The sequence below is a fragment of the Nerophis lumbriciformis genome, linkage group LG24 (assembly GCF_033978685.3).
Source record: "Nerophis lumbriciformis linkage group LG24, RoL_Nlum_v2.1, whole genome shotgun sequence".
Taxonomy (NCBI): Eukaryota; Metazoa; Chordata; class Actinopteri; order Syngnathiformes; family Syngnathidae; genus Nerophis; species Nerophis lumbriciformis.
The window spans coordinates 3236829-3308917 of NC_084571.2; positions in this window are offsets into that span (position 1 = coordinate 3236829).

Below are 72089 nucleotides of genomic sequence, written 5' to 3' on the forward strand. Positions count from 1 at the left end.
AGATAACCTAAAAAGAAAAATTCAGAAATCACAATCTATGATTTTTTAACAATTTATTCGTGTGATACAGCTGAAAATAAGTATTTGAACACCTGTCTATCAGCTCAAAGACCTGTTAGTCCGCCTTTAAAAGTCCTCCTCCACTACACTGTATAATCCTGAATCAAATGCACCTGTGTGAGGTCGTTACCTGCATAAAGACACCTGTCCACCCCATACAATCAGTAAGACCCAAACATTCAGCATGGCTAAGACCAAAGAGCTGTCCAAAGACACCAGAGACAAAATTGTACAACTCCACAAGGATGGAAAGGGCTACAGAGAAATTGCCAAGCAGCTTGGTGAAAAAAGGTCCACTGTTGGAGCAATCATTAGAAAATGGAAGAAGCTAAACATGACGGTCAATCTCAATCGGAGTGGAGCCCCATGCAAGATATCACCTGGTGGGGTCTCAATGATGCTAAGAAAGGTGAGGAATCAGCCCAGGACTACACGGCAGGACTTGTTCAATGACCTGAAAAGAGCTGGGACCACTGTTTCCATGGTCACTGTTGGTAATACACTAAGACGTCATGCTTTGAAATCATGCATGGCACGGAAGGTTCCCCTGCTTGAACCAGCACATGTTAAGGCCTGTCTTAAATTTGACAATGACCATTTGGATGATCCAGAGGAGTCATGGGAGAAAGTTTTGTGGACGGATGAGACCAAAATTGACCTTTTTGGTCATAATTCCACTATGCGTGTTTGGAGAAAGAAGAATGATGCGTAGCATCCCAAGAACACCATCCCTACTGTGAAGCATGGGTGTGGTAGCATCATGCTTTGGGGGTGTTTTTCTGCTCATGGGACAGGACGGCTGTACTGTATTAAGGAGAGGATGACTGCAGCCATGTATTGTGAGATTTTGGCCAAAAACCTCCTTCCCACAGTCAGATCATTGAAGATGAGTCGTGGCTGGATCTTCCAACATGACAATGACCCAAAGCACACAGCCAGGAAAACCAAGAAGTGGCTTCGTAAGAACCATATCAAGGTTCTGGAGTGGCCTAGCCAGTCTCCAGACCTAAATCCAATTGAAAATCTTTGGAGGGAGCTGAAAGTCTGTGTTACTCAGCGGCAGCCCAGAAACCTGACTGATCTAGAGAAGATCTGTGTGGAGGAGTGGGCGAAAATCCCTCCTGCAGTCTGTGCAAACCTGGTGAAGAACTACAGGAAACGTTTGACCTCTGTAATTGCAAACAAAGGCTACTCTACCAAATATTAATGTTGGTGTTCAAATACTTATTTTCAGCTGTATCACACAAATAAATTGTTAAAAAATCATAGATTGTGATTTCCGGATTTTTCTTTTTAGGTTATCTCTCATACAGTGGACATGCACCTGCCATGAAAATTTCAGACCCCTCCATGATTTCTAAGTGGGAGAACTTGCAAAATAGCAGGGTGTTCAAATACTTATTTTCTTGACTGTATATATATGTATGACATACATACATATATATGGTCTCCCAGGCTAAAAGAAAGGTTTGGACACCCTCTGGTTCAGGGTGTGGTGGGGGCCTCTCAGGGGTCTAATTATAATAAATAAGTAATATTAAAAACCAAGGTGGGGCCACAAACAAAACCTTGAGGGCCACAACAATCCTAGAGTGCATGTTGTGTCATGTGTTTGTGTTGTTTCCTCTGGCCAACGTGGAGGTTGTTGTACTCCACTGTGCGGCATAAACAACATGTGCTTCCTGAGATTGCGTCCTCGGGGGGGGGCCGCCTTTTGTCTGCGTTAGTGCTTTTGAAATGCACGGCTGTGTTCACTCGCTTTTTTAAGATGCATAAACTTCCTCTCTCGCCTCGTCGTCTCCATGTTTGGACTCATGCATCAAAAGCCGAGATTGAAATCATCTTTCTCCTCACCTGCCGTGTTCCTCCGCCAAGTGTGCTCATTAACACAACAGATATTTACAGGCGAGAGGGCGGCCACCCAGGAGTTGGACGGGGGGGCTCCGCCTCCTCCCGCTCATCCGCGTCTCCCGCCGCCCATTCCCGCCAAACGTGGTCCCGGCGAGACACGCCCGCGCAAACATGCGCGTGCACCTGGAGGGCTCCTCCCACCGAAGCGCCAGGAAGGCCATCTTGGAAGCACTTTCAACAAACTTCCAAGACACGTTCTTTGCGCGTACCCGCCGGGTTAATTAGAATTGTTTTAAATAGCGGCCGCTACGCTTTTGAAACATTAATGGCCGCATGCATTACAAGTGAGGCATTAGCATAGCCGCGGGCCTTCACCTCTCCACCGCCCGCTCCACCGAAAGAGAAAAAGCGGACGCTTGACCTCTGCTGCCCCCTGTGTTGCAGCCGGAAAACAACAGGGGAATGTGGAATGAGGTGCAGCAGCCTGCTCCGGATCAGAGGAGACGGAGGGGAGCGAGCGAGCCGCCGGAATAACAATCAGACACGGAGGCCTGACAGTGCACACCACACAAAGATACTTTGTTTTTTATGTCGGGTATTTATGATATTTAAACGAGTTGACTCAGCAACGATGCAGGCTTTTAAACGCTGGACCACAGCAATTAAGAAAAGCTCAGTAAAAATGCGCTAATCTTCCCCAAGGATGAACAAAAATGTCGCAAAAATGTTTACCCAGAAAAACCGACGGCGCCGTGAATCTCGAATGACCATTTTTACAATCAATAGCATTTGGAGACGAGCGCAATTAGCGACGCAACACTAAATTATTCAATCTTATTGTACTCCGGCAACAGTGCGTCAACAGGAGAGGAATTGTGCCTTTTTTTTTTTTTATGGTGGTTCTCAGACTTCACCTCAGGAAAAAAAACTTGCCTCGCCAAGTACCGCCATAAGAACCGACATTAAAATACAGTAGCGTACTAGGCCTACGTATTCATTAAAAACAAACCACGGGTTTTACTTAACAAGTATATTTAATATTTTTAGCCACTGTCACATTGCACGGTTTGAACAGTAACACTGAGTTTGTTACGATCCGCTGCCCGGATCATAGTTTGTTTATGTTTGAGTCACATGTGTTTTCAGCACCTTGAGTTTCGTTTATTTCTGTTGCCATGACGGCAGATTGTTTACACCTGCCTCTGGTTAGTGTCCGGGACGCGCACCTGTTGCCCGGGCGCTAATCAGAGGGCTATTTAGTCTTTGCTCTGGCCTCACTCGGACTGGCTTCGTAGTTTGTTCCCATACAACTGTTAACGACTACCGTATTTTCCGCACTATAAGGCGCACCGGATTATTAGCCGCACCTTCTATGAATTACATATTTCATAATTTTGTCCACCAATAAGCCGCCCCGGACTAAAAGCCGCGCCTACGCTGCGCTAAAGTGAATGTCAAAAAAACGCTGCGCTAAAGTGAATGTCAAAAAAACAGTCAGATAGTTCAGTCAAACTTTAATAATATATTGAAAACCAGCGTTCTAACAACTCTGTCCCAAAATGTACGCAAATGTGCAATCACAAACATAGTAAAATTCAAAATGGTGTAGAACAATAGCAACATAATGTTGCTCGAACGTTAATGTCACAACACACAAAATAAACATAGCGCTCACCTTCTGAAGTTATTCTTCATTCGTAAATCCTTCGAATTCTTCGTCTTCGGTGTCCGAATTGAAAAGTTGGGCGAATACGGGATCCAAAATGGCCGGTTCCGTCTCGTCGAAGTCACCGGAGTCAGTGTCACTGTTGTCCAGCAGTTCTGTGAATCCTGCCTTCCGGAAAGCTCGGACCACAGTTGTGACCGAAACTATCTGCCCAGGCATTTACGATCCACTGGCAGATGTTGGCGTATGTCGACCGGCGCTATCTGCCCGTCTTAGTGAAGGTGTGTTCGCCTTCGGAGCTGTGTGAAAAAAGCCACCCGGCCTCTTCGCGTAAACTTCCCTTAACCACTCGCTCATCTTTTCTTCATCCATCCATCCCTTCGAGTTAGCTTTTATGATGACGCCGGCTGGAAAGGTCTCTTTTGGATGGGTGGAAGTTAGCATGGCAAGCTAGAACCACAGTGAAGGATGACTTCTCATTCCCTGTGGAGCGAATATTCACCGTACGTGCTCCCGTTCCACAGTGCGGTTCAGTTGCTGTGAAATACGGTAGTAATCCGTGTGCGGATGGAGAGATTGCGTCTTTTTATGAACCGGATCGTTTTGTAGGAGCCATTTTGTGGTCTTTACAGATGTAAACAGGAAATGAAACGTACGGTGATATCCGCGCGTTTTTTCTTCTTCTTCCGGGGGCGGGTGAAGCGCTTCCTGTTCTATGGGGGCGGGTGAAGCGCTTCCTGTTCTATGGGGGCGAGTGCTTTCCTTGGCGGTTGCTTGCGTAGAAGAAGAAGCGCTTCCTGTTCTACCGGGAAAAAAGATGGCGGCTGTTTACCGAAGTTGCGAGACCGAAACTTTATGAAAATGAATCGTAATAAAGCGCACCGGGTTATTAGGCGCACTGTCAGCTTTTGAGAAAAATTGTGGTTTTTAGGTGCGCCTTATAGTGCGGAAAATACGGTACTTAGATTTCATGCTATGCTATTTTTTCCTGCTAGCTCCCACGCTAGTCCTTTTGTTTTGCCTTTTGTGCTACGTGCATGTCTTTTGTTTATTCATCATATCATTTATATTTAAAATAAATCATTTTCCTACCTGCAAGCTGTGTCCGAAGCCGTCTGCATCCTTGGGAGAACCACACCCGCATCACTATGCGACCACGTCGTTTCAGAGTTGGAATATTGGAAAATAAAACACTGTACTTTCATGAAGTCATCAATCAAGTGTCTCAAAGGGCTGCACAAGCCACAACGACAACCTCGGTTCAGATCCCACATCAGGGCAAGGAAAAACTCAACCCAATGGGATACAATGAGACTCACTTTGTTAGCGTATCCGAGCAAATATTCACTTCAATTCACTCTGTATCGTTTTGAACTCGAATGACTTCCGACTATTCTGATTAAGCGCACGCATGCAGTATGCAGCCGCCTCTTAAAACTTGGGTTCACTTAAAAGTAGAGATGTCCGATAATGGCTTTGAATAAATGCTTTAAAATGTAATATCGGTTTAATTATCGATATCGGTTTCAAAAAGTAAAATTTATGACATTTTAAAACGCCGCTGTACGGAGTGGTACATGGACGTAGGGGAGAAGTACAGAGCAGTTGCGTCTCCCAGTCATACTTGCCAACCCTCCCGATTTTCCCGGGAGACTCATGAATTTCAGTGCCCCTCCCGAAAATCTCCCGGGGCAACCATTCTCCCGAATTTCTCCCGATTTCCACCCAGACAACAATATAGGGGGCGTGCCTAAAAGGCACTGCCTTTGCGTGCCGGCCCAATCACATAATATCTACGGCTTTTCACACACACAAGTGAATGCACGCATACTTGGTCAACAGCCATACAGGTCACACTGAGGGTGGCCGTATAAACAACTTTAACACTGTTACAAATATGCGCCACACTGTGAACCCACACCAAACAAGAATGACAAACGCATTTCGGGAGAACACCCGCACCGTAACGCAACATAAACACAACAGAACAAATACCCAGAACCCCTTGCAGCACTAACTCCCCCCCCCCCCCCCCGTCCCCCACCTCCTCAACACTGCCCACCTCAACCTCCTCATGCATGTCCCAAATTCCAAGCTGCTGTTTTGAGGCATGTTAAAAAAAAAAATGCACTTTGTGACTTCAATAATAAATATGGCAGTGCCATGTGTGCATTTTTTTCCATAACTTGAGTTGATTTATTTTGGAAAACCTTGTTACATTGTTTAATGCATCCAGCGGGGCATCACAACAAAATTAGGCATAATAATGTGTTAATTCCACAACTGTATATATCGGTATCGGTTGATATCGGAATCGGTAATTAAGAGTTGGGCAATATCGGAATATCGGATATCGGCAAAAAAGCCATTATCGGACATTTATAGTCCAAATGATGCAGGATTTGTTTCTTTTGTCATGGGTTTGTGGTACGTAAAAAATGTATCAATGAACAAATGCAGCGTGGTGACAACACTAATAGTCAGCATGAGTAAAGACGGCTGACGGACACTTTTTGTAACGACACTTGTGTCCTTGTGTCAACTATCTGTTCATTTTATGAATCATGCCCAAAGGAAAAAACATGACACAGCATTTTTTTTTTAAACAATATTTCTGCTACGTCAGTCAAAGTGAATGATGGAGGCCACAATAATTCAAGATTCAGGATGATTCAAGATGATTTATTGTCAATTCTTAACATGCACAAGACACATAAGAACTGAAAAGTATATTTTCGGCACAGTCCCACTAAGAGCAGACATACGTTACAGGTAGACAAGACAAGACCGCCGACGGAGCAGCCATTTTTACGATGTATAATGATGTCGTTAAAGGGGTATAATGCTCATTTTAGGGTCTATTTCATTGATATTGGATCGGGGTAATACAACTTTTTCACTTGCGTATTGTCCGATGCCGATATTAATCAGATACGATATCACCAAGAATTATACATAATTGTCTCATTTTGTAGTGTGGAATGTAAGAATGAACAAATGCAGCGTGGTGACAACACTAATAGTCAGCATGAGTAAAGACGGCTGACGGACACTTTTTGTAACGACACTTGTGTCCTTGTGTCAACTATCTGTTCATTTTATGAATCATGCCCAAAGGGAAAAAACATGACACGGCATTTTTTTTTAAACAATATTTCTGCTACGTCAGTCAAAGTGAATGATGGAGGCCACAATAATTCAAGATTCAGGATGATTCAAGATGATTTATTGTCAATTCTTAACATGCACAAGACACATAAGAACTGAAAAGTATATTTTCGGCACAGTCCCACTAAGAGCAGACATACGTTACAGGTAGACAAGACAAGAACGCCGACGGAGCAGCCATTTTTACGATGTATAATGATGTCGTTAAAGGGGTATAATGCTCATTTTAGGGTCTATTTCATTGATATTGGATCGGGGTAATACAACTTTTTCACTTGCGTATTTTGTCCGATACCGATATTAATCAGATACGATATCACCAAGAATTATACATAATTGTCTCATTTTGTAGTGTGGAATGTAAGAATGAACAAATGCAGCGTGGTGACAACACTAATAGTCAGCATGAGTAAAGACGGCTGACGGACACTTTTTGTAACGACACTTGTGTCCTTGTGTCAACTATCTGTTCATTTTATGAATCATGCCCAAAGGAAAAAACATGACACAGCATTTTTTTTTTAAACAATATTTCTGCTACGTCAGTCAAAGTGAATGATGGAGGCCACAATAATTCAAGATTCAAGATGATTCAAGATGATTTATTGTCAATTCTTAACATGCACAAGACACATAAGAACTGAAAAGTATATTTTCGGCACAGTCCCACTAAGAGCAGACATACGTTACAGGTAGACAAGACAAGACCGCCGACGGAGCAGCCATTTTTACGATGTATAATGATGTCGTTAAAGGGGTATAATGCTCATTTTAGGGTCTATTTCATTGATATTGGATCGGGGTAATACAACTTTTTCACTTGCGTATTGTCCGATACCGATATTAATCAGATACGATATCACCAAGAATTATACATAATTGTCTCATTTTGTAGTGTGGAATGTAAGAATGACGGAGCAGCCATTTTTACGATGTATAATGATGTCGTTAAAGGGGTATAATGCTCATTTTAGGGTCTATTTCATTGATATTGGATCGGGGTAATACAACTTTTTCACTTGCGTATTGTCCGATACCGATATTAATCAGATACGATATCACCAAGAATTATACATAATTGTCTCATTTTGTAGTGTGGAATGTAAGAATGAACAAATGCAGCGTGGTGACAACACTAATAGTCAGCATGAGTAAAGACGGCTGACGGACACTTTTTGTAACGACACTTGTGTCCTTGTGTCAACTATCTGTTCATTTTATGAATCATGCCCAAAGGGAAAAACATGACACAGCATTTTTTTTTTAAACAATATTTCTGCTACGTCAGTCAAAGTGAATGATGGAGGCCACAATAATTCAAGATTCAGGATGATTCAAGATGATTTATTGTCAATTCTTAACATGCACAAGACACATAAGAACTGAAAAGTATATTTTCGGCACAGTCCCACTAAGAGCAGACATACGTTACAGGTAGACAAGACAAGACCGCCGACGGAGCAGCCATTTTTACGATGTATAATGATGTCGTTAAAGGGGTATAATGCTCATTTTAGGGTCTATTTCATTGATATTGGATCGGGGTAATACAACTTTTTCACTTGCGTATTGTCCGATACCGATATTAATCAGATACGATATCACCAAGAATTATACAGTCAGCATGAGTAAAGACGGCTGACGGACACTTTTTGTAACGACACCTGTGTCCTGGAAGTTTGTTATGAGTCACACTGGTGGAAACAGAAAGTGGTGTCTGCAGGGATCAGTTAGCACTTCACACACATAAAAAAAAGAAGAAAAAAATCTCTCTCTTTGCTACATTAAGACGAGTAATCAACATGAAGCACAGCTCTCTGGCCGGCGAGTGAGAAAAGGCGGGGATGAAAGCGGCCCAATTATCAAGTGTTTATGTGCTGCCAATTATCTGTGACAGTGGCACTGAGGGTTGTGTTGTGTGAAGACACCGAGGAAGGCGCTGAAGTTGCTGTCTTTCTAGCGCCATCTATCTACCATTGTGACATCAGTGGGGGGAGGGGGCAAAATAAGCAACTTGTCATAAAAAAAGAAGAGGAGATACACCTAAAAAAAAGTTGTCTTTGCAGGACTTGGAGCCTTCCCTGTCCTCGTTTAATTAGACGAACAAAAAAGTGGATTTGCTCCGTCAAGCTGCACTCTATTATCAATCAATCAATCAATCTTTATTTATATAGCCCTAAATCACAAGTGTCTCAAAGGGCTGCACAAGCCACAACGACATCCTCGGTACAAAGCCCACATACGGGCAAGGAAAAACTCACCCCAGTGGGACGTCGATGTGAATGACTATGAGAAACCTTGGAGAGGACCGCATATGTGGGTAACCCCCCCCCCCTCTAGGGGAGACCGAAAGCAATGGATGTCGAGTGGGTCTGACATAATATTGTGAGAGTCCAGTCCATAGTGGATCCAACATAATAGTAAGAGTCCAGTCCATAGTGGGGCCAGCAGGACACCATCCCGAGCGGAGACGGGTCAGCAGCGCAGAGATGTTCCCAGCCGATGCACAGGCGAGCGGTCCACCCCGGGTCACGACTCTGGACAGCCAGCACTTCATCCATGGCCACCGGACCTGTGCCCCCCCCCCCTCAAGGAAAAGGGGAGCAGAGGAGAAAAGAAAAGAAACGGCAGATCAACTGGTCTAACAGGGGGGCTATTTAAAGGCTAGAGTATACAAATGAGTTTTAAGATGGGACTTAAATGCTTCTACTGAGGTAGCATCTCTAATTGTTACCGGGAGGGCATTCCATAGTACTGGAGCCCGAATAGAAAACGCTCTATAGCCCGCAGACTTTTTTTGGGCTCTGAGAATTCATTAATAAAGTCCGAGTAGGGCCCTCGGGGGCGGTAGATAACAGCCATATCGAGAGGCAGCGGTGCGACAGACCTCATAGTAAGCACCTCAAACGATTTGTATTTATTATTTAGGTTAGGGGTAAGGTTAAAGTTTTCATTGTATATTAGTGCGACCCCCCCACCCCTTTTAAGGGGACGGGCAATATGCGCATTCGTATAGTTAGGAGGAGATGCCTCATTTAGCGCAAAAAATTCGTCTGGTTTGAGCCAGGTTTCGCTAAGACCAATGATGTTAAGATTGTTGTCTCTAATGACCTCATTAACTAATAACGTTTTGGGAGACAATGATCTTATGTTTAAAAAGCCCATATTATAAGTATTGGGCTGTTTTGACGAGTTTTTGTTTAAATTATCCGTAGTAGAAATATTAATAATGTTGCGTTTATTATACGTAGTGCACTTTAAATAGTTTCGACCATATCTAGGAATTGATACGACGGGAATTTTCAGATTGTTTGCTTGATGCAGCGATCGACTGAACGCATCATGATTTGCCACCTCGGTAGAATTAGAGCAGAATACTATTAGCACCAAGGCTCCAGCGCCTCCCCGCCACCTCCATAGGGACAAGTGGTAGAAAATCGCTGGATGGACTATTAGCCCCATGTCAGGTGGATGACATTAAAGAAAGAGGGCCAAAGTGTGGCCTATGCAGGTTATTTGCAACACGTATTTTATCATAAAAATACGATGTATAAGGAAATTGCGGAGGGAGGTGTGGCTGGCGCTCCTGCAGGAGCAAAGGTCACCGCCTCTGTCTATGGTGCTGAGGACAAGCACCATCGGATGGGGGCGGGGCATGTGCTGACGGCGAGACACAGCTGACAGGTGATTAGATTTCCCAGGTGGTACGTGTTAATCTAATCATCTGTTGTCTTTAACAGTGAGCGGCCGAGAGCAGAAGGGGAAGAGAGGATACGGACGTGACTGAAAAGTCACGTTCTGGGGGAGAAAGACTTTTGATAAAACCTATGTACATTAAAACCTTTGTTAAAAAACTGCACGCATGGCTCTTGTGCCGTGTCTACAGTGGAACTTCTAGGAAGCAACTTCCACAGAAACGTTTAAAAAAAAAAAAAAAAAAGAGGAAAAACAAGGCATAATGTAACATGAAAAAGTGTATACTGCTACTCTTCATGATAACGCACTACCTTACTTTTATATCAAAGAATCCACACTTTCGTGATTCAGTCTCTGCCCTTTTTTTATTAGGTATGAGGGCAAAATAATCCAGCCTTGGGCCGAAGAAAGTTGCGAGTGATAGCACTTTAATAAAGGAGAGACACATTATCGTACTCAAGAAACTACGAACATGGCGTGGCCTCCCATCTTCCCTCTCCCCTCATCGCCGTCTTCGCCAGCAAGGAGTGTTCAATAAAGATACAAGTGATGTTAAATGTTCATTGATGCAGTTCGTTCGTCATGTACATGTATTTGACTTGGTTTTCTGCATGTAAAACTCACAAGTAATTTTTGTTCATATTTTCGGTTGTCATTAATTGAATTTACAGCACAGTTGCCCTTGCCACCTTACACTTTGAATATTGCTTATTTTATGATTATTCTAATGTCTGCTGGCGATTTCATTTTGTTTGTTGTAATAGATATATTTTCGATTTGAAAAAAACTTTTGTTATTGTGTCTGCATCATTTGAAATAATTTACAAAAGATAAACTTGGTAGGCTAAAAGGTTACCAACCAGCAGGCACAAGACATTAAAACAACGTTTAGGAACTTGTTCAATTAGATTCTGATGTTAAGCAACTCAAACTTTACGTTGAAACAACATGCTTTTTGACAACGTTTAATCAATGTTGGGTCCTGATGTTGATTTGACCATTGAACTTAGTGGCCTAGTGGTTAGAGTGTCCGCCCTGAGATCGGTAGGTTGTGAGTTCAAACCCCGGCCGAGTCATACCAAAGACTACAAAAATGGGACCCATTACCTCCCTGCTTGGCACTCAGCATCAAGGGTTGGAATTGGGGGTTAAATCACCAAAAATGATTCCCGGGCGCGGCACCGCTGCTGCCCACTGCTCCCCTCACCTCCCAGGGGGTGAACAAGGGGATGGGTCAAATGCAGAGGACACATTTCACCACACCTAGTGTGTGTGTGACATACTACAATTATAACGTGATTTGGGCAGGCACGCTGTTTATATTGTGGGAAAGCGGACGTGAATACAGGCTGTCCTCACTCAGATCCGCATGGAGCTGGAGGGGGCGTGGCCTCCAGCTCCGCCTGAATTCCGGGAGATTTTCGGGAGAAAATTTGTCCCGGGAGGTTTTTGGGAGAGGCGCTGAATTTCAGGAGTCTCCCGGAAAATCCGGGAAGGTTGGCAAGTATGGTGTGTGACAATCATTAAGGAAGAAAGAAATTTGGTCATTTCCCAACCAATATTCGACAACACAAATACAACGTTGAAACAACATCTTTTTTGACGACGTTTAATCAATGTTGGGTTCTGAGGTTGATTTGACCATTGAATTTTGGTCATTTTTCCAACCAATATTCTACAATACAAATACAACGTTGAAATAACATGCTTTTTGACAACGTTTATTCAATGTCAGGTTGTGACGCTGATTTGACCATTGAAATTTGGTCATTTCCCAACCAATATTCTACAACACAAATACAACGTTGAAACAACATCTTTTTTGATGATGTTTAATCAATGTTGGGTTCTGATGTTGATTTGACCATTGAAATGTGGTCATTTCCCAACCAATATTCTGCAACATAAAATATAGCGTTAAACAAAATATTTTTTTGACGACGTTTAATCAATGTTGGGTTCTGATGTTGATTTGACCATTGAATTTTGGTCATTTCCCAACCAATATTCTACAACACAAATACAACGTTGAAGCAACATATTTTTTGACAACGTTTAATCAATGTTGGGTAATGATGTTGATTTGACCATCGAAATTTGGTCATTTCCCAACCAATTTTCTACAACACAAATACAACGTTGAAACAACATGCTTTTTGACAACGTTTAATCAATGTTGGGTTCTGAGGTTGGTTTGACCATTGAATTTTGGTCATTTCTTAACCAATATTCTACAACACAAATACAACGTTGAAACAACATATTTTTTGACAACGTTTAATCAATGTTGGGTAATGATGTTGATTTGACCATTGAAATTTGGTCATTTCCCAACCAAAATTCTACAACACAAATACAACGTTGAAACAACATGCTTTTTGACGACGTTTAATCAATGTTGGGTTCTGAGGTTGATTTGACCATTGAATTTTGGTCATTTTTCCAACCAATATTCTACAATACAAATACAACGTTGAAACAACATGCTTTTTGACAACGTTTATTCAATGTCAGGTTGTGACGCTGATTTGACCATTGAAATTTGGTCATTTCCCAACCAATATTCTACAACACAAATACAACGTTGAAACAACATCTTATTTGATGATGTTTAATCAATGTTGGGTTCTGATGTTGATTTGACCATTGAATTTTGGTCATTTCCCAACCAATATTCTACAACACAAATACAACGTTGAAACAACATATTTTTTGACAACGTTTAATCAATGTTGGGTAATGATGTTGATTTGACCATTGACATTTGGTCATTTCCCAACAATATTCTACAACACAAATACAACGTTGAAACAACATGCTTTTTGACAACGTTTAATCAATGTTGGGTTCTGAGGTTGGTTTGACCATTGAATTTTGGTCATTTCTTAACCAATATTCTACAACACAAATACAACGTTGAAACAACATATTTTTTGACAACGTTTAATCAATGTTGGGTAATGATGTTGATTTGACCATTGAAATTTGGTCATTTCCCAACAATATTCTACAACACAAATACAACGTTGAAACAACATGCTTTTTGACAACTTTTAATCAATGTTGGGTTCTGAGATTGGTTTGACCATTGAATTTTGGTCATTTCTTAACCAATATTCTACAACACAAATACAACGTTGAAACAACATATTTTTTGACAACGTTTAATCAATGTTGGGTAATGATGTTGATTTGACCATTGAAATTTGGTCATTTCCCAACCAATATTCTACAACACAAATACAACGTTGAAACAACATGCTTTTTGACAACGTTTAATCAATGTTGGGTAATGATGTTGATTTGACCATTGAAATTTGGTCATTTCCCAACCAATATTCTACAACACAAATACAACGTTGAAACAACATGCTTTTTGACAACGTTTAATCAATGTTGGGTTCTGACGTTGATTTGACCATTGAATTTTGGTCATTTTTCCAACCAATATTCTACAATACAAATACAACGTTGAAACAACATGCTTTTTGACAACGTTTAATCAATGTTGGGTAATGATGTTGATTTGACAATTGAAATTTGGTCATTTCCCAACCAATATTCTACAACACAAATACAACGTTGAAACAACATGCTTTTTGACAACATTTAATCAATGTTGGGTTCTGAGGTTGATTTGACCATTGAAATTTAGTAATTTCCCAACCAATATTCTGCAACACAAATACAACATTGAAACAACATGCTTTTTGACTACATTTAATCAATGTTGGGTTCTGATGTTGATTTGAGCATTGAATGTTGGTCATACCCAAACTAATATTGTACAACACAAATACATTGTTGAAACAACATGCTTTTTGACGACGTTTAATCAATGTTGGGTTCTGAGGTTGATTTGACCATTGAATTTTGGTCATTTCCCAACCAACATTCTACAACACATATACAACATTGAAACAACATGCTTTTTAAATACATTTAATCAATGTTGGGTTCAGATGTTGATTTGACCATTGAATTTTGGTCATTTCCCAACCAACATTCTACAACACAAATACAACGATGAAACAACATGCTTTTTGACAACGTTTAATCAATGTTGGGTTGTGACGTTGGTTTAACCATTGAATTTTGGTCATTTCCCAACCAATATTCTACAACACAAATACATCGTTGAAACAACTTTTTTGGCGACGTTTAATCAATGTTGGGTTCTGAGGTTGATTTGACCATTGAATTTTGGTCATTTCCCAACCAATATTCTACAACACAAATACAACGTTGAAACAACATGCTTTTTGACAATGTTTATTCTATGTTGGGTTCTGAGGTTGATTTAACCATTGAATTTTGGTCATACCCCAACCAATATTCTACAACACAAGTACATTGTCAAAACAACATGCTTTTTGACAACGTTTAATCAATGTTGGGTTCTGAGGTTGATTTGACCATTGAATTTTGGTCATTTCCCAACCAATATTCTACAACACAAATACAACGTTGAAACAACATGCTTTTTGACAATGTTTATTCTACGTTGGGTTCTGAGGTTGATTTAACCATTGAATGTTGGTCATACCCCAACCAATATTCTACAACACAAATAAATTGTTGAAACAGCATGCTTTTTGACGTTTCCTGTGATGAGGTGGCGACTTGTCCAGGGTGTACCCCGCCTTTCGCCCGATTGTAGCTGAGATAGGCTCCAGCGCCCCCCGCGACCCCAAAGGGAATAAGCGGTAGAAAATGGATGGATGGATGGGTTATGAGGTAGATTTGACCGTTGAAATTTGGTCATTTCCCAACCAACAACGTGGATCCAACGTTAGACCTCAACGTTGTCTCAATTTACAAATACAACTATTTTGCAACAAAGTCAGTTTTAAAGGACATGTATGTATAATCAACATTGTATCGATGTCTTGTGCCTGCCGGATAGGATCTATTGCAGCTACACAGCAGCTAAGCAAACAATAGCACACACGCTAGACATATCTAATAATCATTTAACAATATCGCAGTGTAAAACAGCACCTTTGCCAATTTAAACAAGTATCAAATAATCATATTACTTACACATACAAAGTCTCAGAGGAAGACGTGAATTAGAAGGTATCCAGTAACAAACGTGTCCGCATCATCATTTACTGCATCATTAGCTTATCTCACTGAATTATTGTGGCCACTTGGCGTCACCAATAAACAATTACCATTCCACTTTAACTTAAAGACAGCGTAAGTAGTTAATAATAAATATCTCAGTGTTTTTCATACCTATAGGTGTTCTCTGCTTGACTTATTTCACTTGATCAAACATTTTCTAACATTCCACACTACAAAATAATAAAAGTATGTATGATCCGTGCTGATCTTGTATGGGGTCGGTATCGTTACCGACCAATACTCAAGGATCCAATATTGGTATTGTATCGGAAGTGGAAAAGTTGGATATATCCAACTGCAAGTGTTCCCTTTTCTTTTGTGTCAAAATGGAGTGTGCTTCCATTGCAATGAATAAATGTTGTCCTTCCATTGCGTTGGCAGAAGTCATTAGGATCCTCACAAAGACGATGTCCCATAGTGACAATCGTGATAATTGGATCGAGCGGATAGAAATTCCCTGAAAACACAGCAAACAGCAAGTGTCTGTTACTTCAAATTCCCTGTCATAACCTTTAGAAAGTAACCTCAATCAATTAGTGCATCAACTCTTCAGTTGAAATGATGATGAGTGTGTTTTAATTACACTTTTGAGCTCAACTATCTGTTCATTTTATGAATCATGCCCAAAGGAAAAACATGACACAGCATTTTTTTAAACAATATTTCTACTATGTCAGTCAAAGTGAATGATGGAGGCCACAATATTTCAAGATTCAAGATCCAAGATGATTAATTGTCAATTCTTAACATGCACAAGACACATAAGAACTGAAAAGTATATTTTCGGCACAGTCCCACTAAGAGCAGACATACGTTACAGGGAGACAAGACAAGACCGCCGACGGAGCAGCCATTTTTTACGATGTATAATGATGTCATTAAAGGGGTATAATGCTCATTTTAGGGTCTATTTCATTGATATTGGATCGGGGTAATACAACTTTTTCACTTGCGTATTGTCCGATACCGATATTAATCAGGTACGATATCACCAAGAATTAAACATAATTGTCTCATTTTTTAGTGTGGAATGCAAGAAAAAGGTTTGAAGTGAAATGAGTCAAACAATGGTAGGTATCAAAAATACCAACCTAGTTATTATTAACCGTTTGTAATGGACTTACACTGTCTTTAAGTTGAAGTGGATTGTTTTTTTGTTGTTTTTTTGGCGACACCTCGCCGTCACAATAATTCATAAGCTCATGATGCCGTTCGATGAATGATGCGGACACATTTGTTACTGGATACTTTGTATGTGTAAGTAATATGCAACTATAATTGATACGTGTTTATATTGACAAATGGGCTGTTTTACACTGCAATATTGTTCACTGATTATTAGGTATGTCTAGATTGTGTGCTACTGTGTGCTTAGCTGTTGTGTAGCTGCTAGCTCGACTTCTGCTACAACCGCCATCTTGCGTTGGGCGTCAGTCAAAGTAATTGATGGAGGCCACAATAATGATGTCGTTAAAAAGGTCTTATGCTCATTTTAAGGGTCTTTTTTCATTGTTATTGGATCGGGGTAATACAACTTTTTTTTACTTTTAATACGATACCGCTGTTGGAGCCTTGCGTATTGGTCGATACCGATATTGATCAGATACGATATCAGCAAGAATCGTACATAATTTTGTAGTGTGGAATGTTAGAAAAAGGTTTGATCAAATGAAATGAGTCAAACAGAAAACAATGATAGGTATCAAAAATACTAACTTATTTATTATTAACCGTCTGTAATGGACTTACACTGTCTTCAAGTTGAAGTGGAGTGTTTTTTTTTATTTTTTGGGCGGTCACAATAATTAATTAAGATAAGCTCATGATGCAGTTGGATGAATGATGCGGACACATTTGTTACTGGATACTTTGTATGTGTAAGTGATATTCAACTATAATTGATACTTGTTTATATGGACAAATGTGCTGTTTTACACTGCAATATTGTTCAATGATTATTAGGTATGTCTAGCTTTTGTGCTACTGTGTGCTCAGCTGTTGTGTAGCTGCTAGCTCCTAGTAGCCTGCAGCCTACCAGGTTTACCTTTTGTAAATAATTTCAAATGATCCAGACACGATTAAAAAACATTTATTTTTCGCTTCTTTCTTATCAGAGTAATTATGTTAGTAATTCAATTACTTTTTTGGTAAAGTAACTGTCAGATTAATTTTATGTATGTTATCACAAAAGTTTCCGTTTCTGGAAACTTCCGGCGAGCAGACAGAGGCTGTCTTTGTTGTACCAAGCCAAAGGCATGTAAAATTCCATTGTGTACGATGGGAGGAGACGGGAGGGGTTATATATTGTGATCCAAGACCTGCCCAAGCTCGATCCAGGACCAGCCCAAGACCGAGGCATCTTTTTCTTTTGTGTTAATGTGACCGAAAACAATGGCTGTTTACATACCCCCCATTCCTTTAGAAACAGCTGTTGATATGTAAACAGGGAAAGTCCAACTAAAAAGAGGTGGCGTACATTCTTTCGCCAGAGCGTGCTGAGACACTGTGCAAGGGTACAGTGTCCAGGCGTCTCTCCTCAAATTGAGCCAAATTGAATTCTGTCTCTGTTTAATTCTTTGCTTCTTGTCTTGTTTAATAGATGTCATCAGTGTTTGAACCTGACAGTAACGAGTAACTATAATGAATTACTTTTTAAAAGTAATTTACAGAACACTGGTAATAAGTGCAATACTTACAGCATTAGAAGAAGAAGACAGCAAAGACTGAACTGACCAACACACCATAAACTATGCACTACTGCTATTTAACGTCTTGGACTTGATAATAAAAGAAAATATAACAACTGGACAGCAGTTATCATAATAAATTAAAAAAATGGGATTTTATTATCAAAATAATTCATATTTATTAACACACACAAACATACCAGAAATTGGTACTTTTGAGGACCGGTATTGAGTCCCAGGCACCGGTAATCAGTACTGTATCGGTTCAAATATGAACGTACCCATCCCTACCCACGCCATGTGGAAGCAAGCAAAACAATCGCTTATTTACAAACCCTGTTTCCATAGGAGTTGGGAAATTGTGTTAGATGTAAATATAAACGAAATACAATGATTTGCAAATCCCTTTATTCAATTGAATGCACTACAAAGACAAGATATTTAAAGTTCAAACTCATAAACTTTTTTTTTTTTTTTGCAAATAATAATTAACTCAGAATTTCATGGCTGCAACACGTGCCAAAGTAGTTGGGGAAGGGCATGTTCACCACTGTGTTACATGGCCTTTCCTTTTAACAACACTCAGGAAACTTTTGGGAACTGAGGAGACACATTTTTTAAGCTTCTCAGGTGGCATTCTTTCCCTTTCTTGCTTGATGTACAGCTTAAGTTGTTCAACAGTCCGGGGGTCTCCGTTGTGGTATTTTAGGCTTCATAATGCGCCACACATTTTCAATGGGAGACAGGTCTGGACGACAGGCAGGCCAGTCTAGTACCAGCACTCTTTTACTTTGAAGCCACGTTGATGTATCGCGTGGCTTGGCATTGTCTTGCTGAAATAAGCAGGGGCGTCCATGGTAACGTTGCTTGGATGGCAACATATGTTGCTCCAAAACCTGTATGTACCTTTCAGCATTAATGGCGCCTTCATAGATGTGTAAGTTACCCATGTCTTGGGCACTAATACACCCCGAATACCATCACAGATGCTGGCTTTTCAACTTTGCGCCTATAACAATCCGGATGGTTCTTTTCCTCTTTGGTCCGGAGTACACGACGTCCACAGTTTCCAAAAACAATTTGAAATGTGGACTCGTCAGACCACAGAACACTTTTCCACTTTGTATCAGTCCATCTTAGATGAGCTCAGGCCCAGCGAAGCAGACGCCGTTTCTGGGTGTTGTTGATAAACGGTTTTCGCCTTGCATAGGAGAGTTTTAACTTGCACTTACAGATGTAGCGACCAACTGTAGTTACTGACAGTGGGTTTCTGAAGTGTTCCTGAGCCCATGTGGTGATATCCTTTACACACTGATGTCGCTTGTTGATGCAGTACAGCCTGAGGGATGGAAGGTCACGGGCTTAGCTGCTTACGTGCAGTGATTTCTCCAGATTCTCTGAACCCTTTGATGATATTACGGACCGTAGATGGTGAAATCCCTAAATTCCTTGCAATAGCTGGTTGAGAAAGGTTTTTCTTAAACTGTTCAACAATTTTCTCTCCCATTTGTTGACAAAGTGGTGACCCTCGTCCCATCCTTGTTTGTGAATGACTGAGCATTTCATGGAATCTACTTTTATACCCAATCATGGCACCCACCTGTTCCCAATTTGCCTGTTCACCTGTGGGATGTTCCAAATAAGTGTTTGATGAGCATTCCTCAACTTTATCAGGATTTATTGCCACCTTTCTCAACTTCTTTGCCACGTGTTGCTGGCATCACATTCTAAAGTTAATGATTATTTGCACAAAAAAAAAATGTTTATGAGTTTGAACATTAAATATGTTGTCTTTGTAGCATATTCAACTGAATATGGGTTGAAAATGATTTGCAAATCATTGTATTCCGTTTATATTTACATCTAACACAATTTCCCAACTCATTTGGAAACGGGGTTTGTAAGTCTTGCGCTGGCTCGCAGTGTGGAAGAAAAAAAGACGGTTCTGAAAAGAAAGCCTAAAAAAAAAAAAAAAAAAAAAAAATCCGAGGGCTTTTCACCTGTGACAGTGACGAGCCGCCATGTGTGTCATCTCGAGCGGGAACATCAGGGATCAACTGGCAGCGAATCAAGCTCAGGTCGGAAGGCTGGCGCTCACTCGCACAGTGAACCGGGCCATGATGGCGAAGGGTAGAGGGGTGTTTGCAGGTGCCACTCTGCCAGAATACCAACAAGAGCTGTACTTGATGGGGGTGGGGGGCAGGAAGTGGTTTGTGTGAAAGTTTACATGGTCAGGCATGACAACTGGATCTTTGCTATTCTTTTACCAGTGATGGGTAAATCACCTCGAAGTGAGCGCAGGGCACACTCACCTACTGTATCGATGCTTCACTATCATTTGACCCGTTACTACCTTTTTACACTTCACACCTATACAAGATTTTGGAGCAGGAACTTTAGTCCGTTGTGAACTCAAAGGTGACTGACACAGGACCGGTTCCAGTTCTTCCACACCAATATGTTTTTCCATTGACGCAGCTGGAATTAAGAGTACGCCAAGCAGAAACGCAGAAATGTCAAAATCACCCGACAAACCCGATCATGTTAGCTTAGCCTTATAGCTGTGGATACTCATAATCCGCAGTCTTCACTTTGACCAAATACGTCACATAAAGAGCGACAACACCCGCCAAAAAGCATTTCCTTTCCATGCCAGCCAATGACGCTTCTCCGTTGACAAAGGTCGTACAAGCAGGTACCTCGCGGTTTCTAGTACCTGGTCTGTTGTGGTTTCAAGCGCGCTAAATTGATTTTCTGGTACTGGTGACATCAAAACCACTGGTGGAACGCATTCATAAAGAAAGATAAACAAAAAACATAACGTTAGCTTCACCTGTTAGCTGTTGTTACGTCTGACCAGCCTTCCCTCCCAGGGAATTAAAGACACTGGTCAATCCCAAGTTCTTTCAGATGACATATATGCAGAGTAAGAAGGACCATCAAGACAGAATAGGAATATTATCAAGTTTTACTAAAGCTTTAGGAGACCAGCCCACACCAATACAGTCATACCGGCATCTCGAAATGGTCTAACATTCAAACGGAAAGAGACAACTTCTTGAATAGGAAAAACAGCCCCCACCCTGTCCAGAAAGGAATACAACCTCATTGACCAAATACGTCACATAAAGAGCGACAACACCCGCCAAAAAGCATTTCCTTTCCATGCCAGCCAATGATGCTTCTCCGTTGACAAAAGTCATACAAGCAGGTACCTCGCGGTTTCTAGTACCTGGTCTGTTGTGGTTTCAAGCGCGCTAAATTGATTTTCTGGTACTGGTGACATCAAAACCACTGGTGGAACACATTCATAAAGAAAGATAAACAAAAAACATAACGTTAGCTTAGCCTGTTAGCTGTTGTTGCGTCTGACGAGCCTTCCCTCCCAGGGAATTAAAGACACTGGTCAATCCCAAGTTCTTTCATATGACATATATGCAGAGTAAGAAGGACCATCAAGACAGAATAGGAATATTATCAAGTTTTACTAAAGCTTTAGGAGACCAGCCCACACCAATACAGTCATATCGGCATCTCGAAATGGTCTAACATTCAAACGGAAAGAGACAACTTCTTGAATAGGAAAACAGCCCCCACCCTGTCCAGAAAGGAATACAACCTCATTGACCAAATACGTCACATAAAGAGCGACAACACCCGCCAAAAAGCATTTCCTTTCCATGCCAGCCAATGATGCTTCTCCGTTGACAAAAGTCATACAAGCAGGTACCTCGCGGTTTCTAGTACCTGGTCTGTTGTGGTTTCAAGCGCGCTAAATTGATTTTCTGGTACTGGTGACATCAAAACCACTGGTGGAACACATTCATAAAGAAAGATAAACAAAAAACATAACGTTAGCTTAGCCTGTTAGCTGTTGTTGCGTCTGACGAGCCTTCCCTCCCAGGGAATTAAAGACACTGGTCAATCCCAAGTTCTTTCAGATGACATATATGCAGAGTAAGAAGGACCATCAAGACAGAATAGGAATATTATCAAGTTTTACTAAAGCTTTAGGAGACCAGCCCACACCAATACAGTCATACCGGCATCTCGAAATGGTCTAACATTCAAACGGAAAGAGACAACTTCTTGAATAGGAAAAACAGCCCCCACCCTGTCCAGAAAGGAATACAACCTCATTGACCAAATGCGTCACATAAAGAGCGACAACACCCGCCAAAAAGCATTTCCTTTCCATGCCAGCCAATGATGCTTCTCCGTTGACAAAAGTCATACAAGCAGGTACCTCGCGGTTTCTAGTACCTGGTCTGTTGTGGTTTCAAGCGCGCTAAATTGATTTTCTGGTACTGGTGACATCAAAACCACTGGTGGAACGCATTCATAAAGAAAGATAAACAAAAAACATAACGTTAGCTTCACCTGTTAGCTGTTGTTGCGTCTGACCAGCCTTCCCTCCCAGGGAATTAAAGACACTGGTCAATCCCAAGTTCTTTCAGATGACATATATGCAGAGTAAGAAGGACCATCAAGACAGAATAGGAATATTATCAAGTTTTACTAAAGCTTTAGGAGACCAGCCCACACCAATACAGTCATACCGGCATCTCGAAATGGTCTAACATTAAAACGGAAAGAGACAACTTCTTGAATAGGAAAAACAGCCCCCACCCTGTCCAGAAAGGAATACAACCTCATTGACCAAATACGTCACATAAAGAGCGACAACACCCGCCAAAAAGCATTTCCTTTCCATGCCAGCCAATGATGCTTCTCCGTTGACAAAAGTCATACAAGCAGGTACCTCGCGGTTTCTAGTACCTGGTCTGTTGTGGTTTCAAGCGCGCTAAATTGATTTTCTGGTACTGGTGACATCAAAACCACTGGTGGAACACATTCATAAAGAAAGATAAACAAAAAACATAACGTTAGCTTAGCCTGTTAGCTGTTGTTGCGTCTGACGAGCCTTCCCTCCCAGGGAATTAAAGACACTGGTCAATCCCAAGTTCTTTCAGATGACATATATGCAGAGTAAGAAGGACCATCAAGACAGAATAGGAATATTATCAAGTTTTACTAAAGCTTTAGGAGACCAGCCCACACCAATACAGTCATACCGGCATCTCGAAATGGTCTAACATTCAAACGGAAAGAGACAACTTCTTGAATAGGAAAAACAGCCCCCACCCTGTCCAGAAAGGAATACAACCTCATTGACCAAATACGTCACATAAAGAGCGACAACACCCGCCAAAAAGCATTTCCTTTCCATGCCAGCCAATGATGCTTCTCCGTTGACAAAAGTCATACAAGCAGGTACCTCGCGGTTTCTAGTACCTGGTCTGTTGTGGTTTCAAGCGCGCTAAATTGATTTTCTGGTACTGGTGACATCAAAACCACTGGTGGAACGCATTCATAAAGAAAGATAAACAAAAAACATAACGTTAGCTTCACCTGTTAGCTGTTGTTGCGTCTGACCAGCCTTCCCTCCCAGGGAATTAAAGACACTGGTCAATCCCAAGTTCTTTCAGATGACATATATGCAGAGTAAGAAGGACCATCAAGACAGAATAGGAATATTATCAAGTTTTACTAAAGCTTTAGGAGACCAGCCCACACCAATACAGTCATACCGGCATCTCGAAATGGTCTAACATTCAAACGGAAAGAGACAACTTCTTGAATAGGAAAAACAGCCCCCACCCTGTCCAGAAAGGAATACAACCTCATTGACCAAATACGTCACATAAAGAGCGACAACACCCGCCAAAAAGCATTTCCTTTCCATGCCAGCCAATGACGCTTCTCCGTTGACAAAGGTCGTACAAGCAGGTACCTCGCGATTTCTAGTACCTGGTCTGTTGTGGTTTCAAGCGCGCTAAATTGATTTTCTGGTACTGGTGACATCAAAGCCACTGGTGGAACGCATTCATAAAGAAAGATACACAAAAAACATAACGTTAGCTTCACCTGTTAGCTGTTGTTGCGTCTGACCAGCCTTCCCTCCCAGGGAATTAAACACACTGGTCAATCCCAAGTTCTTTCAGATGACATATATGCAGAGTAAGAAGGACCATCAAGACAGAATAGGAATATTATCAAGTTTTACTAAAGCTTTAGGAGACCAGCCCACACCAATACAGTCATACCGGCATCCCGAAATGGTCTAACATTCAAACGGAAAGAGACAACTTCTTGAATAGGAAAAACAGCCCCCACCCTGTCCAGAAAGGAATGCAGCCTCATTGTTCTAATACAGATAAGATATAAAGGGAGTACTCAAACTCCCACATTCCTGTAAACGGAAAAACAGCACCACTGCCATTGTTTCCGTAAAATTCTGAAGACTGAGCTGCCATTTTTTTACTGTAAAATCTGTGGTGGTTGTTTTTACTTTACATTAGTGTGAATAGAAAATCGGTACAACTGTTATTTTTACGGTAAAAAGTTTGTTTTACCAGAAAATATATGGTTGTTGTTTTTACAGTGCAATACTGTAATTTGAAAAAAAACACCACAACAAATATTTTTAGGGTGGAATTCTGGCGACTGATCTGCAAGTTTTAAGCCTTGAAATCTAGAGTTGTTGTTTTTACAGTTTTTAAAGCGCCATTACTGTTATTTTTACGGTTCAATTCTGGCAACTGTGGTTAGGGTTAGGGTATACCTGACAGTCCATAGTGGATCCAACATAATAGTAAGAGTCCAGTCCATAGTGGGGCCAGCAGGACACCATCCCGAGCGGAGACGGGTCAGTAACCCTAACCCTAACCCTAACCCTAACCCTAACCCTAACCCTAACCCTAACCCTAACCCTAACCCTGTGTCATTTTTTTAACCGTAAAATCTTCGGTTGTCATTTCACAGTGGATTACTGTAAATGGAAAAACAGCACCACGGCCATTTTTCTCGTACAATTCTGAAAATATAGCTTTTACTGTAAAATCTATGGTGGTTGTTTTTACTCTACATTAGTGTGAATGGAAAGACGGTACCACAGTCATTTTTACAGTAAAAAACCTGGCAATGGAGCCAACAGTTTTTTTTACCATAAAATCTATGGTTGTTGTTTTTACAGTGCATTACTGTAAATTGAAAAACACCTCAACTGATATTGTCATGGTTTTTGACTGAGCTGCCAGTTTCAGGCCTTGAAATCTACAGTTGTTGTTTTTACAGTGCATTGCCGTAAATTAAAAAGTGATGCTACTGTTATTTTTACGGTCCAATTCTGGCAACTGAGCTGCCATTTTTTTTTACCGTAAAATCTTCGGTTGTTATTTTACAGTGCATTACTGTAAATGGAAAAACAGCACCACTGTCATTGTTTCCGTAAAATTCTGAAGACTGAGCTGCCATTTTTTTACTGTAAAATCTGTGGTGGTTGTTTTTACTTTACATTAGTGTGAATGGAAAAACGGTACAACTGTTATTTTTACGGTAAAAAGTTTGTTTTACCAGAAAATATATGGTTGTTGTTTTTACAGTGCAATACTGTAATTTGAAAAAAACACCACAACAAATATTTTTAGGGTGGAATTCTGGCGACTGATCTGCAAGTTTTAAGCCTTGAAATCTAGAGTTGTTGTTTTTACAGTTTTTAAAGCGCCATTACTGTTATTTTTACGGTCCAATTCTGGCAACTGAGTTGTCTTTTTTTTTTTACCGTAAAATCTTCGGTTGTTATTTTACAGTGCATTACTGTAAACGGAAAAACAGCACCACTGTCATTGTTTCCGTAAAATACTGAAGACTGAGCTGCCATTTTTTTACTGTAAAATCTGTGGTGGTTGTTTTTACTTTACATTAGTGTGAATGGAAAAACGGTACAACTGTTATCTTTACGGTAAAAAGTTTGTTTTACCAGAAAATATATGGTTGTTGTTTTTACAGTGCAATACTGTAATTTGGAAAAAAACACCACAACAAATATTTTTAGGGTGGAATTCTGGCGACTGATCTGCAAGTTTTAAGCCTTGAAATCTAGAGTTGTTGTTTTTACAGTTTTTAAAGCGCCATTACTGTTATTTTTACGGTTCAATTCTGGCAACTGTGCTGTCATTTTTTTAACCGTAAAATCTTCGGTTGTCATTTCACAGTGGATTACTGTAAATGGGAAAACAGCACCACGGCCATTTTTACAGTAGAATTCTGGCAACGGAGCAGTCATTGTTTTAAGGTAAAATATTCGGTTGTTGTTTTTACTTTACATTACTGTAAATTAAAAAATGTCACCAATGTCATTTTTACGGTGGAATTCTGGTGACTCTCCTGCCATTTTTGTTTTACTGTAAAATCTACTTTCTGCGGGCTATAGAGCGTTTTCTATTGGGGCTCCAGTACTATGGAATGCCCTCCCGGTAACAATTAGAGATGCTACCTCAGTAGAAGCATTTAAGTCCCATCTTAAAACTCATTTGTATACTCTAGCCTTTAAATAGCCCCCCTGTTAGACCAGTTGATCTGCCGTTTCTTTTCTTTTCTCCTCTGCTCCCCTTTTCCTTGAGGGGGGGGGGAGCACAGGTCCGCTCGCCTGTGCATCGGCTGGGAACATCTCTGCGCTGCTGACCCGTCTCCGCTCGGGATGGTGTCCTGCTGGCCCCACTATGGACTGGACTCTTACTATTATGTTGGATCCACTATGGACTGGACTCTCACAATATTATGTCAGACCCACTCGACATCCATTGCTTTCGGTCTCCCCTAGAGGGGGGGGGTTACCCACATATGCGGTCCTCTCCAAGGTTTCTCATAGTCATTCACATCGACGTCCCACTGGGGTGAGTTTTTCCTTGCCCGTATGTGGGCTTTGTACCGAGGATGTCGTTGTGGCTTGTGCAGCCCTTTGAGACACTTGTGATTTAGGGCTATATAAATAAAGATTGATTGATTGATTGATTGATTGAAGGTAAAATATTTGGGTGATGTTTTTACTACATTACTGTAAATTAAAAACATGTCACCAATGTCATTTTTTACGGTGGATTTCTTGTGACTCTGCTGCCATTTTTTGTTTTACTGTAAAATCCACATTTGTTGATTTTACGGTGCATTTCTGTAAATGGGAAAACAGCACCACTGTCATTTTTACAGTAGAATTCTGGCAACAGAGCAACCATTGTTTTAAGGTAAAAGATTTGGTTGATGTTTTTACTACATTACTGTAAATTAAAAAATGTCACCAATGTCATTTTTTTATGGTGGAATTCTGGTGACTGTGCTGCCATTTTTTGTTTCACTGTAAAATCTACATTTGTTGATTTTACGGTGCATTCCTGTAAATGGGAAAACAGCACCACTGTCATTTTTACAGTAGAATTCTGGCAACGGAGCAGCCATTGTTTTAAGGTAAAATATTTGGTTGTTGTTTCTACTTTACATTACTGTAAATTAAAAAAATGTCACCAATGTCATTTTTTATGGTGGAATTCTGGTGACTCTCCTGCCATTTTTTGTTTTACTGTAAAATCCACATTTGTTGATTTCACGGTGCATTACTGTAAATGGGAAAACAGCACCACTGTCATTTTTACAGTAGAATTCTGGCAACGGAGCAGCCATTGTTTTAAGGTAAAAGATTTGGTTGTTGTTTCTACTTTACATTACTGTAAATTAAAAAAATGTCACCAATGTAATTTTCACGGTGGAATTCTGGTGACTCTCCTGCCATTTTTTGTTTTACTGTAAAATCCACATTTGTTGATTTCACGGTGCATTACTGTAAATGGGGTTATTTTTACCGTAACATTTTTTACAGTAAATGGAAAACTGGCGCCACTGTTATTTTTAGGGCAAATTTCAGATAACCTGTTAGTCGGAAAAGGGTGGAGTGCCATCTCCGGGTTGGGGAGGAGATCTTGCCCCAAGTGGAGGAGTTCAAGTACCTCGGAGTCTTGTTCACGAGTGAGGGAAGAGTGGATCGTGAGATCGACAGGCGGATCGGTGCGGCGTCTTCAGTAATGCGGACGCTGTATCGATCCGTTGTGGTGAAGAAGGAGCTGAGCCGGAAGGCAAAGCTCTCAATTTACCGGTCGATCTACGTTCCCATCCTCACCTATGGTCATGAGCTTTGGGTTATGACCGAAAGGACAAGATCACGGGTACAAGCGGCCGAAATGAGTTTCCTCCGCCGGGTGGCGGGGCTCTCCCTTAGAGATAGGGTGAGAAGCTCTGTCATCCGGGGGGAGCTCAAAGTAAAGCCGCTGCTCCTCCACATTGAGAGGAGCCAGATGAGGTGGTTCGGGCATCTGGTCAGGATGCCACCCGAGCGCCTCCCTAAGGAGGTGTTTAGGGCATGTCCGACCGGTAGGAGGCCACGAGGAAGACCCAGGACACGTTGGGAAGACTATGTCTCCCGGCTGGCCTGGGAACGCCTCGGGATCCCCCGGGAGGAGCTGGACGAAGTGGCTGGGGAGAGGGAAGTCTGGGCTTCCCTGCTTAGGCTGCTGCCCCCGCGACCCGACCTCGGATAAGCGGAAGAAGATGGATGGATGGATGGATGTTAGTCGCATTCGTGTCCATGTCATTTCCAATTAAAAGTAGCAGCTGCATTTTTGACTCCATTGACTATTATGCCTATAGAGTGAGTGCAGATATGATATCATGTAATGCAGCCTTGGCCCTGGAGCATGAATGCACATACAGCAGATGCAGATCAATCAAAAAAAGAGATTTTCAGGTCTATAAGTCACACTTGGATGCTTCACAGGCGGCGAGTAGCAAGGTTTCTCACCCTTCCAAACAAGGACTGAAGGTGACGAGCGAAAGTGAGAAAAAAACAAAAAGAGGCCGGGGGAGGACGAGGCAGAGACAGCGGGAGCGACGCCAGCTCGTTTTTTTTAACGCCAGCAGCAGTGCATCCATATTCCAGTCGAAGGGGCACAGTTGGCGCGCGCCGCCAGAAGGTCGTCGCAAGACGGGCTTGGCTGGCTGTCACACATCTGGCCTTCATCCCTCGCACTTTGAAGTAACATCCACACTCAGCGCCGCCACTTCCTTCCGCCCCTCCAAAAAAAAAAAAACGACTGGTGCGGCGGTCCAATTAGCGATGCTCGCTCGCCAGCGTCTCTGAGAGACGAAGACCTAATGGGTATCGAAGACAAAGCTCTATAAGCCAGTGTCAGCACAAACATGACTATTGACATTCTTTCTGCTAACATCAATATTAGTGATTGACTAAAGACCGACCAATAGCTGAGCTCTATTAGCTCCACGGACACACTTCCCAAACACTTTGTGTCCGACTGCTGCACACAGCCAACAAAACGGGAGGCGAGTGGGAGTCCGGAATACCAAAGACGATAGGACTCTCCAACTCTTGTCTGTGACTGTAAAAAACTGAGAAGGGTAGCACATTAACTACTTAATGTGCTACCCTGTCCTACTTAATTAATTATATTTTTTTAATCTTATTATTTATTTGTGTGTGGCGTCGCGCGGGTCTCACTTCCTGTTGGATGGGGTCCGTGCCCGTGTGGCCCGACCTTGCGCTGTGGGGTCTCTGTTGGTGACTTGGTGTGGTGGCGGCGCAGCCCCCGTGTCTGGTCTGGATGCTGTGTCTCGGTTGTTTGGGCGGTGGTGTGTTTGTGCGGGTTTGGGTTGGGGTGGGGGGCCTTTTGGTTGGGGGGGTTGTTGGTGTCTCTTGTTTGCGTGTTGGCGTTCGGGCTGACCGGCGGGCTGGCGCCGGCTGGTCTCCGTGGCCCTGGTGGCGTGTGGTTGCTGGTCGCAGTTTTTTTTTGATCGCTTTGATTTGATTGGCTGGTGCTGGATGTCTGGGGTTATTGCGGCTGCTGTTTCTGCTGCCGTTTGTTTGTGGTGTGGGCGCCCGTGGCTGCTGGGTCTGGTGCAGGGGTGTGGCTGATGTTGTGACTGGTGGCAGCGCGCGCGCGTGATGGCTGTCGGGGCTGACGAACTGTGTATATGTATGTATATGTGTGTGTATGTATGTATGTTTATATATGTGTATGTGTACATATGTGTATGTATATGTATATATGTGTATGTGTGGGTATGTATACGTGTATGTGTGTATGTGTATGTATATATGTATGTATGTATGTATATTTCTGGGGGTACGCTCTGGGCCTGCCTGTCAGACGGGGGTCGACGCCTCAGGCTACTGCATCCGAACTGCGTGTCTGGAGCTCCTGGGTCCCGCTGTCCATCCCTTCCGGGTGCCCGTCTTGGTTGGGGCCTGTTGGGCCTAGTCCCTGCGTCTATTGTGGTAGCTTGGTGCTGCAAGGTATTCCGAGGTGCTGCGAGTCGGCCAGTTGCTGGGGTAGTGACCTTGTTTGTCAGCATGTCTGTGATCTTCTTTTAATTCTTTTTTTTTTTAATTAATTAATTTATTTATTTATTTATTTATTTATTTTTTAATATATTTTATTAATATTATTTTTTTAATTTTCCCCTCCCTCAGGGGGGGGGCTCGGCGGGGCGGTTGCTGGTTGTTCCATCTCCATCGTTGGGGTCCCTGCGGGTGGGGTGGGTGGTTCCCGTGGCCCTGTGCCTGGGTGGTCCTGCGGCGGCCGGTTTGGGTGGGGTGGCCGGGGGCTGGCCTCGCCGCGCTCTCCGGGGGTGGGGGGTGGGCTCGTGGGGGCCCGGTTGCCGGTGGGGCGGGGGCGGTCTTCCCGTCCGGTTGCGGGGAGTCTCTGGGTCCCTCGGGCGGGGCGTCTCGCCTTTCTGCCCGTGTGGGGTGTGGTCTCTCGCTGGCTTGGGGTCTGGCTGTCCCCTGCTTTTCTCGTGCCCTGTCCTCTGCCGGGTGCGTCTGTCTGCGGCCTGCTGCTGGCCCTTGTGGGCGGTACGGTGGGTCGGGCTCTGGGGTTCCTGTCGCTGGCCGGCTTGGCTGCGTGGGGGCGGTGGTCCCTGGTTCCCTGGGCACCACGCCTCCTGTTTGTGGGTTGGGCTCTCGGGGGTGATGGGGCCGTGCTCTGGCTCCCACGCACTCTGGGAGTCGAATGTATTGTACATGCAAATTCACATATGCTCACATACGTACATAGGTACCTACGCTCCCACATACATACACAAATACAGTACATATTTACCTACCTAATGTTCGTACATCCACACGCACATTCAATATACAAACATACACATACACATACTGTACATATACATTCACTGTACAAACACATATACACATTCTGTACATATACATTCATTGTACAAACACATATACACATTCTGTACATATACAAGTACATATGCATACTTACACTCATGCACATAATCACGTTTCATCAAACATATATTAACGTTGTTGCCCTAGGGTAAACTGGGTGTAACACATGGCACACTGACAAAGCTTAACCTATTGTGACTATAACAATCTACAAGGTTAATGTAGGTTGCTTCTCTTTCTCCCCCTCCATTTTTCTGCATTCTTTCGTATCTCAAGTTATCATTACGTATATGTATCGTTGCATTTAAACAACTGCATTGTTGATAATAAAGGTAAATTATTGGTATTGTTCATTATCAATAGCGCTATTTCTATTGGTATTTGTATTGATCCATTTGTAGTGTAATAATGCTCATTGTCATTTCTGTATTATTTTTTATTTTTCGCTAACTGCTTATTTGCTATTACTTTTACCATCATATTTGTACATGTCATATTTGCTGATGTTGCTCTATTGTTGTTGTTGTTGTTGTTTGCTGTTGTTGTTTTTGTCTCTCTGTCTAATCCCCCTCTTGTCCCCACAATTTCCCCCTCTGTCTTCTTTTTTTTTCTCTTTCTATCCCCTCCTGCTCCGGCCCGGCTGCACTAAATGATAATATAAATACATTTAATAAAGTCAAATACAAATAAGGCAACAAGAGAAGTATCCTACACTTCTCTTTTGTAAAGTAAATCTGAACAGCCGACATGGGCATCTACATCAACTATATGATTTGCCTGAGAAGCTGGACAGGACACAAAAAAAAAAAAAAAAAAACTGAGAAGGGTAGCACATTAACCTCTAAAGTGGCCACATGCGTGGACAGCACCTTTTAGCTCTTATTTCCAAAATTGTGTACACTACTGAATTGGGCTCTTATGCCGACATATGAACACTTACACTGCCATCTGGTGGTGTCAGAAGAGTATAACATACAATGGAATTCGGGGAAAAAATTAGTATGAAGTACACGTTTGTTACTTATGGACTGAGTACATCATACAAAAAGATGATTTTTAGTTTTTATTCTAATTAGGGTCCAATAAGCCCAAATAGCAAAGAGAAATAAAAAAAAGCATGTAAACAAATAGTTTGGCCCTTAAGAGGTTAAGCCAGGGAGAGAAACTATGCGGCCCAACTTAGGCTATGTCTACATTAAGCCAGATAACCCCTTAAACAAATAATTATTTAGCCTAAGCCCCGTTTTAGCCACACTAAACCAGCGATTAAAGGCCTACTGAAATGCGATTTTCTTATTTAAACAGGGATAGCAGGTCCATTCTATGTGTCATACTTAATCATTTCGCGATATTGCCATATTTTTGCTGAAAGGATTTAGTAGAGAACATCGACGATAAAGTTCGCAACTTTTGGTCGCTGATAAAAAAAGCCTTGCCTGTACCGGAAGTAGCAGACGAGTAGCGTGACGTCACAGGTTGTGGAGCTCCTCACATCCGCACATTGTTTACAATCATGGCCACCAGCAGCGAGAGCGATTCGGACCGAGAAAGCGACGATTTCCCCGTTAATTTGAGCGAGGATGAAAGATTTGTGGATGAGGAAAGTGAGAGTGAAGGACTAGAGGGCAGTGGGAGCGATTCAGATAGGGAAGATGCTGTGAGAGGCGGGTGGGACCTGATATTCAGCTGGGAATGACTAAAACAGTAAATTAACACAAGACATATACAGGTAAAAGCCAGTAAATTAGAATATTTTGAAAAACTTGATTTATTTCAGTAATTGCATTCAAAAGGTGTAACTTGTACATTATATTTATTCATTGCACACAGACTGATGCATTCAAATGTTTATTTCATTTAATTTTGATGATTTGAAGTGGCAACAAATGAAAATCCAAAATTCCGTGTGTCACAAAATTAGAATATTACTTAAGGCTAATACAAAAAAGGGATTTTTAGAAATGTTGGCCAACTGAAAAGTATGAAAATGAAAAATATGAGCATGTACAATACTCAATACTTGGTTGGAGCTCCTTTTGCCTCAATTACTGCGTTAATGCGGCGTGGCATGGAGTCGATGAGTTTCTGGCACTGCTCAGGTGTTATGAGAGCCCAGGTTGCTCTGATAGTGGCCTTCGACTCTTCTGCGTTTTTGGGTCTGGCATTCTGCATCTTCCTTTTCACAATACCCCACAGATTTTCTATAGGGCTAAGGTCAGGGGAGTTGGCGGGCCAATTTAGAACAGAAATGCCATGGTCCGTAAACCAGGCACGGGTAGATTTTGCGCTGTGTGCAGGCGCCAAGTCCTGTTGGAACTTGAAATCTCCATCTCCATAGAGCAGGTCAGCAGCAGGAAGCATGAAGTGCTCTAAAACTTGCTGGTAGACGGCTGCGTTGACCCTGGATCTCAGGAAACAGAGTGGACCGACACCAGCAGATGACATGGCACCCCAAACCATCACCCAACCATGCAAATTTTGCATTTCCTTTGGAAATTGAGGTCCCAGAGTCTGGAGGAAGACAAGAGAGGCACAGGATCCACGTTGCCTGAAGTCTAGTGTAAAGTTTCCACCATCAGTGATGGTTTGGGGTGCCATGTCATCTGCTGGTGTCGGTCCACTCTGTTTCCTGAGATCCAGGGTCAACGCAGCCGTCTACCAGCAAGTTTTAGAGCACTTCATGCTTCCTGCTGCTGACCTGCTCTATGGAGATGGAGATTTCAAGTTCCAACAGGACTTGGCGCCTGCACACAGCGCAAAATCTACCCGTGCCTGGTTTACGGACCATGGCATTTCTGTTCTAAATTGGCCCGCCAACTCCCCTGACCTTAGCCCCATAGAAAATCTGTGGGGTATTGTGAAAAGGAAGATGCAGAATGCCAGACCCAAAAACGCAGAAGAGTTGAAGGCCACTATCAGAGCAACCTGGGCTCTCATAACACCTGAGCAGTGCCAGAAACTCATCGACTCCATGCCACGCCGCATTAACGCAGTAATTGAGGCAAAAGGAGCTCCAACCAAGTATTGAGTATTGTACATGCTCATATTTTTCATTTTCATACTTTTCAGTTGGCCAACATTTCTAAAAATCCCTTTTTTGTATTAGCCTTAAGTTATATTCTAATTTTGTGACACACGGAATTTTGGATTTTCATTTGTTGCCACTTCAAATCATCAAAATTAAATGAAATAAACATTTGGATGCATCAGTCTGTGTGCAATGAATAAATATAATGTACAAGTTACACCTTTTGAATGCAATTACTGAAATAAATCAAGTTTTTCAAAATATTCTAATTTACTGGCTTTTACCTGTATATACTCTATTAGCCACAACACAACCAGGCTTATATTTAATATGCCACAAATTAATCCCGCATAACAAACACCTCCCCCCTCCCGTCCATATAACCCGCCAATACAACTCAAACACTTGCACAACACACTCAATCCCACAGCCCAAAGTACCGTTCACCTCCCCAAAGTTCATACAGCACATATATTTCCCCAAAGTTACGTACGTGACATGCACATAGCGGCACGCACGTACGGGCAAGCGATCAAATGTTTGGAAGCCGCAGCTGCATGCGTACTCACGGTACCGCGTCTGCGCATCCAACTCAAAGTCCTCCTGGTAAGAGTCTCTGTTGTCCCAGTTCTCCACAGGCCAATGGTAAAGCTTGACTGTCATCTTCCGGGAATGTAAACAATGAAACACCGGCTTTGTTTACCGGCACAACAGTCAAGGGGTGCATTCTACGGCGGGGGTGCGTTATCCGGCGCAACACCTGCCGCAATACACCGCTTCCCACCTCCAGCTTTCTTCTTTGCTGTCTCCATTGTTCATTGAACAAATTGCAAAAGATTCACCAACACAGATGTCCAGAATACTGTGGAATTTTGCGATGAAAACAGACGACTTAATAGCTGGCCACCGTGCTGTCCCAAAATGTCCTCTACAATCCGTGACGTCACGCGCAGGCGTCATCATACCGAGACGTTTTCAGCAGGATATTTCGCGCAAAATTTAAAATTGCACTTTAGTAAGCTAACCCGGCCATATTGGCATGTGTTGCAATGTTAAGATTTCATCATTGATATATAAACTATCCGACTGCGTGGTCGGTAGTAGTGGGTTTCAGTAGGCCTTTAAACATATATGCATTCTCCACAGTACCCAAATCTATGTAGCTATTTCTATGTACTGTACTGTACTGCAGTATCCTCTGTAATGTTGTAGTGTGCTATTGTAGCTGTAGGACTCCAGAGTACAGTGCAGTATGACAGTGTAATATTCAGTGTGTTGTACTGAATATGATATGATGGTGTACGATGTTGTTGTGCCGTGTTGTCCATTATGTAGACGTCTACTCATCCTCCTCTTCATCCTCCATGCGCTCAGATGAGAGAGGAGCTGCAGTGGGAACCAAAATGAACCCCCAGTGGGATGCAGCGAGTAATGTTACGCTGCCACTCAGCTTTTCTTAATTAAGACACTTTGTTTTTATTTGTCCGCCTTTTTTCTTTCCTTTTTTTTTTTCGACCCGCAGACGTGAATGAGATTGGATTCTAAATGATCCGGAACCAATAGAGGAATCTTTACCGCCACAATCGGCGAGCGCTCGCTTAAACTGCCTGCGATGCGACGCCATCTGAGTCCGAGCGAGGGGCCCGGCGCTCACCCCCCCCCCCCCATCCCCCCATCCCCCCGGGGGGATTGCGGCGAGATTGGAGCTGTGCCGTGCGACATAGCGAACGCCATTTATGGCTGAGAGCCCCTTGAGACGCCAGCGAGGAGAAGATGAAGGAAATGAGATCCTCTTCGTTTCACTCGACACGCGGGCTTCTCCACGCTCGTTTACGGGTGTGTGTGTGTGTGTGTGGGGGCAGGGGGGGGCGCTCTGAAATGGCCGGGCAGGGAAGTCAAATGTCTGTTTATCACACACACACACACACACACACTGTGGACAGCATAGTTTAAGATACACAAAGAGCAAGACTGTCAAGTTTGTTAGCAGCAAAAAAAAAAAAAATGATTATTTTCGATGCTAACTCCTCAGTACGAAAAGTAGCTAATGGCTGCCCTTTGAAGTTGCTAAATGACAGCTGCTGTGTGGATATGGCATTTGAGTTGTACGGTATACCGGTATTAGTATAGTACTATAGTCCTGCTAAACACCGACATTTATTTAATAATACCACCTTAACATTTGACAACCAAACAATTACACAAGGCGAATCAGTAAAGAATCTGGGTATTATCTTCCACCCAACTCTCTCGTTTGAATCACACATTAAGAGTGTTACTAAAACGGCCTTCTTTCATCTCCGTAATATCGCTAAAATTCGTTCTATTTTATCCACTAGCGACGCTGAGATCATTATTCATGCGTTCGTTACGTCCCGTCTCGACTACTGTAACGTATTATTTTCGGGTCTCCCTATGTCTAGCATTAAAAAATTACAGTTGGTACAAAATGCGGCTGCTAGACTTTTGACAAGAACAAGAAAGTTTGATCATATTACGCCTATACTGGCTCACCTGCACTGGCTTCCTGTGCACTTAAGAAGTGACTTTAAGGTTTTACTACTTACGTATAAAATACTACACGGTCTAGCTCCGTCCTATCTTGTCGATTGTATTGTACCATATGTCCCGGCAAGAAATCTGCGTTCAAAGAACTCCGGCTTATTAGTGATTCCCAGAGCCCAAAAAAAGTCTGCGGGCTATAGAGCGTTTTCTATTCGGGCTCCAGTACTATGGAATGCCCTCCCGGTAACAATTAGAGATGCTACCTCAGTAGAAGCATTTAAGTCCCATCTTAAAACTCATTTGTATACTCTAGCCTTTAAATAGCCCCCCTGTTAGACCAGTTGATCTGCCGTTTCTTTTCTTTTCTCCTCTGCTCCCCTTTTCCTTGAGGGGGGGGGGGGGCACAGGTCCGGTGGCCATGGATGAAGTGCTGGCTGTCCAGAGTCGGGACCCGGGTTGGACCGCTCGCCTGTGCATCGGCTGGGAACATCTCTGCGCTGCTGACCCGTCTCCGCTCGGGATGGTGTCCTGCTGGCCCCACTATGGACTGGACTCTTACTATTATGTTGGATCCACTATGGACTGGACTCTCACAATATTATGTCAGACCCACTCGACATCCATTGCTTTCGGTCTCCCCTAGAGGGGGGGGGTTACCCACATATGTGGTCCTCTCCAAGGTTTCTCATAGTCATTCACATCGACGTCCCACTGGGGTGAGTTTTTCCTTGCCCGTATGTGGGCTTTGTACCGAGGATGTCGTTGTGGCTTGTGCAGCCCTTTGAGACACTTGTGATTTAGGGCTATATAAATAAAGATTGATTGATTGATTGATTGATTGATACCGCGATACTAATGAATCATATTCAGTACTATACCGCCTCTAAAATTCACCGGACCCCTACCCCAGTGTTTTTCAACCACTGTGTGCCGTGAGATACAGTCTGGTGTGCCGTGGGAGATTATCTAACTTCACCTATTTGGGGTAAAAAAATATTATTTGCAAACCAGTGATTATAGTCTGCAAATGATGTGTTGTTGTTGAGTGTCGGTGCTGTCTAGAGCTCGGCAGAGTAACCGTGTAATACTCTTCCATATCAGTAGGTGGCAGCAGGTAGCTAATTGCTTTGTAGATGTCGGAAACAGCGGGAGGCAGCGTGCAGGTAAAAAGGTGTCTAATGCTTAAAGGGCAGAGGTGGGACCAAGTCATTGTTTTGCAAGTCACAAGTAAGTCTCAAGTCTTTGCCCTCAAGTCCGAGTCAAGTCCCGAGTCAAGACAGGCAAGCCCCGAGTCAAGTCCAAAGTCAAGACTGGAAAGTCTCAAGTCAAGTCCTAAGTCCTGCATTTTGAGTTTCGAGTCCTTTCAAGTCCTTTTAACCACAGACTAATATATTAACACAGATTGTGTATGCTTTTCAAACGCTGTATTTATTTATTAAAACAAGTGCATTTTAAATTGCAGGAAAGAAAATTGTGCTGACATTGCACTTTATAATAGCACTATTAACCAGTCATTTTAAACATTAACTCATTCCTTTACAGAACAAACACATTGAAAAATAAAGTGCAAATGTACTTATTTGTACAAAAGTGTTAACATTGAAAAAACATGACATATACGTGAACATAACAAAAAAGTTGTACTTTTTATATGTCAGGGCCCTATGCTGCATTGCATTTGCAAAAGACCAAATTAGCCAAGAGTCTGTCAGTCATTTGTGCACGATGGGGGCGTAGTATGATGCCACCATGGCTGAAAACTTGCTCCACTGGAGCACTGGAGGCAGGCACTGCCAAGACTCTCATGGCCACTCGGAACAGTGAAGGAAGAGCCTTCATGTTCAATGCCCAGAACAAAAGGGGGGAGAGAGTTGTTTTGGGTTGGTGCACTACTTGTAAGTGTATCTTGTGTTTTTTTATGTTGATTTAATTAAAAAAAGAAAGAGAAAAAAAAATTATTTCTTGTGCGGCCCGATACCAATCGATCCACGGACCAGTACCGGGCCGCGGCCCGGTGGTTGGGGACCACTGAGGTAAACAACCAACAGTATGTCAGAAAGCTAGCTAAAACGGTACACATATTCACAATATAGTATACATTTTAACTGACCTTTATTTTACTATTTTTGTCTTTTTTTAGGTGGCTAAAATACGCGGTGCTGCTGACCGCCGTCTAACGTTACGTGTGATATATTGACTAACGTAACCCTGCTTGAAAAAAATCACTGAACAAAAAGTATGAATAAGGTAGTGAACTGCAACAGATTCCCGTGTTTGCAATACCGTTATAACGTTAGCAGTGAGTTTACAGCCTCACTGATTTAACTACACAGCAAATAAAAGTCACGTTACTTAGCCAATAAACGTTATCTTTCATTCAAAACTTACCGTTCTTTGTGCAACTTCAAATGCTGGACGAAGTTGGAAGTTGTTGCCTCTCCATCAGTAATTTTCGAACCGCATGTGTTGCATACTGCAAACCGTTTTGTGTTGACCACCTCATAATTTTTATACCCAAACAAAATTATTTTAGGTATCATTTTTTGTTCACTGGCATGTGGTTTGGACATGTCTTCTTCGTTGGTTGTCCTGCAATTTGATTGGATGAATGCTGTGTGATGAAAACAAAGTAGATCTAATTTGATTGGCTGTTGTACTGAGACCACACCAGCTGACACACGCAACGCTGATAGACAAGTACACGATGAAATCCCGAATAACTTTTTCATCTTTGGGTTTTGGGGAAAGTAGCAAGTCATGTCAAGTCATGTCAATTCAAAAGGCTCAAGTCCAAGTGAAGTCACAAGTCATTGATGTTAAAGTCTAAGTCGAGTTGCAAGTCTTTTTACATTTTGTCAAGTCGAGTCTAAAGTCATCAAATTCATGACTCGAGTCTGACTCGAGTCCAAGTCATGTGACTCGAGTCCACACCTCTGTTAAAGGGTAACATTATCACAATTTCAGAAGGGTTAAAACCATTAAAAATCAGTTCCCAGTGGCTTATTTTATTTTTCGAAGTTTTTTTCAAAATTTTACCCATCACGCAATATCCCTAAAAAAAGCTTCAAAGTGCCTGATTTTAACCATCGTTATATACACCCGTCCATTTTCCTGTGACGTCACACCGTGATGCCAACACAAACAAACATGGCGGATAGCTCGGATTCAGACTCGGATTTTCAGCGGCTTAAGCGATTCAACAGATTACGCATGTATTGAAACGGATGGTTGTAGTGTGGAGGCAGGTAGCGAAAACGAAATTGAAGAAGAAACTGAAGCTATTGAGCCATACCGGTTTGAACCGTATGCAAGCGAAACCGACGAAAACGACACGACAGCCAGCGACACGGGAGAAAGCGAGGACGAATTCGGCGATCGCCTTCTAACCAACGATTGGTATGTGTTTGTTTGGCATTAAAGGAAACTAACAACTATGAACTAGGTTTACAGCATATGAAATACATTTGGCAACAACATGCACTTTGAGAGTGCAGACAGCCCATTTCAGGCGCGCTAAGAACACATATTTTTCCACGATTTCAGCACTCAGGTTAACCATACTTAAATAGACACAAAATACTGCATTACACAAGACTACCCGAATGTACTCGAATGATTGAAAAAAATAAATGTTTTTAAGCTAAATTATTGGTAAGCACAGTTTATGTATAATAATTTACGTAAAACCGCGAGTAATGAATAAAGTTTTCATCTATTAATATATTCTGTAGACATACCCTCATCCGCTCTCTTTTCCTGAAAGCTGATCCGTCCAATTTTGGAGTTGATGTCAGCATCTGCTTTGAGTGTCGCAGGATATCCACACATTCTTGCCATCTCTGTCGTAGCATAGCTTTCGTCGGTAAAGTGTGCGGAACAAACGACTGACCATTTCGTCGGCTTTCCCCACAGCCTCGTATTTTGAACAAATTTCGTCCAATTTCTTGCCACTTTCGCATCTTTGGGCCACTGGTGCAACTTGAATCCGTCCCTGTTCGTGTTGTTACACCCTCCGACAACACACCGACGAAAGTGAGAAAATGGCGGATTGCTACCCGATGTGACGTCAGCTCCGAGAGCGAATAATAGAAAGGTGTTTAATTCGCCAAAATTCACCCATTTAGAGTTCGGAAATCGGTTAAAAAAATATATGGTCTTTTTTCTGCAACATCAAGGTATATATTGACGCTTACATAGGTCTGGTGATAATGTTCCCCTTTAAACCAAAAATAAACAAAAAGTGAGTGCCCCTAAGAAAAGGCATTGAAGCTTAGGGAAGGCGAGGCAGAACGAAACTAAAACTGAACTGGCTACCAAGTAAACAAAAACAGAATGCTGGACGACAGCAAAGACTTACTGTGGAGTAAAGATGGCGCCCACAATGTAACATCCAAACATGACATGACATGACAATCGACAAAGTCCCCACAGCCTCGTATTTTGAACAAATTTCGTCCAATTTCTTGCCATTTTCGCATCTTTGGGCCACTGGTGCAACTTGAATCCGTCCCTGTTCGTGTTGTTACACCCTCCGACAACACACCGACGAAAGTGAGAAAATGGCTGATTGCTACCCGATGTGACGTCACGTTGTGACGTCATCTCTCCGAGAGCGAATAATAGAAAGGTGTTTAATTCGCCAAAATTCACCCATTTAGAGTTCGGAAATCGGTTAAAAAAATATATGGTCTTTTTTCTGCAACATCAAGGTATATATTGACGCTTACATAGGTCTGGTGATAATGTTCCCCTTTAAACCAAAAATAAACAAAAAGTGAGTGCCCCTAAGAAAAGGCATTGAAGCTTAGGGAAGGCGAGGCAGAACGAAACTAAAACTGAACTGGCTACAAAGTAAACAAAAACAGAATGCTGGACGACAGCAAAGACTTACTGTGGAGTAAAGACGGCGCCCACAATGTAACATCCAAACATGACATGACAATCGACAAAGTCCCCACGTAGAAGGATGAAAACAAAACAGATGCGGGAAATATCGCTCAAAGAAAGACCTGAAACTGCTCCAGGAAAATACCAAAAATTGAGAAAAAGCCACCAAAATTGGAGCGCAAGACAAGAACTAAAACACTACACACAGGAAAACAGCAAAAAAACTCCAAATAAGTCAGGGTGTGATGTGACAGGTGGTGACAGTACACCTACTTTGTGACAAGAGCTATAGTGATGCATGCTTGGTTATGCTTTAAAGTCATATCCAACAATTGCGACGACGACTTTTTACTGTCAACTGAGCTTTGTTGTTGAATGATTTCTGCTGGTGGTGTGCCTCCGGATTTTGTCAACACAAAAAATGTGCCTTGGCTCAAAAAAGGTTGAAAACCACTGCCCTACCCGTCGTCGTCGTCACGTCGTCTCATGCAGACGAGCATGTTCGGCAGCGCACAATCACGGAGTACTTACAAGCAGACACAGTGTGTAGACAGAAAAGGGAGAACGGACGCATTTTGGCTTAAAAACTAACGATAAAAGTGAAGTTGTAACACTGAAACGCCCTCAGGAAGAGGTGCTTTAAGGCATGGCTGACTAGCGGTTAATGCCTATCCGCAGTGTTGTATCTACCTCTAAATAATAAATCCTTGTCTCCATGGCGACCAATACAGTACGTTTATTTAATGCATTATCCCTGTAGGACGAGTGATAACTTGATAACTATTCATGCCGCACTACTAATGAAGGGCATAGTTAGTCAACAGCCATACATGTCACACTAAGGGTGGCCGTATGAACAACGTCAACACTGTCATAAACATGTGCCACATAGTGAAACCTTACTAAACAACAATTACAAACACATTTTGGGAGAATATTTGCACCGCAACACAACATAAACACTACAGAACAAATTCCCAGAATTCCCTGCGGCACCAACTGTTCCGGGACGCTATAATATAAACAAACGGCATTGGTGGATCTACACTTAACATCGACTGTAATGATACCAAGTTCAAGAGCGTATCTAGTCGATAGTACTATGATTACATCAATATTTTCTAGCATCACAAAATATTATTTTGTTGTTTTTAATGTATATTATGTTTATAAACTCAGGAAATATGCCCCTGGACACATGAGGACTTTGAATATGACTAATGTATGATCCTGTAACTACTTGGTATCGGATTGATACCCAAATTTGTGGTATCATCCAAAAATAATGTAAAGTATCAAACAACAGAAGAGTAAGTGATTATTACATTTTAACTGGTTCCTGTTTGCTTGATTCCTGGTATCCTGTTTCCTGGTTCCTGTTTGTTGTCTCCAGTTTGCCTGTTTCCTGGTTCCTTTTTGGCTTGTTTCCTGATTCCTGTTTCCTGTTTCCAGTTTGCCTGTTTCTTGGTTCCTGTTTCCTGGTTCCTGTTTGTTGTCTCCAGTTTGCCTGTTTCCTGGTTCCTGATTCCTGGTTCCTTTTTGGCTTGTTTCCTGATTCCTGTTTCCTGGTTCCTGTTTGCTTGTTTCTTGGTTCTTGTGTTATGGCTCAGACTCCTGCCAACGCCGTTCATCCATCTGTGCACTCCAGGATCTACACTTAACATCCACTGTAATGATACCAAGTTCTAGAGTGTATCTATTTGATAGTACTATGATTACATCAATATTTTCTAGCATCACAAAATATTATTTTGTTTTTTTTAATGTATATTATGTTTATAAACTCAGGAAATATGCCCCTGGACACATGAGGACTTTGAATATGACTAATGTATGATCCTGTAACTACTTGGTATCGGATTGATACCCAAATTTGTGGTATCATCCAAAAATAATGTAAAGTATCAAACAACAGAAGAGTAAGTGATTATTACATTTTAACTGGTTCCTGTTTGCTTGATTCCTGGTATCCTGTTTCCTGGTTCCTGTTTGTTGTCTCCAGTTTGCCTGTTTCCTGGTTCCTTTTTGGCTTGTTTCCTGATTCCTGTTTCCTGTTTCCAGTTTGCCTGTTTCTTGGTTCCTGTTTCCTGGTTCCTGTTTGTTGTCTCCAGTTTGCCTGTTTCCTGGTTCCTGATTCCTGGTTCCTTTTTGGCTTGTTTCCTGATTCCTGTTTCCTGGTTCCTGTTTGCTTGTTTCTCGGTTCTTGTGTTATGGCTCAGACTCCTGCCAACGCCGTTCATCCATCTGTGCACTCCAGTGAGTGCACTTCGGGACACGCCCACAGCCGCGCACAGCCAGGGACGCGCCGCGCGCGTCTCCGCCCAGCAGAAGTCGCCAGCTGCAATCATTCACCGGCAATCGGCACACCTGCCTGTAATGATCAAGCTGTCTTCTTAAGCCTGGACAACCTGCCATTGCTCGCCGGAGTATAGTCTTCTGTTCACGTACAGTAAGCGATGATCATCCTGCTTGATGCAATCCTGTTCTCTCTGTGTTTTGTCCCTCCGTGTTCTCAGTGTGTTTTCTTGTGTCGTCCCCGCAGTACCCTCCGTCGCCTGGAAAGTGAGATGTGCGTCTCACTTTTCCCCGGATCTCCCTCTGGACTCTGACTGCCTCCCTTGATCCTTGACTTCCCTGGCTTTGGACTCTGACCTGTAGACTTCTCTCTCCCCTGGACTTCCTCGTCTCTTGACAACATTTGGTAACACACACCTCAGCTAAATACTTCACATAGTCTGTCACCCATTCCCTTTAGGACTTAGTTCACACTCCATTTCCTTAGTTATATATTTATATTGATCGGTTATTATATATAAGGTTTATATATATATAATAAACGATTGAACATTACAGCTCCCTCGTGTCAGTTGCCGTCATATTCCCCTGCAAACCTTAACATCCTGATTCCTGTTTTCCTGCATTGTCTTTTGGACATTAAAGAATCATGTTTTCCTGCAACAAGCCTGCCATCTCTGCATCTTGGGGTCCGCCACCAACACTTCCTGACAGCAACCAACCCATACTTGCCAACTTTGAGACCTCCGATTTCGGAGGTCTCTTATTATATATATATACAGGTAAAAGCCAGTAAATTAGAATATTTTGGTAGACGGCTGCGTTGACCCTGGATCTCAGGAAACAGAGTGGACCGACACCAGCAGATGACATGGCACCCCAAACCATCACTGATGGTGGAAACTTTACACTAGACTTCAGGCAACGTGGATCCTGTGCCTCTCCTGTCTTCCTCCAGACTCTGGGACCTCGATTTCCAAAGGAAATGCAAAATTTGCATGGTTGGGTGATGGTTTGGGGTGCCATGTCATCTGCTGGTGTCGGTCCACTCTGTTTCCTGAGATCCAGGGTCAACGCAGCCGTCTACCAGCAAGTTTTAGAGCACTTCATGCTTCCTGCTGCTGACCTGCTCTATGGAGATGGAGATTTCAAGTTCCAACAGGACTTGGCGCCTGCACACAGCGCAAAATCTACCCGTGCCTGGTTTACGGACCATGGTATTTCTGTTCTAAATTGGCCCGCCAACTCCCCTGGCCTTAGCCCCATAGAAAATCTGTGGGGTATTGTGAAAAGGAAGATGCAGAATGCCAGACCCAAAAACGCAGAAGAGTTGAAGGCCACTATCAGAGCAACCTGGGCTCTCATAACACCTGAGCAGTGCCAGAAACTCATCGACTCCATGCCACGCCGCATTAACGCAGTAATTGAGGCAAAAGGAGCTCCAACCAAGTATTGAGTATTGTACATGCTCATATTTTTCATTTTCATACTTTTCAGTTGGCCAACATTTCTAAAAATCCCTTTTTTGTATTAGCCTTAAGTAATATTCTAATTTTGTGACACACGGAATTTTGGATTTTCATTTGTTGCCACTTCAAATCATCAAAATTAAATGAAATAAACATTTGAATGCATCAGTCTGTGTGCAATGAATAAATATAATGTACAAGTTACACCTTTTGAATGCAATTACTGAAATAAATCAAGTTTTTCAAAATATTCTAATTTACTGGCTTTTACCTGTATATATAATATTTTATATATTATATATATAATATATATATATATATATATATATATATATATATATATATATATATAGTATAGCAGTTGTGCACCGCACTCTGTAAAAGCCCTAGATGTTATTGTCACATATGCATGTACAGTAGAGGGCAGTATTGTCCTGTTTAAGAGTGTCACAATATTGCTGTTTACGGCAGACGAACTGCTTTACGGTAGACAAAAACGTGACTGCTGTTGTTGTGTGTTGTTACCGCGCTGGGAGGACGTTAATGAAACTGCCTAACAATAAACCCACATAAGAAACCAAGAACTCGCCCTCGATCATTCTACAGTTATAACATGATTGGGCAGGCACGCTGTTTATATTGTGGGAAAGCGGACGTGAGAACAGGCTGGCCGCTGTCGACACGTCACTCAGGTCCGCATGGAGCTGGAGGGGGCGTGGCCTCCAGCTCCGCCTGAATTTCGGGAGATTTTCGGGAGAAAATTTGTCCCGGGAGGTTTTCGGGAGAGGCGCTGAATTTCGGAAGTCTCCCGGAAAATCCGGGAGGGTTGGCAAGTATGAACCAACCATGCTTCGCAACTTGCGCTTTCTTTCAACGAAGAAGAAAAAAAAAAAGATCTGACTTTTTATCAGACATATATTTCGGAGCACTCAAAAGCGACGCGTTTGCGTATGTGCGAGTTTCCGCACATACGTATTTTGACGAGCTTAAGTGAATCGAGTACCCGATTTACTTCAGTGAGTGACTCGAAGGAACTTCGGTCACTATTGCCCACAGAGTTGACTCTATAGAAAACAGCGCCCCTCGTGTTTCGGCACGGAATTACATGTTTTGTGATAAACCCAGGCGGCAGTAGTACCAATGGTTGTCACACACACTCAGGGGCGCCGCTAGGGATTTTGGGCCCCATGAAAAGAATCTTTACAGGGCCCCCAACACAGTGTCATTATTTTTTCTGTATTATAATTTCATCATCATTAGGGGCCTCTCTGGGCCCCCCTCCATCATGGGCCCCTAGAATCCGTCTCCTTTACCCCCCCCCCCCCCCCCCCTTTTCGGTGCCCCTGCACACACTAGGTGTGGCGAAATTATTCTCTGAATTTGACCCATCACCCTTGATCACCCCCTGGGAGGTGAGGGGAGCAGTGGGCAGCAGCGGTGGCCGCGCCCGGGAATAATTTTTGGTGATTTAACCCCCAATTCCAACCCTTGATGCTGAGTATAGTCCATCTTTAAGAAAAATATGTGCTTAGTTGTCAGTCTCCAAAAAAAAAAAGTATTTAAAAGATAGATTTGTCACATTTAAAAAAAAAAAAGGGGTCTGAGTTCTTGCTAAATATCGCGTCTTCACCCCGTCACAGGATATACCACCCATTTAAACACCTTCCTCCTCTTCCTCGCTGCTTCCTCTGGACCGTGATGTGCTGCAGGGTGGCGGTGGCGGCGGCGGCGGGAAGCCTGATAACCAGGAAGCAGTCACATCTGGTCCTCGCTAATGCAATCCCACTCAAGTTTGCTTTTCCCCCGCTCGCAACGTCAACTAATTAAAAACCAAAACGCTGGATTTTTTTTTTTTTTCCTTTTCAGAGGCACGCTCATTTCCGATTCATCAGGCGTACCGAGGCGCCTTAAAAAAAAAAAAGGTTGGAACTCGTTTTTTTTTTTTTTTTAATTAAAATTAAAATTGCCCCACGCTACGTGGAATTAAACATTTAGAAGAAACGGATGGGAGCGTTGGCCCATGTGGCAATCACATTATTAGACACACTCCAGGTGTTAGACACTTTTCTCTCCAAGACTCAGGTGTGACCGCACACTTTCATTTGGAAATTTGGGACACTCCGTTAATTCAAGTTTGCATTACAATCAACTGCTGCTAAAAAATAATATTAATATTCAGTGTTAGGAATGACAGCGTTACATAAAAACGTTACTAATGCCGATAATTTTACTAGTAACGAGTGACCTAAATCATGACTTTTACATACGTTACAACTAGGGTTGTATAGTAATGAATCATATTCTGTACCATACCGCCTCTGAAAAGGACCGGTCCCAAACCCGTCGTGTCATATCGTAACTACTTCAATTTCACTAATCTTTGTCTCCATGGAGACAAATCAAGTGCGATTATTTCAAGTATCAGCCCCGTAGGACGTGTGATACTTCTACATGCATCACTTCACACCAGAGGTGGGACCAAGTCATTGTTTTGCAAGTCACAAGTAAGTCTCAAGTCTTTGCCCTCAAGTCCGAGTCAAGTCCCGAGTCAAGACAGGCAAGCCCCGAGTCAAGTCCAAAGTCAAGACTGGAAAGTCTCAAGTCAAGTCCTGAGTCCTGCATTTTGAGTTTCGAGTCCTTTCAAGTCCTTTTAACCACAGACTAATATATTAACACAGATTGTGTATGCTTTTCAAACGCTGTATTTATTTATTAAAACAAGTGCATTTTAAATTGCAGGAAAGAAAATTGTGCTGACATTGCACTTTATAATAGCACTATTAACCAGTCATTTTAAACATTAACTCATTCCTTTACAGAACAAACACATTGAAAAATAAAGTGCAAATGTACTTATTTGTACAAAAGTGTTAACATTGAAAAAACATGACATATACGTGAACATAACAAAAAAAGTTGTACTTTTTATATGTCAGGGCCCTATGCTGCATTGCATTTGCAAAAGACCAAATTAGCCAAGAGTCTGTCAGTCATTTGTGCACGATGGGGGCGTAGTATGATGCCACCATGGCTGAAAACTCGCTCCACTGGAGCACTGGAGGCAGGCACTGCCAAGACTCTCATGGCCACTCGGAACAGTGAAGGAAGAGTCTTCATGTTCAATGCCCAGAACAAAAGGGGGGAGAGAGTTGTTTTGGGTTGGTGCACTACTTGTAAGTGTATCTTGTGTTTTTTATGTTGATTTAATTAAAAAAAAAAAATATATATATATATTTCTTGTGCGGCCCGATACCAATCGATCCACGGACCAGTACCGGGCCGCGGCCCGGTGGTTGGGGACCACTGAGGTAAACAACCAACAGTATGTCAGAAAGCTAGCTAAAACGGTACACATATTCATAATATAGTATACATTTTAACTGACCTTTATTTTACTATTTTTGTCTTTTTTTAGGTGGCTAAAATACGCGGTGCTGCTGACCGCCGTCTAACGTTACGTGTGATATATTGACTAACGTAACCCTGCTTAAAAAAAATCACTGAACAAAAAGTATGAATAAGGTAGTGAACTGCAACAGATTCCCGTGTTTGCAATAACGTTATAACGTTAGCAGTGAGTTTACAGCCTCACTGATTTAACTACACAGCAAATAAAAGTCACGTTACTTAGCCAATAAACGTTATCTTACATTCAAAACTTACCGTTCTTTGTGCAACTTCAAATGCCGGACGAAGTTGGAAGTTGTTGCCTCTCCATCAGCAATTTTCGAACCGCATGTGTTGCATACTGCAAACCGTTTTGTGTTGACCACCTCGTAATTTTTATACCCAAACGAAATTATTTTAGGTATCATTTTTTGTTCACTGGCGTGTGGTTTGGACATGTCTTCTTCGTTGGTTGTCCTGCAATTTGATTGGATGAATGCTGTGTGATGAAAACAAAGTAGATCTAATTTGATTGGCTGTTGTACTGAGACCACACCAGCTGACACACGCAACGCTGATAGACAAGTACATAATGAAAAATACGGAGCGCTCCCGAATAACTTTTTCATCTTTGGGTTTTGGGGAAAGTAGCAAGTCATGTCAAGTCATGTCAATTCAAAAGGCTCAAGTCCAAGTGAAGTCACAAGTCATTGATGTTAAAGTCTAAGTCGAGTTGCAAGTCTTTTTACATTTTGTCAAGTCGAGTCTAAAGTCATCAAATTCATGACTCGAGTCTGACTCGAGTCCAAGTCATGTGACTCGAGTCCACACCTCTGGTAACTACTTGGTATCGGATTGATACCCAAATGTGTGATATCATCCAAAACTAATGTAAAGTATCAAACAACATTAGAATAAGAGATTATTACATTTTAACAGAAGTGTAGATAGAACATGTTAAAAGAGAAAGTAAGCAGATATTAACAGTAAATGAACAAGTAGATTAATAATTCATTTTCTACCACTTTCTATCAATTTTGACAAGATAATAGAATGATAAATGACACAATATGTTACTGCATATGTCAGCAGACTAATTAGGAGCCTTTGTTTGTTTACTTACTAATAAAAGACAAGTTGTCTTGTATGTTCACTATTTTATTTAAGGACAAACTTGCAATAAGAAACATATGTTTGATGTACCCTAAGATTTTTTGTTAAAATAAAGAAAAATAATGACATTTTTTGTGGTCCTCTTTATTTAGAAAAAGTACCGAAAAGTACCGAAAAATTATCGTGACAACACTAGTTACAACGCAGTTACGCGATGCGTTTAATGTAACGTGACACGTGGTTGTATGTAGAGATGTCCGATAATGGCTTTTTTGCCGATATCCGATATTCCTATATTGTCCAACTCTTAATTACCGATTCCGATATCAACCGATACCGATGTATACAGTCGTGGAATTAACACATTATTATGCCTAATTTTGTTGTGATGCCCCGCTGGATGCATTAAACAATGTAACAAGGTTTTCCAAAATAAATCGACTCAAGTTATGGAAAAAAAATGCCAACATGGCACCGCCATGTTTATTACTGAAGTCACAAAGTGCATTATTTTTTTTTAAAACATGCCTCAAAACAGCAGCTTGGAATTTGGGACATGCTCTCCCTGAGAGAGCATGTGGAGGTTGAGGTGGGCGGGGTTGGGGCGGGAGGGGATTGTGAGGGGGTAGCGTCCCGGAAGAGTTAGTGCTGCAAGGGGTTCTGGGTATTTGTTCTGTTGTGTTTATGTTGTGTTACGGTGCGGATGTTCTCCCAAAATGTGTTTGTCATTCTTGTTGGGTGTGGGTTCACAGTGTGGCGCATATTTGTAACAGTGTTAAAGTTGTTTATACGGCCACCCTCAGTGTGACCTGTATGGCTGTTGACCAAGTATGCATGGATTCACTTGTATGTGTGTGAAACGCTGTAGATATTAAGTAATTGGGCTGGCACGCCAATGCAGTGCCTTTAAGGCACGCCCCCAATATTGTTGTCTGGGTGAAAATCGGGAGAAATTCGGGAGAATGGTTGCCTCGGGAGATTTTCGGGAGGGCACTGAAATTCGGGAGTCTCCCGGGAAAATCCGGGGGGGTTGGCAAGTATGACTGGGAGACGCAACTGCTCTGTACTTCTCCCTACGTCTGTGTACCACTCCGTACAGCGGCGTTTTAAACAGTCATACATTTTACTTTTTGACACCGATACCGATAATTTCCGATCTTACTTTTTAAAGCATTTATCGGCCGATAATATCAGCAGTCTCTATTTGTATGTCAACAAGACAGCCTCAGAAGCAGAGAAAGTTCCATGCAGGAAGTTTTTTTTTTTTACTCATGGTAGCAACAACCAGCACTACGCTAAAACGAACTTGACATCAAAAAGGAGGCAACATCACACAGCAAACAACGTGTAGGCTAAGTACACACACCCATACACACGCTTCTACCGCTACTACGACGAGGGAATAGTGAACAACAAATCAAGGACTGGAGTGACAAGCTTGCAATCCTTCAATACCCCGTTTGACCTACTCAGTGGCCTAGTGGTTAGAGTGTCCGCCCTGAGATCGGTAGGTTGTGAGTTCAAACCCCGGCCGAGTCATACCGAAGACTATAAAAATGGGACCCGTTACCTCCCTGCTTGGCAATCAGCATCAAGGGTTGGAATTGGGGGTTAAATCACCAAAAATTATTCCCAGGCGCGGCCACCGCTGCTGCCCACCGCTGCTGCCCACCGCTCCCCTCACCTCCCAGGGGGTGATCAAGGGTGATGGGTCAAATGCAGAGAATAATTTCGCCACACCTAGTGTGTGTTTGACAATCATTGGTACTTTAACTTGTGGACAAGGAGACTACAGCCATGGGAGCACATTTCATCTCTTTATTAACAAGCACTAACACAATTCATTAAAAAGATTCAACAGAGCTGCTGTCACAAACTGCTGATGCTAAGCTAACATGCTAAAATACTGCGCTGACCGCACTCTTGCTGACTTTATTTGTCACTTAGCAATAGGCACTACCTTTTAAAGGCACATACACATACACGCACACACACACTCTGCTTTCATGAAACGTCTGCTAGATATTTGAATTGAAGTTTTTGGGGGTTTTTTTAAGTAACGCATCCTTACTTTCCCTTAATTCATTTATGTTTTGGTAAAATACCAAGTAACTATAATTAATTACTTTTTTTAAAGTATTTTTTACAGTGTTCCCTTGCAACTTTGTGGTTCACTTACTGCCATTGCGTGCAGTACTTTGATATTTCAGTACCCATTTATGTTTTTATGATAAAGTAATGTAGTGTTTTATGATATTAGGTAGTTTTATAATTGAGTACAAAAGCTGTGCGGCGGGCTTATAGACACTTTAAATCAGTGTTTCTTAACCATAGGGCCGGGGTCATTGGGCCGCCAAATAAATATCTGCAGTTATAACACACTTTTCCTACATTTGTGGCAGCAATGACATTATCATTATGGAGCTAAAGTCAGAGAGAAGTTTCTCCAGCGCAAAAATTATGACTAAAGCGTTGAAGCTGTATTTTCATTAACATTTACATTGTATTGACATTTTATTTAAGAAACATATATTTATCATTAGCACCGCGTATGTGTACGTAAATTTATTTTTCTTATCGTTTGCAGGAAATTTGATTAGTATTTATTTTGTAATCAGCCTGACCTAAGCCTAGATAACAATGTTTGCGATTAACGCATGGTTTTTCATCATTTAATAATGTTTAATGTGTTAAACCGTAAGTACTGCAGGTCAGATCTAATTGTTGAACACGGTTAAAATCAAGAGTAAGATTACTAATTCGGTGTTAATATTTGAGATCAAAAAAGTCAAAAACCCCTGCTTTAAATGCACGTATTTATTAGAATGATAAAATACGTATTTGTCTTTATTACGCAGGAATTCGCACTTCGTCCATTTGCTCTTTCGTAATCTCAAAAAGCTATCGTCAAATTTTCAGAAAACTTTCAGGAAATGGCATAAGTAACAATTGGTTACATTTTCGGGCGGATTTACTACCTTACCTTACGTTTACGACACGACCCTCACCGTACAGAAAAGAAAGAGAGTGGATGTCAGACAAGCGGGTTCACTCTGTTCATCTCATTTCGCTATAGAACAAAAATGCAAGGAGCTCTCCTGTGTAGTAATAATAAATTGAGTAAACAAACAAGCATCAAAGTCTTTCATATCCTTTTTGATATGCCGGCATGCTTAAATGTGGGATATTGCCAGAGGTGTGGACTCGAGTCACATGACTTGGACTCGAGTCAGACTCGAGTCATGAATTTGATGACTTTAGACTCGACTTGACAAAATGTAAAAAGACTTGCAACTCGACTTAGACTTTAACATCAATGACTTGTGACTTCACTTGGACTTGAGCCTTTTGAATTGACATGACTTGACATGACTTGCTACTTTCCCCAAAACCCAAAGATGAAAAAGTTATTCGGGAGCGCTCCGTATTTTTCATTGTGTACTTGTCTATCAGCGTTGCGTGTGTCAGCTGGTGTGCTCTCAGTACAACAGCCAATCAAATTAGATCTACTTTGTTTTCATCACACAGCATTCATCCAATCAAATTGCAGGACAACCAACGAAGAAGACATGTCCAAACCACACGCCAGTGAACAAAAAATGATACCTAAAATAACTTCGTTTGGGTATAAAAATTACGAGGTGGTCAACACAAAACGGTTTGCAGTATGCAACACATGCGGTTCGAAAATGACTGATGGAGAGGCAACAACTTCCAACTTCGTCCGGCATTTGAAGTTGCACAAAGAACGGTAAGTTTTGAATGTAAGATAACGTTTATTGGCTAAGTAACGTGACTTTTATTTGCTGTGTAGTTAAATCAGTGAGGCTGTAAACTCACTGCTAACGTTATAACGTTATTGCAAACACGGGAATCTGTTGCAGTTCACTACCTTATTCATACTTTTTGTTCAGTGATTTTTTTCAAGCAGGGTTACGTTAGTCAATATATCACACGTAACGTTAGACGGCGGTCAGCAGCACCGCGTATTTTAGCCACCTAAAAAAAGACAAAAATAGTCAAATAAAGGTCAGTTAAAATGTATACTATATTATGAATAAGTGTACCGTTTTAGCTAGCTTTCTGACATACTGTTGGTTGTTTACCTCAGTGGTCCCAAACCACCGGGCCGCGGCCCGCTACTGGTCCGTGGATCGATTGGTATCGGGCCGCACAAGAAATATATATTTTTTTTTTTCTTTTTTTAATTAAATCAACATAAAAAACACAAGATACACTTACAAGTAGTGCACCAACCCAAAAAAACTCTCTCCCCCCTTTTGTTCTGGGCATTGAACATGAAGACTCTTCCTTCACTGTTCCGAGTGGCCATGAGAGTCTTGGCAGTGCCTGCCTCCAGTGCTCCAGTGAAGCGAGTTTTCAGCCATGGTGGCATCATACTACGCCCCCATCGTGCACAAATGACTGACAGACTCTTGGCTAATTTGGTCTTTTGCAAATGCAATGCAGCATAGGGCCCTGACATATAAAAAGTACAACTTTTTTGTTATGTTCACGTATATGTCATGTTTTTTCAATGTTAACACTTTTGTACAAATAAGTACATTTGCACTTTATTTTTCAATGTGTTTGTTCTGTAAAGGAATGAGTTAATGTTTAAAATGACTGGTTAATAGTGCTATTATGAAGTGCAATGTCAGCACAATTTTCTTTCCTGCAATTTAAAATGCACTTGTTTTAATAAATAAATACAGCGTTTGAAAAGCATACACAATCTGTGTTAATAATATTAGTCTGTGGTTAAAAGGACTTGAAAGGACTCGAAACTCAAAATGCAGGACTTAGGACTTGACTTGAGACTTTCCAGTCTTGACTTTGGACTTGACTCGGGGCTTGCCTGTCTTGACTCGGGACTTGACTCGGACTTGAGGGCAAAGACTTGAGACTTACTTGAGACTTGCAAAACAATGACTTGGTCCCACCTCTGGATATTGCAAATCAATTGTTACATAATTTTCAATGAAACTCTAATCTGGCTGTGAGCAGGCTACTATATGAACACATTTTGTTGTAAATTACACAAATTATATTTATCTTATGGGGTAATCAGAGTCACCCACGTATCATTGCAGCGACTATCTGTTTAAACGGGATGCAGCACTACTTTATCTTCTGTTCCTTCGCCTGTTTTGGCTAGAAACCTCCATCTTCTTCTTCACCTTCTTCCTGATGAAGTACCGCTCTTACCGTGTTTGTTCATTGAGAGGCTCGCAATCTCAAACCTCTTTCATCCACTTGACTCTCGAGAAAAAATCCCCTCCTACCGAGTCCTAGTTGGGCAAAGCATACAGCTCTCCGGCACGCTGCTCATTTTAACATGATTTGCATATTTATAATTTTCAGCAGAAAATCCACGCAACTCTTAATACATGAGGCCCCAGGACAAGAAATAATACCAAACAAAGGAAAATAACGAACAAAGTACCAAATCCTGTGGGTTCATGACAGTTTCAGGGTGATTTTATTTCTACAATGTGGACCACACTTCAGACTACTAGACCGGGGGTCAGCAAGCCGCGGCTCTTTAGCCCTGGCTTTTTCACAAATGTATGGAAATGGGAAAAAAAATGGGGTGAAAAATATGTTTTTTGTTTTAATATGCTTTCTGTAGGAGGACAAACACGACACAAACCTTCCTAATTGTTAGAAAGCCCACTGTTTAATATGTTTATGCTTCACTGATGAGAGTATTTGACGAGTGCCGTTTTGTCCGACTAATTTCAGCAGCCCTTGAACTCACCGTTGTGTGGACTGTGACTCAACAGCGTGTTTACATACACAGCTTTCTCTGACGCTGCCACAGAAAGACGTTTTTGACGCCACTCCTTCTTTGTCTCATTTTGTCCATCAAATGTTTTATACTGTGCGTGAATGCACAAAGGTGAGCTTTGTTGATGCTATCGTTTTGTGTTGAGTGCTAATCAGGCATATTCGATCACTGCATGACTGCAAGATAGATGTAGGCTAGCTGTATGTACATATTGCATCATTATGCCTCATTTGTAGCTATATTGGAGTTTATTTTGTTTCCTTTACTTGTGTTAATTTATTTTTGCATGTCTCATAACACATTATCTGTATAAAGTTAAAAAGTTAAAGTGCCAATGATTGTCACACACACACACTAGGTGTAGCGAAATTATTCTCTGCATTTGACCCATCGCCCTTGATCACCCCCTGGGAGGTGAGGAGAGCAGTGAGCAGCAGCGATGGCCACACCCAGGAATCATTTTGGTGATTTAACCCCCAATCAGTGGCCTAGTGGTTAGAGTGTCCGCCCTGAGATCGGTAGGTCGTGAGTTCAAACCCCGGCCGAGTCATACCAAAGACTATAAAAAATAGGACCCGTTACCTCCCTGCTTGGCACTCAGCATCAAAGATTGGAATTGGGGGTTCAATCACCAAAAATGATTCCCGGGCGCGGCCAACGCTGCTGCTCACTGCTCCCCTCACCTCCCAGGGGGTGATCAAGGGTGATGGGTCAAATGCAGAGAATAATTTCGCCACACCTAGTGTGTGTGTGACAATCATTGGTACTTTAACTTTAACTTTAGCAGCTCGTGAAAGTGAAGCGGTGAAACAAAGAGAGCAAGTGCTTTGTTAAATTCAAGACTACAAAATGTGTTGGAGAACAGCAGCATGAACGAGCAACAGCGAGAGCGAATTTTTTTGTTGTTGTTGTCGAAAGAAACTGGAAGTTACTACCGTATTTTCCGCACCATTAGCCGCACCTAAAAACCACAAATTTACTCAAAAGCTGACAGTGCGGCTTTTAACCCGGTGCGCTTTATATATGGATAAATATTAAGATTCATTTTCATAAAGTTTCGTTCTCGCAACTTCGGTAAACAGCCGCCATCTTTTTTCCCGGTAGAGCAGGAAGCGCTTCTTCTTCTACGCAAGCAACCGCCAAGGTAAGCACCCGCCCCCATAGAACAGGAAGCGCTTCTTCTTCTACTGTAAGCAACCACCCGCCCCCGGAAGAAGAAGAAGCGCGCGGTGCATGCTGGGATATGTGACGTTTCATTTCCATTTGTGTGTTTATGTAAAGACCCCAAAATGGCTCCTATTAAGTGTGTTGTCTGTCTAATTATAAATAATGCAGACGAGGCGTGTTAACTGAGTTCTCAACGTTTACTCACAGCGTGCTCATAACCACATTCTAACTGCCAGCATACAACAACGCTTCTCAGGGCTACCGCGCATGCTCGTCACTATCGTTGCATGCTGGGTAGTGTAGTTGTTATATTTGCTAGCTCATAACATCACATTAAGAGACACGCTTACGCGCTTAATTCAATACTCGCCGTCATTCCGGGTGGATTGACAAAAGACCTCCAGCCGCTAGATATTGCTGTCAACAGGGCATTCGAAGCTAGACTGCTAACTGCGTGGGAACAGTGGATGACGAAGAAGCGCGCGGTGCATGCTGGGATATGTGACGTTTCATTTCCATTTGTGTGTTTATGTAAAGACCCCAAAATGGCTCCTATTAAGTGTGTTGTCTGTCTAATTATAAATAATGCAGACGAGGCGTGTTAACTGAGTTCTCAACGTTTACTCACAGCGTGCTCATAACCACATTCTAACTCCCAGCATACAACAACGCTTCTCAGGGCTACCGCGCATGCTCGTAACTATTGTTGCATGCTGGGTAGTGTAGTTGTTATATTTGCTAGCTCATAACATCACATTAAGAGACACGCTTACGCGCTTAATTCAATACTCGCCGTCATTCCGGGTGGATTGACAAAAGACCTCCAGCCGCTAGATATTGGTGTCAACAGGGCATTCGAAGCTAGACTGCTAACTGCGTGGGAACAATGGATGACAGAAGGCGAACACACCTTCACTAAGACAGGGAGGCAGCGCCAGACGACGCCAACATCTGCCAGTGGATCGTAAATGCCTGGGCAGATATTTCGGTCACAACTGTGGTCCGAGCTTTCCGGAAGGCAGGATTCACAGAACTGCTGGATAACAGTGACACTGACTCCGATGACTTCGACGAGACGGAACCGGCCATTTTGGATCTCACATTTGCCCAACTTTTCACTTCGGACACCGAAGACGAAGGATTTACGAATGAAGAATAACTTCAGAAAGTGAGCGTTATGTTTATTTTGTGTGTTGTGACATTAACGTTCGAGCAACATTATGTTGCTATTGCTCTGCACTATTTTGAATTTTACTATGTTTGTGATTGCACATTTGCGTACATTTTGGGAGTGAACAGAGTTGTTAGAACGCTGGTTTTTAATATATTATTAAAGTTTGACTGACCTATCTGACTGTTTTTTTGACATTCCCTTTAGCGCAGCGTAGGCGCGGCTTATAGTCCGGGGCGGCTTATTGGTGGACAAAATTATGAAATATGCCATTCATTGAAGGTGCGGCTAATAATCCGGTGCGCCTTATAGTGCGGAAAATACGGTAAATAAAATTGTTCCTAGGTAGAAATGACAAAATATCGACCCAGCGATGTTCAACCCTACTGGTTTGGGGATCATTTTATTGGAAAAGAAAAGGATACTTATAAGGTTACTATATAATCAATCAAAGTTTATTTATATAGCCCGTAAAGGCCTACTGAAACCCACTACTACCGACCACGCAGTCTGATAGTTTATATATCAATGATGAAATCTTAACATTGCAACACATGCCAATACGGCCGGGTTAGCTTACTAAAGTGCAATTTTAAATTTTGCGCGGTTATCCTGCTGAAAACATCACGGTATGATGACGTCAGCGCGTGACGTCACAGATTGTAGAGGACATTTTGGGACAGCATGGTGGCCAGCTATTAAGCCGTCTGTTTTCATCGCAAAATTCCACAGTATTCTGGACATCTGTGTTGGTGAATCTTTTGCAATTTGTTCAATGAACAATGGAGACAGCAAAGAAGAGAGCTGTAGGTGGGAAGCGGTGCATTGCGGGCGGCTGCAGAAACACAAACACAGCCGGTGTTTCATTGTTTACAAGAAACACCGGCTTTACCATTGGCCTGTGAAGAACTGGGACAACAGAGACTCTTACCAGGAGGACTTTGAGTTGGATGCGCAGACGCGGTACCGTGAGTAGGCATGCAGCTGCGGCTTCCAAACATTTGATCGCTTGCCCGTACGTGCGTGCCGCTATGTGCATGTCACGTACGTAACTTTGGGGACTTTGGGGAAATATATGTGCTGTATGAACTTTGGGGAGGTGAACGGTACTTTGGGCTGTGGGATTGAGTGTGTTGTGCAGATGTTTGAGTTGTATTGGCGGGTTATATGGACGGGAGGGGGGAGGTGTTTGTTATGCGGGATTAATTTGTGGCATATTAAATATAAGCCTGGTTGTGTTGTGGCTAATAGAGTATTGTGTTTATTTACTGTTTTAGTCATTCCCAGCTGAATATCAGGTCCCACCCGCCTCTCACAGCATCTTCCCTATCTGAATCGCTCCCACTGTCCTCTAGTCCTTCACTCTCACTTTCCTCATCCACAAATCTTTCATCCTCGCTCAAATTAATGGGGAAATCGTTGCTTTCTCAGTCCGAATCGCTCTCGCTGCTGGTGGCCATGATTGTAAACAATGTGCAGATGTGAGGAGCTCCACAACCTGTGACGTCACGCGCATATCGTCTGCTACTTCCGGTACAGGCAAGGCTTTTTTTATCAGCAACCAAAAGTTGGGAACTTTATCGTCGATGTTCTCTACTAAATCCTTTCAGCAAAAATATGGCAATATCGCGAAATGATCAAGTATGACACATAGAATGGACCTGCTATCCCCGTTTAAATAAGAAAATCGCATTTCAGTAGGCCTTTAATCACAAGTGTCTCAAAGGGCTGCACAAGCCACATATAACAATCACGGGGATAACGTGATCGGTATTTAATGGACCCCAACGGCCGCGTTATGTCAGACTTTAAATGTAAAGAGCTTTGAGTATCGTTTCAGGTATAGTGAAAGCGCTATATAAATACAGACCATTTACAAAGTCCAAATTGTTCAAATTTGAAAAAAGTGAATGAAGACCAATTGTGCGGCGTTGAAATGTTGTTTTCATTTTGCTAAAATGTTAAAGAGTTTGTGTCTAATTCAGGCAAAAAGCAAAGTTGAACCTGAGGCTGCAGTCATGTCTCTCACCTCCACTTTTAGAGCTAGCCGTCAGCGCTGGTGTCAAAACGAAACCGCTTCTTTCATCACTGTTGACACACACGCACACACACACACACACACACACACACGCTTGTATTTGTTACCTTCTTGAGACCTCTGAAAAATGCCTACCTCTTTCGGACCACCCTTTCTAGATATATAAAGATTCGTATTTACAACATAACAATATATACATACTATGCAAATATAAAGGTAAGCTTTTAGCTTATTATTATTTTTTTGAATTTTTTGTTTGTAATTGGTTTTTAATCTTCATTATTGACTTCAAGTTATTACAGTATGTCTCTATAAACATATTTATATTCTTTTTTAATTAATTTTGCCCAAAGGGGGCGCATTTCAATTTCTTACACACACTTATTACATATGTCGGCCAGAGGGGGAGCACTTCAAATTTTTACACACACTTGTTATTTCATATGTTGACCAGAGGGGGAGCACGTTTAAAACCGACACACAATCAATTTGAAAAATCCCTCCTTTTGGGACCACCCTCATTTTGATAGATTTCACCACCAGGGGTGTAAATGAGACATTCTCTATTAGATGCAATGGTTTTCAGTATTGGGACCATGATTTATGTCCTAACTTGTTCACCGGTCCTAATATGGAAGGTACCCTTCCTTGTTGATGTCTCAAGAAGGGTTGAGATACACGAACACACACACACACACACACACACACACACAAGCCTCACCTAGTGTAGGCCTACTGTAATGGGCGCAGTGTGCAGTGTTGTCTTGTGTGCAGTACGCTGTGCTATAGTGTAGTACAGGGGTGTCAAACGTACGGCCCACAAACAGGTTTAATCGAGCCCGCAAGTTTGCCAAATATAAAATTGACCTGCATTTTCTTTTATGAAAGTAACTGCTGTTCTAAATGTGTCCACTGGATGTCGCAATGGCAATTCAAGTGCAAGCAATCAGCTTCTCCCGTTGTAACTGGCAGCAGATGGCGGCAGACTGATGCAGTATCGAGGCACAATACATTCTCTCATTGTACATTATCCACTCAACGGATAAAATAACGAAACGGTAACATACAAAGACTTAGGAGTTCCGTGCAGTGCTTGCAATTGGTTGAATGCACGATGCGCACCCTGAACTCCATTGTAAAAATCTGTGTTTCTACATTTGTTGTATTTGATCTATTTTGTTTCATGCTTCAATCTACTATGTTCACATAGGTTACGTCTGTAGTTATGTTACCTAGATTTCGTCTACAGTTTCATTCTGATAATTGTTTTGTTTATATTATAATTGTAATTTTTGAATGATGATAAATGAATAGGCAGCACGGTGGAACAGGGGTTAGTGCATCTGCCTCACAGTACAAAGGTCCTGGGTTCAATCCTGGGCTTGGGATCTTTCTGTGTGGAGTTTGCATGTTCTCCCCGTGACTACGTGGGTTCCCTCTGGGTACTCCGGCTTCCTCCCACCTCCAAAGACATGCACCTGGGGTTAGGTTGATTGGCAACACTAAATTGGCCCTAGTGTGTCAATGTGAGTGTGAATGTTGTCTGTCTATCTGTTTTGGCCCTGCGATGAGGGCCAGGGTGTACACCGCCTTCCGCATGAATGCAGCTGAGATAGGCTCCAGCACCCCCCGCGACCCCGAAAGGGACAAGCGGTAGAAAACGGATGGATGGATGAATGAATGTGTTGTGGAAGTTGCGGGTGCCACCAATGCTTTTCCAAACACATCTTTAAAGGTGAACTGCCAACACGAGAATGATAAACAGGAAGTGCTTCAAGTCTAATGGATTTGTAACTCCATTGAGACAAAGTCTAATTTTAGTATCGTGTTCTTCATGGTTTTTGTGAAACTGCACCAATTTTACACTTTAAGTGTTTTGCCAAGAGGATTATTTGTAATATGTCCATTTTCAGAATGTGCTTTTTTCCATTTTGGCCAAAATTAGACACAGAAAACAAGCTAAAGTTGTTTTTATTTTTAAGTTATTATGCCATGATTATACCAGTCCAGCCCACATGGGACTAGATCTGAAATGAGTTTGACACCCCTAGTGTAGTATGCAATGTAGTAATGGTACATGATGTAGTAGTCCAGTGTGTAATTATGGGAAGTGTAGTGTGGAGGGAGGTGTGGCCAGCGTGCCTGCCGGAGCAAAGGTCACCGCCTCTGTCCATGGTGCTGAGGGCGAGCACCATCGGATGGGGGCGGGGCATGTGCTGACGGCGAGACACAGCTGACAGGTGATTAGATTTCCCAGGTGGTACGTGTTAATCTAATCATCTGTTGTCTTTAACAGTGAGCGGCCGAGAGCAGGGGGAGAGAGAGGATACGGACGTGACTGAAAAGTCACGTTCGGCGGGAGAAAGACTTTGATAAAATCTATGTGCATTAAAAACTTTGTTAAAAACCACACGCTTGGCTCCTGTGCCGTGTCTACAGTGGAACTGCTAGAAAGCAACTTCCACATGTAGTATTTTGTACTACAATGCACTGCATATTATGTTGTTGTGCAATGGGCTGCAAAAAGGCGATTACAAGTAAACACAAGCCCAGTATTGCAGATACTGTTTACTTAAAGTTGTGCGATGGTGAGGGCGGCGCCCAGAACGGTCCAAACGTACGCTGGATTGTTTTGCCTTGTGACCTCCGACCCCTCCTGCCGCCACACGCTGAAACGGCTGACGGTGGACTTCATAAGGAAGCAGAAGAATAAAGCCAGTCGTCTTGCCTCGTGGGCACGTACTACCTGCTAAGTGTTGTTTGCTCATCCACGACTTCAAAACCGTCCAGAAGCTTTCATCTTAATAAAGCGCGGACAACAGACGCGGTGACGAGAAAGCCACAACAATTTTGCGAGGACACGCGCGAGATGAAACAACAGAGACATCATCAATGACGCTCTTTATCTTTTAACGGCGGCGCGATGGCTGCACTTCACAGACCAAACAAACAAACATCGACCGGCGTCACCTTTAAACAATGACAAAACAACGACATGGAAACTTTTTAAACGGTACTATACTCCCTTTGAAAAATACTGCTTCTATTTTTTTTTTTAACGGGCATGACGGCGCTCCGCCGTCACGTCGTGACATTGCTGGTTTTACAAGCAGAGGGGCATGTTCGGCAGCGCACAATCACAGAGTACTTACAAGCAGACACATTGTGTAGACAGAAAAGGGAGGACGGACGCATTTTGGCTTAAAACTGACGATAAAGGTGAAGTTATAACACTGAAACGGCGCTCTCTAAGAGGTGCTTTAAGACATGGCTAGCTAAAAAGCGGCTAGCATCCATCTGCAGTCTGCAGTGTTTTACAAACCCCGTTTCCAAATTAGTTGGGAAATTGTGTTAGATGTAAAAATAAACGGAATACAATGATTTGCAAATCCTTTTCAACCCATATTCAATTGAATGCACTACAAAGACAAGATATTTGATGTTCAAACTCATAAACTTTATTTTTTTTTTTGCAAATAATAATTAACTTAGAATTTCATGGCTGCAACACGTGCCAAAGTAGTTGGGAAAGGGCATGTTCACCACTGTGTTACATCACCTTTTCTTTTAACAACACTCAAACGATTGGGAACTGAGGAAACTACCGTATTTTCCGCACTATAAGGCGCACCTAAAAACCACAAATTTTCTCCAAAACTGACAGTGCGCCTTATAACCCGGTGCGCTTTATTACGATTCATTTTCATAAAGTTTCGATCTCGCAACTTCGGTAAACAGCCGCCATCTTTTTTCCCGGTAGAACAGGAAGCGCTTCTTCTTCTACGCAAGCAACCGCCAAGGAAAGCACCCGCCCCCATAGAACAGGAAGCGCTTCTTCTTCTACTGTAAGCAACCACCCGCCCCCGGAAGAAGAAGAAAAAACGCGCGGATATCACCGTACGTTTCATTTCCTGTTTACATCTGTAAAGACCACAAAATGGCTCCTACTAAGCGACAAGGATCCGGTTCATAAAAAGACGCGATCTCTCCATCCGCACACGGATTACTACCGTATTTCACAGCAACTGATATTCCTGTGAACCGCACTGTGGAACGGGAGCACGTACGGTGAATATTCGCACCACAGGGAATGAGAAGTCATCCTTCACTGTGGTTCTAGCTTGCCATGCTAACTTCCACCCATGGTGATATTCAAAAGGAAGACCTTGCCAAAAGAGACCTTTCCAGCCGGCGTCATCATAAAAGCTAACTCGAAGGGATGGATGGATGAAGAAAAGATGAGCGAGTGGTTAAGGGAAGTTTACGCGAAGAGGCCGGGTGGCTTTTTTCACACAGCTCCGAAGGCGAACACACCTTCACTAAGACGGGCAGACAGCGCCGGACGACATACGCCAACATTTGCCAGTGGATCGTAAATGCCTGGGCAGATATTTCGGTCACAACTGTGGTCCGAGCTTTCCGGAAGGCAGGATTCACAGAACTACTGGACAACAACAGCGACACTGACTCCGATGACTTCGACGAGACGGAACCGGCCATTTTGGATCCCACGCTTGCGCAACTTTTCAATTCGGACACCGAAGACGAAGAATTCGAAGGATTTACGAATGAAGAATAACTTCAGAAGGTGAGCGCTATGTTTATTTTGTGTGTTGTGACATTAACGTTCGAGCAACATTATGTTGCTATTGCTCTACACCATTTTGAATTTTACTATGTTTGTGATTGCACATTTGCGTACATTTTGGGACAGAGTTGTTAGAACGCTGGTTTTCAATATATTATTAAAGTTTGACTGAACTATCTGACTGTTTTTTTGACATTCCCTTTAGCGCAGCGTAGGCGCGGCTTATAATCCGGGGCGGCTTATTGGTGGACAAAGTTATGAAATATGTAATTCATTGAAGGTGCGGCTAATAATCCGGTGCGCCTTATAGTGCGGAAAATACGGTAATTGTTGAAGCTTTGAAAGTGGAATTCTTTCCCATTTGTTACGTCTTCGACGCATGGTTGTGGTTGTCGTGTTCCTTCCAAGGCAGGAGACAAGCAGGAGCGGAGTGCAGGTAAGATTCAAGTATATTTAATAAATAAAAGGCAGGACAAAAATACAAAACTGAGGACGCTAGCAAGCGTGGAGCTAAATAAAAACCAAAATGTCACCAAGGGTGAAAAAAAACGGGATTCTGGTCGGCAGAATATTATAAAGAGCGTGGAGCAAAAACAGGAGGACGTAAATGTTGCCTATTGCAAACATTGACCCAGCACTTACTGCTGGGTGACAAGAAACTATAAAGGGGAGTGATTAGCCAAAACACCTGGTGGAAACACTAATTGCAAAACTAAGACAGGTGAGGAGAATCAGTGCCCATGGAAACCAACAATAAACAGGGAAAGAGGGTGCACCCAGGAAACCGACTAAAACCAGAAACATAACCAATATAAATCATGCCATGATCCGGGTAATGGATCATGACATAACCCCCCCCTTAAGGGACGGATTCCAGACGTCCCAAACTAGAAACCCCTCCCCTACAAAAAAAAACCCCAGAAAGTCAAAAGTCACGGGAGGGTGGAGGGAGGACTTGGTGGTGGGCTGCCAGGCCATGTGTCCCCGAAGCCACCGGGGACAAGTCAGGTGGCGGCGGCGGGTAGATTGTCGCCGCAATCGTCGAGGCGGGCGACCTCGGAACGGCCATGTCTGTGGCCGTTGAGGAGGCGGACGCGCGTGGTACCTGAGCACCAACAGCTGCGAAGGTCCACACGCAGGTTCTGCAGATCGCTGCCGACAGCGCGGATGAAGTCCATAACACCGCCACATATTTGGCGGATGAGGAGGAGGTCGCGCAGCCGGTGGTGACGATGATGATGATGATGATGACCATGAAGATGGCGGCACCCTGCGAAAGCCCGCCAGAGACGATGTGGTTGTGGGTGGATCCGCTGCCGACCAGGAAGATGGCGATGTCATGCGGAGTCCCACCGGTGACGCGGAAGATGTCCGCGCAGTGCGAAAACGCGCCAGAAAAGATGAAGGTGGCGGCGCCGTGGAAAGAGACGATGATGTCTCCGTGGGAGGAGACGATGGCGGGGATGACAGCGGCGTGTGCTTGGCTGCACTGCTGCTGGTAGTAGCCCCCCCTCCACTAGGCGGATGCCAGACGCCGTCCACCACTGGGAGAAGGAGTTCTAGGTTCTTTATGTCCCCCGGTGCGAAAACCAGGGACAGGCGGAAGGGGGCCAGGAGGAGGGAAAACGACACGTCCCTCGCCGAGTCCCAGCAGGAGGCCAGGAAGGACATCACGGTGGGCTCCACTGGAGCCTTCGCCGGACTGGCAGGATGAGCGGGTGCTGGAAGGGATAGCAGCCGTGGTGCAGCTGCTGGAAGCTGCCTTGGAGCAGGAACGGGTGCTGGGCACTCAGCCGGTGTTGGCCGTCGTGGCGCCGCGACCGGCGTGCGACGCGGGGCTGCGACTGGCGTGCGACGCGGTGTGGGAACCGATGGTCGACGCGCTGGCACAGGCGATTGCCGTGGAGCCGGGACAGGATGCACAGCAGGCGACGGGGAAGATGGCGGCAGTGGCCGCGCCGGTCGGAGATCCGGAACCGGCGGCCGAGCCGGGAAGAGCGAAGGCAGCGGTGGCCTAGCCGGTCGGAGAGCCGGAACCGGCGGCCGAGCCGGGAGGAGCGAAGGGGGCGGTGGCCTCGCCGGTCGGAGAGCCGGAACCGGCGGTTGAGGCGGAGAGGGAAGGTCCGAGCCTGCTGTGGGCTGGGACCGCACAAACCTGGCTTTTAAGTCCTCCAAAAATTGTGCGGTCCAGAAGGTCGGCTGTGCATCGCCGACAGGGGTTCTCGCGAGGACACAATCTTCTGGCTCGACGATACTGTGAGGAACTCGCATGGCTGCCGTTTGTGTGACCCCAAGATGCAAGAACCAGGATGAGGATGAGCAGGTAAGATGATTTTAATAATAAAACAACAGAGAAATGTAGCAGTCTTGCATACAACAGTTCCAAACATAGTCTATCGTCGAGCACTGAGGAGTGCTCGAGTGAAAACATAAATAGGCATCTGCTGATTGGCAGCAGGTGTGGACCGGCTGCCAATCACCGGCAGATGAGGAGAAAACAGTGCTCAGCGGAACCAACAGGAAATATAACAAAATAAGAGCACTGACAGGAAGTAAATACAAAAACATGGAAACAAACCGAAATGAAGTGACAGATCGTCACACCATTCTTGTTTTATGTAGAGCTTCAGTCGTTCAACAGTCCGGGGTCTCCGCTGTCGTATTTTACGCTTCATAATGCGCCACACATTTTCGATGGGAGACAGGTCTGGACTGCAGGCGGGCCATGGAAAGTACCCGCACGCTTTTTTTACAAAGCCACGCTGTTGTAACACGTGCTGAATGTGTCTTGCTGAAATAAGCAGGAGTGTCCATGAAAAAGACGGTGCTTAGATGGCAGCATATGTTGTTCCAAAACCTGTATGTACCTTTCAGCATTAATGGCGCCTTTACAGATGTGTAAGTAACCCATGCTTTGGGCACTAATGCACCCCCATACCATCACACATGCTGGCTTTTGAACTTTGCGTCGATAACAGTCTGGATGGTTCGCTTCCCCTTTGGTCCGGATGACACAATGTCGAATATTTCCAAAAACAATTTTAAATGTGGACTCGTCAGACCACAGAACACTTTTCCACTTTGCATGAGTCCATCTTAGATGATCTTGGGCCCAGAGAAGCCAGCGGCGTTTCTGGGTGTTGTTGATAAATGGCTTTCGCTTTGCATAGTACAGCTTTAACTTGCACTTACAGATGTAGCGACAAACTGTATTTAGTGACAGTGGTTTTCTGAAGTGTTCCTGAGCCCATGTGGTGATATCCTTTAGAGATTGATGTCGGTTTTTGATACAGTGCCGTCTGAGGGATCGAAGGTCACGGTCATCCAATGTTAGTTTCCGGCCATGCCGCTTACGTGCAGTGATTTCTCCAGATTCTCTGAACCTTTTGATGATATTATGGACCGTAGATGTTGAAATCCCTAAATATCTTGCAATTGCACTTTGAGAAACGTTGTTCTTAAACTGTTTGACTATTTGCTCACGCAGTTGTGGACAAAGGGGTGTACCTCGCCCCATCCTTTCTTGTGAAAGACTGAGCATTTTTTGGGAAGCTGTTTTTATACCCAATCATGGCACCCACCTGTTCCCAATTTGCCTGCACACCTGTGGGATGTTCCAAATAAGTGTTTGATGAGCATTCCTCAACTTTATCAGTATTTATTGCCACCTTTCCCAACTTCTTTGTCACGTGTTGCTGGCATCAAATTCTAAAGTTAATGATTATTTGCAAAAAGTTTATCAGTTTGAACATCAAATATGTTGTCTTTGTAGCATATTCAACTTAATATGGGTTGAAAATGATTTGCAAATCATTGTATTCCGTTTATATTTTACATCTATCACAATTTCCCAGTTTGTATATTATTAAACTTTCACGGCTTTATTTATTTATTTTAACGTTCATGACGTTTTTATATTTTGCAACTGACCACAAAATAAAATCTGGGTTAGGACAAAAATTGAAGCCCTTCTTTTGCCGTTTTAATCTTGAGGGATTTCTTATCGATCAGAGAGACGGAGCTCGAGCAGACTCCCATTTAATGGACAGCTGGCTCAGGAAGTTATGATTATGATAATAAAAGTGTAATCGTTATTGTTATTAGCAGATGTGGCTGACGAGCGGTCAGCGGGGACGGATAAGGGATGGAAAGTCTTCATGCTGTCACATGAAAAACAACACTAAAAACAACAACATCCACGTTGGAATGGTGTGTGCATGTGTGTGTGTGTGTGTGTGTGTGTGTGTGTGTGTGTGTGTGTGTGTGTGTGTGTGTTTGTGTGTGTGTGTGGTTCCCTAAGATGAAGTCTTGACCTTCACTCTGAGCCAAAGCAGAGTGAAGTAGCAGCCAGGCTGGAATCAAACAACGGTCATAATGCTGCGCTCCTCTCGAACGCAGATCAAGAGTGACTCCCTTGGTGAAGCTTTGAATGTAAAATAGGCTGAAATATACAGGTAAAAGCCAGTAAATTAGAATATTTTGAAAAACTTGATTTATTTCAGTAATTGCATTCAAAAGGTGTAACTTGTACATTATATTTATTCATTGCACACAGACTGATGCATTCAAATGTTTATTTCATTTAATTTTGATGATTTGAAGTGGCAACAAATGAAAATCCAAAATTCCGTGTGTCACAAAATTAGAATATTACTTAAGGCTAATACAAAAAAGGGATTTTTAGAAATGTTGGCCAACTGAAAAGTATGAAAATGAAAAATATGAGCATGTACAATACTCAATACTTGGTTGGAGCTCCTTTTGCCTCAATTACTGCGTTAATGCGGCGTGGCATGTAGTTGATGAGTTTCTGGCACTGCTCAGGTGTTATGAGAGCCCAGGTTGCTCTGATAGTGGCCTTCAACTCTTCTGCGTTTTTGGGTCTGGCATTCTGCATCTTCCTTTTCACAATACCCCACAGATGTTCTATGGGGCTAAGGTCAGGGGAGTTGGCGGGCCAATTTAGAACAGAAATACCATGGTCCGTAAACCAGGCACGGGTAGATTTTGCGCTGTGTGCAGGCGCCAAGTCCTGTTGGAACTTGAAATCTCCATCTCCATAGAACAGGTCAGCAGCAGGAAGCATGAAGTGCTCTAAAACTTGCTGGTAGTCGGCTGCGTTGACCCTGGATCTCAGGAAACAGAGTGGACCGACACCAGCAGATGACATGGCACCCCAAACCATCACTGATGGTGGAAACTTTACACTAGACTTCAGGCAACGTGGATCCTGTGCCTCTCCTGTCTTCCTCCAGACTCTGGGACCTCGATTTCCAAAGGAAATGCAAAATTTGCATGGTTGGGTGATGGTTTGGGGTGCCATGTCATCTGCTGGTGTCGGTCCACTCTGTTTCCTGAGATCCAGGGTCAACGCAGCCGTCTACCAGCAAGTTTTAGAGCACTTCATGCTTCCTGCTGCTGACCTGCTCTATGGAGATGGAGATTTCAAGTTCCAACAGGACTTGGCGCCTGCACACAGCACAAAATCTACCCGTGCCTGGTTTACGGACCATGGCATTTCTGTTCTAAATTGGCCCGCCAACTCCCCTGACCTTAGCCCCATAGAAAATCTGTGGGGTATTGTGAAAAGGAAGATGCGGAATGCCAGACCCAAAAACGCAGAAGAGTTGAAGGCCACTATCAGAGCAACCTGGGCTCTCATAACACCTGAGCAGTGCCAGAAACTCATCGACTCCATGCCACGCCGCATTAACGCAGTAATTGAGGCAAAAGGAGCTCCAACCAAGTATTGAGTATTGTACATGCTCATATTTTTCATTTTCATACTTTTCAGTTGGCCAACATTTCTAAAAATCCCTTTTTTGTATTAGCCTTAAGTAATATTCTAATTTTGTGACACACGGAATTTTGGATTTTCATTTGTTGCCACTTCAAATCATCAAAATTAAATGAAATAAACATTTGAATGCATCAGTCTGTGTGCAATGAATAAATATAATGTACAAGTTACACCTTTTGAATGCAATTACTGAAATAAATCAAGTTTTTCAAAATATTCTAATTTACTGGCTTTTACCTGTATGTCCTGGCGGGCACCGATTCATGTCAAATCCAACACTACCATAATGGTACCAGGGTTGAGCGCGACGTCCTGCCCGGTTGCCGACTAAACCGTCTCTTTGCACATCGGCGATCACTCCAGCAGCACTGAGAGCGGACTCAAACAAACTACCTCTGGGTCAGGGGTCGGCAACCCAAAATGTTGAAAGAGCTATATTGGACCAAAAATACAAGGAACAAATCTGTCTGGAGCCACAAAAAATTAAAAGTCTAATGAAGGCAGCACATGATGTAAGTGCGTATATTAGCTATATTTGTCATGTCTGTGTAATCATGTTTTGTTTTAGTCATGTTTTGTTTTGTTTAGTTATTGGACTCTTTAGTTTCTGGCTTTTCACTCCCTTGTCTTGTTTCCATAGTTACCCATTAGTTTCACCTGTTCCACGTTTGGACTCATTGTGCACTCTTGTTTGTCACCATAGCAACCCATTAGTTTACACCTGTCACGTCACGCACCTGTTTCACGTTTTGAGTCACGCACCTGTTTTCACCAATCATGTCACTGTTATTTAAGCCTACCTTTGTTCATCACTCGTTCTGCCTGCATTGTCTTTATGCCACACCGGTTCATGTCTCTTTCTGACTAAGTAAGTTTCCTAGTCCATGCCACAGCTTCTGATCTATTTAGCAACTTCACTTGTGTTTTAGGCACGCTTGCCTTTTTTGTTGTATTTTTGTGTTTGTGGGAGTGAGTGATTTATGTTAAATAAATCCAAGCTTACCTTCACGCTGTCGTCCGGAGCCGTTTTTTGCGTTGGAAGAACAACCCCGCAGCAAGCTGCGACCCCCCCATGTGACAATATTAGCCTACTATCAAAATGACTGTGTGTCGCAGGCTGACACGAATCTTCGTTGACAGAAATGTTGAAATGTAATATTTATTCCACACATTTTGGTGTAGGAAATTAAATGAGCTCAAATACAGGTAAAAGCCAGTAAATTAGAATATTTTGAAAAACTTGATTTATTTCAGTAATTGCATTCAAAAGGTGTAACTTGTACATTATATTTATTCATTGCACACAGACTGATGCATTCAAATGTTTATTTCATTTAATTTTGATGATTTGAAGTGGCAACAAATGAAAATCCAAAATTCCGTGTGTCACAAAATTAGAATATTACTTAAGGCTAATACAAAAAAGGGATTTTTAGAAATGTTGGCCAACTGAAAAGTATGAAAATGAAAAATATGAGCATGTACAATACTCAATACTTGGTTGGAGCTCC